Source organism: Vigna angularis, chromosome 9 (assembly GCF_016808095.1).
Source record: "Vigna angularis cultivar LongXiaoDou No.4 chromosome 9, ASM1680809v1, whole genome shotgun sequence".
Taxonomy (NCBI): Eukaryota; Viridiplantae; Streptophyta; class Magnoliopsida; order Fabales; family Fabaceae; genus Vigna; species Vigna angularis.
The window spans coordinates 24384058-24456146 of NC_068978.1; the positions used below are offsets into that span (position 1 = coordinate 24384058).

General features: G+C 35.4%; 2 protein-coding genes across 2 annotated transcripts; both read left to right on the forward strand.

Annotated features, from left to right (window-relative positions):
* Positions 1–14661: 14661 nt before the first annotated feature.
* Positions 14662–20133, forward strand: LOC128193943 (uncharacterized). The gene is made up of 6 exons (XM_052868139.1): positions 14662–14699; positions 16037–17012; positions 17346–17598; positions 18047–18684; positions 18811–19571; positions 19728–20133. The coding sequence occupies exons 1-6, from the start codon at positions 14662–14664 to the stop codon at positions 20104–20106; spliced, it is 3045 nt and encodes a 1014-aa protein (XP_052724099.1). The 3' UTR covers positions 20107–20133.
* A 22047-nt stretch (positions 20134–42180) lies between these two features.
* LOC108346372 (laccase-4) lies at positions 42181–46335 on the forward strand. Its single transcript, XM_017585454.2, has 6 exons — positions 42181–42344; positions 43728–43879; positions 44033–44277; positions 44400–44528; positions 44739–45665; positions 45876–46335. The coding sequence occupies exons 1-6, from the start codon at positions 42255–42257 to the stop codon at positions 46004–46006; spliced, it is 1674 nt and encodes a 557-aa protein (XP_017440943.2). The 5' UTR covers positions 42181–42254; the 3' UTR covers positions 46007–46335.
* Positions 46336–72089: the final 25754 nt, after the last annotated feature.

Consider the following 72089-nt stretch of genomic DNA (forward strand, 5'->3'; position numbering starts at 1 on the left):
ACATATTAGGTGATTTTGACCGTTCCGATTCGGAATTAGATGTCTATGCTTAGAGGAATTCATTCCGCATTTTGAGTTTAACCGAGAACCACTTAAATTTCTGTCTCTGAGTTACCTCGGTAAAACCTCCATATCTACTTAGTTAGCCGTTGGATTACCCTGAAATTTTAATATGATGTTTCTAAAAGATAGTGTCATACTTTGACCGTTAAGATTTTAAATCGGAGATACAGATTTATAGATATTAGTTTCGTATCTTCTCAGGGATCTCAATACTGCTTAATTTATGTTTTTGGATCATTTATACAAAAATTATGATTTCCGCATCATTAACCGTTGGATTGGACTGAAAATTTTACCGTATGAGTTAAACATGCTGCTTATTAGTTTGATTGGTTCAGATCTGTAATTAATCATATGAGTGAAGAATAATCTTTTCACGAAATTGTAAATTTATTTGTATTGGATAAAAACTTGGATAACTATATTCTTAAATTGTATGTGTAGTTGTATTTTGGAGATTGGAGGATGAGTAATATAATATATTCTATATTATAAAATTTAATTATGTTGAACATTCTGAGTTGTAATAATTACTTGAGTTAAATCATGAATTGTAAATAAGTTGATGGTAAATTTGGATGGGTAGTATAGGCATTAATACCATAATTGTAAATCTGAATTTTTATTTATTTTCCTACGACTTTGGTAAGTCGAGAGGGGAAAGGTTTGAAGCCGGAGACTACTTTGGTAAGTAGGTGGGAAAATGAGAGGTGAATTTAATATAAACCATACTACTTTGGTAAGTATGCTGAATATTACCTTGTTGTGCTACTTTGGTAAGTAGACAATATCACCTTATTTGTGCTACTTTGTTAAGTAGACAATATCACCTCCTTGTACTACTTTGGTAAGTAGACATTATTACCATGTTGTGCTACTTTGGTAAGTAGACGATATCACCTTATTGTGCTACTTTGGTAAGTAGACAATATCACTTTGTTGTACTACTTTGGTAAGTAGATAATAAAAATCACCTTGTTAGATTACTTTGGTAAGTAATCAGTATATCATGGTTATACTACTTTGGTAAGTAGACAGAAGGATTGTTGACTACTGTGCTTTGGTAAGTAGGCAGATTAATAATATGTTGTATTAACTCTAGTAAATCGACTGATGATTTTGACTGGAGAAATATTATAAAGTATCAGTGTAATAGTTGTTTTTTTTTAGTATGTTTGAGATGCATGTATTGGACTGATTGCCACACTTGTGATGTTAGTAAGATTGTGGATGATGTATATTTCTTGAATCGGTTAGCTCACCCTATTGTTTGTGTTTGTGTATGTGAATGCAATGATCGTATAATGTGTGATATTATACGGGAGCAGAAACTATTTCAGATGAATTAGCAGATGGTTCTGGACTTGCTTAGAAGATGAGAGATATGTGGAGAAAAAAAAAGAGACATGGGGAATTTCTAAATAAATATGTTTTGAAATTTCAAACTGTGTGGAATTTTAAATTTCAGAAGTTTATGAACTGTGTGAAATTTTATTTTCAGAAGACTTGTGTTGTAATAAGGAACGTAATATTTTGTTGGTGTTGAAAATTGTTAAAGAAAAAATTATATATGTATTTTATGCAACATAAATTGTAACGCCTAATTCGGGGTGTTACACTGTTTGGTATCAGAGCAATGGTTTTCAAAAATCTTTTGGGGCTTTTGGGAAGTGAGCTCGTTAACTTCTGTTGTGTGACTCTGTGATTTGTTGTGATGATTTTGTAGCTCTTTTGGAGAGCGTTGGTTTGAAAGGTAGAGATATGCATTGTTTTGACTTGTGTTTGAATTACTTTCTTTTGACGTATAGGGTAGAACATGGCACGTCGATCTAACAATGTTGGTCAAACACCCCTAATTGATGATTTTAATCGGGCTGTTGATCAGATGATCAACGCAATGGAGAGGCAACATACCACTCAGGAACCGAGGACTCATTCGAGGCTGAATGACTTTCTGAGGCACGACCCAACAAGGTTCAATGGAAGGGCTACGCCAGATAAAGCAGATGCTTGGATCAAGGACATTGAGAAGATTTTTCATGTGATCAAGTGCACAGAGGAGGAAAAACTAGATTACGCAACCTTCATACTGAAAGAGGAAGCAGAGTACTGGTGGGATGGTATGAAACGACTGATGGAATCTAATGAAGAGGCTATTACTTGGAATAGTTTCAAGGACAAGTTTTTGGAAAAGTACTTCCCGACTAGCGCCAAGATCGAAAGGGAGCAAGAGTTCTTGGCCTTGCGTCAAAGTGGGATGTCAGTGCAAGAGTACATCGACAGGTTTGAGTATCTTATCCGTTTTTATAGTCAATACATGACGGAAGGGTGGAAGTGTCAAAGATTTGAGCAGGGTCTGAGGTATGACCTGAGGAGAATGATTGTACCTCTTGAAATCAAGAAGTTTCCAGCCTTAGTTGAGAAGACAAAAAAGGTGGAGTTACTGGAAATGAACCGAAACCGAGTTGACAAGACTCAGAAGGACAAGTTTATTAGAGGAAAGCCATGGAAGAAGCCATATCAGCGTCCCCAACCGCTTGTGCGAACAGCCGTGAAATGTTTTGAATGCGGTGGTGCGCACTACAAGAAGGATTGTCCTAAGCTCTCTGGAGTGAAGGTTGAAGAGAAGAGGTGCTTTGTGTGTAACAAGCCAGGACATTTCGCTCATGTTTGTCCTGAGAAGAAGATAGCATATGCACCACAACAACCAAGTTCTTCAGGCGTGAAGCCCAAGATAGCTGGAAGAATTTTCGCTTTGACCGGTGAAGAGGCTGCAAAGCCAGGTAATCTCATCCTTGACACATGCCTTTTGTTTGGTAAATGTGTGCATGTATTGTTTGATTCCGGAGCTACGCACTCCTTTGTTTCTTCTACTTGTTTGAAAGACTTCAGTATACCGGTGAGTAATCTAAGGTATGAATTGGTGGTTTCGACACCAACATCAGGTCAGATTTCAACCAGTTCAATCTGTGTTGGATGCCCGATTGTAGTCTACGGACGCAAGTTCAAAGTGAACTTGATCTCCTTACCTCTCGAAGGCTTAGATGTAATTCTGGGAATGGATTGGTTGACCGCCAATCACGTTCTTCTTGACTGTGGACAACAACGATTGGTTTTTCCAGACTCGGATGGTTTAGAACTGATCTCAACCAAAGAAGTTCTGAAGGATGATAGTGATGGGGCCATGTGTTTTGTGCTGGTAGCTCAAGAGAAGAAGAGTTTTGAGGTTCAGACGACGGGTATCCCAGTAGTGGAAGAGTTCGAGGATGTCTTTCCAGATGAAGTACCAGGGGTGCCACCAAGCAGGGAAGTGGAGTTCTCTATAGACTTGGTACCAGGAGCTGGACCAGTGTCTATGGCTCCGTATAGGATGGCTCCGACAGAGCTAGCAGAGCTGAAGAGACAAATTGAGGAACTATTGGAGAAGAGGTTTATCAGGCCGAGTGTGTCACCATGGGGAGCTCCAGTCTTGTTAGTAAAGAAGAAAGATGGTAGTTCAAGGTTGTGTATTGACTATCGACAATTGAACAAGTTGACGATTAAGAACAAGTACCCACTGCCAAGAATTGATGACTTGTTGGATCAGTTGCGAGGAGCTGGTGTGTTTTCAAAGATTGACCTGAGGTCTGGTTACCATCAGATCTTGGTTAAGCCAGAGGATAGTCAGAAGACGGCTTTCAGGTCACGTTATGGTCACTACGAGTATGTGGTGATGCCGTTTGGAGTGACTAATGCTCTTGCTATATTCATGGATTACATGAATCGAATATTTCGACCGTGGCTAGATAAATTCGTTGTTGTGTTCATAGACGACATTCTTATATATTCAAGGGATCGTGAAGAACATGCTAAACATTTGAGGATTGTGTTGGAGACTCTTAGGGAGCATCAATTGTTTGGGAAATTATCTAAATGTGAATTTTGGTTGGAGGAAATACAATTCCTTGGCCACGTGATTTCTGCCAAAGGAATTTCTGTAGATCCAACGAAGGTGGAGGCAGTGCTAAAATGGGAACGTCCAAAGACGGTATCAGAAGTAAGAAGTTTTGTGGGCCTAGCTGGTTACTACAGGAAGTTCGTCGAAGGTTTCTCCAAGATAGTGGGTCCTTTGACGCAGTTGACTCGTAAAGAACAACCTTTCTTATGGACCGACAAGTGTGAAACAAGTTTTGAAGAGATGAAGAAACGGTTGACAAGTGCTCCAGTATTAGCAGTTCCTAATACTTCTAAAGTTTTTGAAGTGCTTTGTGATGCCTCATACCATGGGCTTGGTTGTGTATTGATGCAGGAGAAGCGACTAGTAGCTTATGCATCGAGACAGTTGAAGGTACATGAAAGGAACTATCCAACGGACGACATCGAGTTAGCGGCTGTGGTTTTTGCTTTGAAGACTTGGAGGCACTATCTGTACGGATCACGTTTTCAAATCTTTAGTGATCACAAGAGTTTGAAGTATCTCTTCGATCAGAAGGAGTTGAACATGAGACAGAGAAGATGGATGGAATACTTGAAGGACTTTAATTTTGAATTACAGTACCATCCAGGGAAGGCAAATGTTGTAGCCGATGCTTTGAGTAGGAAACGAATGCATATGTCAGCTTTGATGGTGAAGGAGTTTGAGTTAATAGAGAAGTTCAGAGATATGAACTTGGGATTGCAGTTGAACCAAGATCACCTTTGGTGTTGTCATTTAAAGATCACAAATGATTTCTTGACCAAGATCAAGCAAAGTCCATGCCTCTTTCCAGCTCATCTAGCAAGGTGTGTGCTTCCTTCCACATCAGCCCATTTCACGTGGAAAATGTTGGTGCATGCCGTAAGCACCTCTTTTTGGCTCTTTTGCTTGATCTATTGATTTATCTTTTTGGATGGCTCAATCATAGTCTCCAAGATTTATTAATTCCTACAAAACAAAGTATATAAATGCTTTAGTTAAGAGAAGAAGGATTTTTATAAGTAACCTTCCATAGAAGCAAAATAGTATGTGGTCCTTCTTCCTCTTGAATCCTCTTTGCCATGGCTCTAGTAAGAGGTCCAATGTGCATCTTAGATGGTCTTCCATCAAAATCTCTTGGGAAAACGATTTCCGGACTTACCGGTTTATTACTTGTACGATTCAGTACACTTGCCGAGGTCTCAACAGTGGGACAAAAGGAAGACACATGTCTACAAGATACGGTGGAGTTGTTGGGAACGGATCAAGCTAAAGACTTCAATTTAGGATTAGATGGCATTATTCGTTTTAAAAATAGAGTCTGCATTCCAGCAAAGGATGAGTTGAAGAAGATGATTCTAGAAGAAGGACACAAGAGTCGTCTTAGCATACATCCTGGTATGACTAAGATGTACAAAGACTTGAAAGAATCTTTCTGGTGGAGTGGGATTAAAAAGGATGTGGCAAAGTTTGTATCTTCTTGTTTGGTATGTCAGAAGGCTAAGATAGAACATCAAAGGCCAGGTGGAATGTTACAACAGTTGGATATTCCCTAATGGAAATGGGACAACATCTCGATGGACTTTGTAACTCACTTACCAAGATCATTGAAGGGTCATGATTCCATTTGGGTGATAGTTGATCGATTGGCGAAAAGTGCTCACTTTTTGCCAATCAACCTGAGAATGTCAATGCAGAAGTTGGCGGAGTTGTATATTCAAGAAATAGTGAGATTGCATGGTGTACCATATAACATTGTTTCAGATCGGGATCCACGGTTTACGTCAAGGTTCTGGCAGCAATTGCAGGAGGCTTTGGGTTCGAAGTTAAGAATGAGTTCAGCATATCATCCTCAAACAGATGGACAGACTGAAAGGACTATTCAGTCATTGGAAGATTTGTTGAGAACGTGTGTATTGGATCACATGGGAGGTTGGAGTGAGGTATTGCCTTTGGTGGAGTTCACATACAACAACAGCTTTCATGCGAGCATTGGAATGGCACCGTATGAAGCATTGTATGGGAGAAGGTGCAGGACACCTTTGTGCTGGTTTCAGGATGGAGAAATAGTTTCAGTAGGTCCCGAGTTGTTGCAACAAACGACAGAACAAGTCAAGTTGATACAAGACCAGATGCGTGCAACACAAAGTCGACAAAAATCTTATGCAGACAAGAGAAGAAGACCTCTTGAGTTCAACGAAGGAGATCATGTGTTTCTACGTGTGACACCGATTACCGGCATAGGTAGGGCTATTAAATCAAGGAAGTTGTCACCAAAGTTTCTTGGTCCTTACGATATTCTTAGGAAGATTGGACCAATAGCATATGAGGTAGCATTACCACCACAGTTGGCGAACTTGCATAATGTGTTCCACGTATCGCAGTTGAGGAAGTATGTCTCTGATCCGACTCATGTTTTGGAAACAGATGACATTCAAGTACGTGAAGATCTTACTATCGAAGCGAGACCAATAAGGGTGTTAGAAGTTCAAACAAAGAAGTTACGGGGAAAGGAAATTCGTATAGTGAAGGTGCTTTGAAACGAGGAAACCCAAGAGATGACATGGGAGCTAGAGGATTATATGATAAAAGAATACCCTCATTTGTTTGAGTAACATCTTAATTTTCGAGGACAAAAATTATTTAAGGGGGGTAGAATGTAAGACCCTAGAATCTCAAGAATTTACCAAGTTGTAAAAAGTTCAAGTTATAATGTAAAATGGAATGCTATCAGGTTTGACATGGTTTACTATTTTAATTATAACTTTTTGTAGAAAATATCAATTGAGTTTATTCTTGTTTTATTGGAAACTAGACTCAAAGAGCTTCAATTTGACTACTCATACGCATATTTTGGACTTCGGGAAGGGGTCTAACCGAGCTGGGGAAAACGTGACAGTTTTGCTGTCCAGGGGCTAGCGTCCAACCTTAATTTTAGGTGTATTTTTACAAGTTGCGACTTTTTGGAGTGGGTAGGTTGTGTTCTGCACTAGGAGAACATTTTGGGACCCTTTGGAGACTTTCCTACCATGTTTTAGGGCTGGATAATGGTTTAGGATGGTCCATTGGTCCGTTAGATCAACCTGAAAATTTGATATAGGATCCCTAAGACATATTAATACACTTTGAGCAATCGGATTTGTAATAGAAGGTCTATGCTTAGAGAAAGAAATTTCGAAAGTTTGAAATATTTGATGAACACTGTAATTCTGTTCTTAAGTTATAATGGTAAAAATTTCATATATATTCCATTTACCGTTAGATTGAGCCCAAACTTTAGTATGTAGTTCATAAAACATATTAGGTGATTTTGACCGTTCAGATTCGGAATTAGATGTCTATGCTTAGAGGAATTCATTCCGCATTTTGAGTTTAACCGAGAACCACTTAAATTTCTGTCTCTGAGTTACCTCGGTAAAACCTCCATATCTACTTAGTTAGCCGTTGGATTACCCTAAACGATAGTGTCATACTTTGACCGTTAAGAGTTTAAATCGGAGATACAGATTTATAGATATTAGTTTCGCATCTTCTCAGGGATATCAATACTGCTTAATTTATGTTTTTGGATCATTTATACAAAAATTATGATTTCCGCATCATTAACCGTTGGATTGGACTGAAAATTTTACCGTATGAGTTAAACATGCTGGTTATTAGTTTGATTGGTTCAGATCTGTAATTAATGATATGAGTGAAGAATAATCTTTTCCCGAAATTGTAAATTTATTTGTATTGGGTAAAAACTTGGATAACTATATTCTTAAATTGTATGTGTAGTTGTATTTTGGAGATTGGAGGATGAGTAATATAATATATTCTATATTATAAAATTTAATTATATTGAACATTCTGAGTTGTAATAATTATTTGAGTTAAATCATGAATTGTAAATAAGTTGATGGTAAATTTGGATGGGTAGTATAGGCATTATTGCCATAATTGTAAATCTGAATTTTTATTTATTTTCCTACGACTTTGGTAAGTCGAGAGGGGAAAGGTTTGAAGCCGGACACTACTTTGGAAAGTAGGTGGGAAAATGAGAGGTGAATTTAATATAAACCGTACTACTTTGGTAAGTAGGCTGAATATTACCTTGTTGTGCTACTTTGGTAAGTAGACAATATCACCTTATTTGTGCTACTTTGTTAAGTAGACAATATCACCTCCTTGTACTACTTTGGTAAGTAGACAATATTACCATGTTGTGCTACTTTGGTAAGTAGACGATATCACCTTATTGTGCTACTTTGGTAAGTAGACAATATCACTTTGTTGTACTACTTTGGTAAGTAGATAATAAAAATCACCTTGTTAGATTACTTTGGTAAGTAATCAGTATATCATGGTTATACTACTTTGGTAAGTAGACAGAAGGATTGTTGACTGTTGTGCTTTGGTAAGTAGGCAGATTAATAATATGTTGTATTAACTCTAGTAAATCGACTGATGATTTTGACTAGAGAAATATTATAAAGTATCAGTGTAATAGTTGTTTTTTTGAGTATGTTTGAGATGCATGTATTGGATTGATTGCCACACTTGTGATGTTAGTACGATTGTGGATGATGTATATTTCTTGAATCGGTTAGCTCACCGTATTGTTTGTGTTTGTGTATGTGAATGCAATGATCGTATAATGTGTGATATTATACGGGAGCAGAAACTATTTCAGATGAATTAGTAGATGGTTCTCGACTTGCTTAGAAGATGAGAGATCTATGGAGAAAAAAAAAGAGACGTGGGGAATTTCTAAATAAATATGTTTTGAAATTTCAAACTGTGTGGAATTTTAAATTTCAGAAGTTTATGAACTGTGTGAAAGTTTATGAACTGGCAATAATGCCTATACTACCCATCCAAATTTACCATCAACTTATTTACAATTCATGATTTAACTCAAGTAATTATTACAACTCAGAATGTTCAACATAATTAAATTTTATAATATAGAATATATTATATTACTCATCCTTCATTCTCCAAAATACAACTACACATACAATTTAAGAATATAGTTATCCAAGTTTTTACCCAATACAAATAAATTTACAATTTCGTGAAAAGATTATTCTTCACTCATATGATTAATTATAGATCTGAACCAATCAAACTAATAAGCAGCATGTTTAACTCATACGGTAAAATTTTCAGTCCAATCCAACTATTAATGAGGCGCAAATCATAATTTTTGTATAAATGATCCAAAAACATAAATTAAGCAGTATTGAGATCCCTGAGAAGATACGAAACTAATATCTATAAATCTGTATCTCCGATTTAAAATCTGAACGGTCAAAGTATGACACTATCTTTTAGAAACATCATATTAAAATATCAGGGCAATCCAACGGCTAACTAAGTAGATATGGAGGTTTTACCGAGGTAACTCAGAGACAGAAATTTAAGTGGTTCTCGGTTAAACTCAAAATGCGGAATGAATTCCTCTAAGCATAGACATCTAATTCCGAATCTGAACGGTCAAAATCACCTAATATGTTTTATGATTTACATACTAAAGTGTGGGCTCAATCTAACGATAAATGGAATATATATGAAATTTTTACCATTATAACTTAAGAACAGAATTACAGTATTCATCCGATTGTTTCAAACTTTCGAAATTTCTTTCTCTAAACATAGACCTTCAATTACAAATCAGATTGGTCAAAGTGTAGTAATATGTCTTAGGGATCATATATCAAGTTTTGAGGTTGATCTAACGGTCAAATATAACAGGATATATATTTTACCGAGATAACTCAGTAACAGAACTACAGGGGTAACTAATTTACCTAAACTTACAGGATTAATTTCTCCAAGTACAGACTTCTATTTTCAAATCCGAACGGTCAAAGTTTAGTAATATGTCTTAGGATTCACATATTAAAATTTTAACTAAATCCAACGGTGAAAACAATTAATAGAAAGTTTTCACCACAGTAACTCGAAAATAAGAAATTATAATCATGAAAACCAAATTTTACACAAATTAATAGATAACTACCATTACCAAATTTTTAACATATTCATATTCATATTCATATTCATGATCATAACAAGAAAGTATTAGCTCCCCTACATCAAAATCAAGCAATTGGAACCATACTTCTAACCACAAAATTCTAGAAATTAAGTTGAGTTAGCTCCCCTTACCTCATGAAGACTAAAACACCTTAAACTCTTCTTCAAAGAGAGCAACTCCTCTCCTCCTTGCTAGACCAAGTCAGCCTCCACACTTAAGACACTTAGGATTTCGTTCACCTCCCACCAAGGACCTCTCTACTCTCCCCCAAAACTCCAAATCTGATTTGGAATTAAAAGAAGATGCCTTAGACAACTAAGGACCCATGCACTTGGCACTTAGCAATAATAAACAACCAATGGACCATCCTAAACCATTATCCAGCCCTAAAACATGGTAGGAAAGTCTCCAAAGGGTCCCAAAATGTTCTCCTAGTGCAGAACACAACCTACCCACTCCAAAAAGTCGCAACTTGTAAAAATACACCTAAAATTAAGGTTGGACGCTAGCCCCTGGACAACAAAACTGTCACGTTTTCCCCAGCTCGGTTAGACCCCTTCCCGAAGTCCAAAATATGCGTATGAGTAGTCAAATTGAAGCTCTTTGAGTCTAGTTTCCAATAAAACAAGAATAAACGCAATTGATATTTTCTACAAAAAGTTATAATTAAAATAGTAAACCATGTCAAACCTGATAGCATTCCATTTTACATTATAACTTGAACTTTTTACAACTTGGTAAATTCTTGAGATTCTAGGGTCTTACATTCTACCCCCCTTAAATAATTTTTGTCCTCGAAAATTAAGATGTTACTCAAACAAATGAGGGTATTCTTTTATCATATAATCCTCTAGCTCCCATGTCATCTCTTGGGTTTCCTCGTTTCAAAGCACCTTTACTGTACGAATTTCCTTTCCCCGTAACTTCTTTGTTTGAACTTCTAACACCCTTATTGGTCTCGCTTCGATAGTAAGATCTTCACGTACTTGAATGTCATCTGTTTCCAAAACATGAGTCGGATCAGAGACATACTTCCTCAGCTGCGATACGTGGAACACATTATGCAAGTTCGCCAACTGTGGTGGTAATGCTACCTCATATGCTACTGGTCCAATCTTCCTAAGAATATCGTAAGGACCAAGAAACTTTGGTGACAACTTCCTTGATTTAATAGCCCTACCTATGCCGGTAATCGGTGTCACACGTAGAAACACATGATCTCCTTCGTTGAACTCAAGAGGTCTTCTTCTCTTGTCTGCATAAGATTTTTGTCGACTTTGTGTTGCACGCATCCGGTCTTGTATCAACTTGACTTGTTCTGTCGTTTGTTGCAACAACTCGGGACCTACTGAAACTATTTCTCCATCCTGAAACCAGCACAAAGGTGTCCTGCACCTTCTCCCATACAATGCTTCATACGGTGCCATTCCAATGCTCGCATGAAAGCTGTTGTTGTATGTGAACTCCACCAAAGGCAATACCTCACTCCAACCTCCCATGTGATCCAATACACACGTTCTCAACAAATCTTCCAATGACTGAATAGTCCTTTCAGTCTGTCCATCTGTTTGAGGATGATATGCTGAACTCATTCTTAACTTCGAACCCAAAGCCTCCTGCAATTGCTGCCAGAACCTTGACGTAAACCGTGGATCCCGATCTGAAACAATGTTATATGGTACACCATGCAATCTCACTATTTCTTGAATATACAACTCCGCCAACTTCTGCATTGACATTCTCAGGTTGATTGGCAAAAAGTGAGCACTTTTCGCCAATCGATCAACTATCACCCAAATGGAATCATGACCCTTCAATGATCTTGGTAAGTGAGTTACAAAGTCCATCGAGATGTTGTCCCATTTCCATTAGGGAATATCCAACTGTTGTAACATTCCACCTGGCCTTTGATGTTCTATCTTAGCCTTCTGACATACCAAACAAGAAGATACAAACTTTGCCACATCCTTTTTAATCCCACTCCACCAGAAAGATTCTTTCAAGTCTTTGTACATCTTATTCATACCAGGATGTATGCTAAGACGACTCTTGTGTCCTTCTTCTAGAATCATCTTCTTCAACTCATCCTTTGCTGGAATGCAGACTCTATTTTTAAAACGAATAATGCCATCTAATCCTAAATTGAAGTCTTTAGCTTGATCCGTTCCCAACAACTCCACCGTATCTTGTAGACATGTGTCTTCCTTTTGTCCCACTGTTGAGACCTCGGCAAGTGTACCGAATCGTACAAGTAATAAACCGGTAAGTCCGGAAATCGTTTTCCCAAGAGATTTTGATGGAAGACCATCTAAGATGCACATTGGACCTCTTACTAGAGCCATGGCAAAGAGGATTCAAGAGGAAGAAGGACCACATACTATTTTGCTTCTATGGAAGGTTACTTATAAAAATCCTTCTTCTCTTAACTAAAGCATTTATATACTTTGTTTTGTAGGAATTAATAAATCTTGGAGACTATGATTGAGCCATCCAAAAAGATAAATCAATAGATCAAGCAAAAGAGCCAAAAAGAGGTGCTTACGGCATGCACCAACATTTTCCACGTGAAATGGGCTAATGTGGAAGGAAGCACACACCTTGCTAGATGAGCTGGAAAGAGGCATGGACTTTGCTTGATCAAAATAAATCTGAATCATTTGAATTTAGGAGGGAATTAGAATTAGAAATTAGGCTCCTCTTCACCTATAAATAAGAGGGCCTTTTCCTTGTATTGATTCACTTTTGAGCTTAACGATATGCTGCAGAAATTGTTTTCCAGCTTTTGTGCTCTTAAGTCACATTTGAATTACTACTTCTCCTCCTTTCCTCAAGCTTCCTTCCTCTGTAGGAAGGCCCTCTGAGCTGTGAGGCTTCACCCATACACCTTTCCTCCATTAAAACATCTCAAACACTGCATCATTTCATCCATCCGCTGCACCATTATTCATTATTGGTTTCCTCTGGTTTGGAACCTCTTCCTCCACGTTTCCAGCTGGGAATTGGTCTCCATCAAGTGGTATCATGAGCTTAGGTCATCCACGCACCAAGAGCTAAGCTATTCCTCCATCTTTGCACTCCAATTCTACATTCTGTTGTGACCTCTGTTCCAGCTTTCCAGTTCTGTTTTAAGTACTTTTGTTTCTGTTTTGTGCTTTTTCCAGTTATTAATTTCGTGTTTCCTGTGCATTATTTGTGTTTCCAGTAGTCATACATGTTTGTTACTCATTTTAAACGGTGAATCATTCTTGTTTATGTCTCTTCCAGCTTTATTTTTCAATTCCAGTTATGTTTTAGTCTTGTGCAGTCCATATTTGCAGTTTTAATTCTGTTTCACTTTGGTTTTCTGTTCTGCTGGGTTTCATTTTGATTTATTTGAGTTAGAGTTCTGGAAAAGCTTTAAATCAACCAAATAAGGCAATGAGAACATGTTCTAGCCTTGGTGATGGAAGCAAAAGCACTAGAAACTAATTCTGGTTTCAAATCTGCTCAAGAAATTCAAATCTGGTTTTAAAATTTGAAATCTGTTTCAACTGATTTTATTTGATTCTGTTGCCTGGTAAAAATTTGTTTGCTGTTATTGGAAGTGGCTAAAGGTGTGGCAGACCATTAAAAGCAAGGAAATGCATCTAGCATAGCTTGGTTGCCTTAAAAACCAGTAGCCTTTGCTGTCCAGTTTGTTTTGTTTTTCTGTTCTAGCTTTTCACCGTGCTACCATTCTTTGCTTAGTCCAGTTTGAGTTTATTCATACTAAGCACTTTAATCCTAGCTTAGTTCAGTGTAATAACATTCTCTAGAGTCATTGTGTGTGCTGTCCAGCCTTATATCCACAAGGTTCTTAATTCTGGTGTTGTTTTGGTGGGAATTTGCTGCATAAATAGGCTATAGCAAGGGTGAATTGTTGAGTCTTGCTATTTCTGTGCATTTAAAACATTTGAGCAAGTTTAAATTGTCATTCCAAAGTTGTTTGCACTGTTCATTTGGTCATTTTCTAGCCTATATGCAGATTTGCTTTTTAAACCTTAAAATTGCCTTTAAAATGGAAGTGCACCAGTGAATTCACATTGCAATCTGTTTTCTAGCTGTTTCAATGTTTAAACATCTTTAAAATGATGATACAAAGTTGTTTGATGCATCAATTGAACTGCTGAATCACTTCCAATCAATTTTGGGTTTAAAACCACCATTTCAAGCCACTTTTTCTGGTGCAGAAATCATTTTCCAGCAACTGTTTTGGTCATTCTTGTTCAAATTCATTTCTGGATTGTAGTAAGAGCTGGTTCATTACTTTAAATTGAAAATAAATGATCAAAATAAGTCAGAGCAAGTGTTAAAAAGCCTGTTGAATCGTGCAATCCAGTTTTTGGCAGTTAAAAACCCCAAAACACCAAATCTGGTTTTCATTGGGGCATTTTAACAAACACTTTGGTAAAATATCAAACAGTTTGGTCTGGATGAGTTTGTGATCTGCTATTTCTGTTTTTGTTGCTTTCTTAATCTGTTCTAGTACCATTATTAGGTTCCTTTTGAGTGCTTTCTGTTATTCCATCCCTATTCCCATTTGATTTCCCATTCTTGGCTTCCAAATTGTCAAACATTCAAAACAAAATCTGGTTTGAAATTCTGATGCAGTTTGCTAATTATGTTTGGTGTGTTTAACTGGAATCTTGAGGTGCTGTGGTAACTATTGTGAGGCATCCAGAAGCAGAAACCTTTCCCTACTGAGGCACCATATTAGGAAGTGAAAAGGGGGCTGAAGTGGGAACAAAAAAGGGAGCTTTTGAGCAGCTGCAACTCTGCTGTTCCAGCAGTTAAAAATACACCAGAAAAGCTTGAAGTGCAACCTGTTTTGGAGTAGCAATCTGCAGCAGCAAGAGAGTGAAGCTTACATTAGTTTTAGGCCTTCTTTTAAGTTTGTTTACACCACATATCACGGAACCTTTGTTGTTTAAAGTTGATTTTCATTTCTTGGCTAAGTAACTTGGAAAATGCTCTTGAAGCAATTCCAAGATCACATTTAAACATTGTAATAGTGCAATTTCGTTTTCTTAGTGTGGAAGTGTGTCAAGGGGCTCCAAGTGTCACTTGCACTTTCACTTAGGGCCGTCTAGCATTTACATTCTTGCATCTTTATTGCTTTCTTTAATTTCTTGCTTAATCTTTTTGTTTGTTTTTAAGTCTCCGTGGTATATAGGATTGCATAGCATTTAGTCAACCTTTCTTTGGTTTTAGGTTCATTTCATAACATTTGAAAAGAATTTGAAGAATTTCTACTTAGAAACTAAGGTAAAAGATAACTCTAAGGAAACTCTGGCTAAGGAAGAACTTGGTTTCTAAGCTTGTCCATTTGTGACTCACCTCTTCTTCCTGGGAGCTACTTAGAAACATCTTTTGCCTCTAGAATCTCTTTAGAAATTTTTCACCAAACACAAAGAAAGCTTGTGAAAATCTTTTCACTCATTACTTGTCAAATATTTTGAAAATTTTGTGAAAACCTTTGTTTCTTTGACAAGAATGAGTCAATCAAGTGTGCAAGGAAGTTTGAAACCCAATAGTGAAATGTCTTTAAGGGAAGAATTTGAGCAAAGATTTGAACAAAGGGATAAAGAGATTAGTGAGCTCAAAGATATGATTAGTCAACTTTTGATTAATCAAGATAAAAAGAAAGAGAGGTCTTCCCATAGGAGAAGAGAAGAATCATCATCTTCTCCAAGTGAAATTGAGCAAAATAGTAGTCATCACAATGATGACCACTACCAAATGCCTCCTAGAAGACAACAGAGAGTTAGAGAGCATTACCCCAGAGAGCCTAAGATTGATCTTCCTTCCTTCCATGGAAAAGATGATGTAGAAGAATACCTAGAGTGGGAAATGAAAGTTGAGCAATTGTTTGAGTGCCACCAAATAGATGATGAAAGGAGAGTCACCATGGCTTCTCTAAGCTTTCAAGGTTATGCCTTAATTTGGTGGACAGCCTTAGTTAAGGACCATAGGCTAAGACACTTACCTCCCATTAGGTATTGGAATGAAATGAGAGCTGCCCTGAGGAGGAGGCATGTACCAGCCTACTATGATAGGGAGATAATGGATAAACTCCATAAACTCCAACAAAGGAACATGAGTGTTGAGGAATATAGACAAAAAATGGAATTACTCATGTTGAGGGCTGGGATAAGAGAGGAACCAAGAATCACAATTGCTAGGTTCCAAAGTGGACTCAACTATGACATAAGAGATAGGGTTGAACTTATACCCTACAATGATCTCAATGAGTTAGTCCAACTTTGTGTGAGGGTAGAGCAGCAACTCAAAAGAAAAAGCTCTACTAAGAAAGATTACCCTCATAGTTACAAGAAAGAATATAGGAGGGAGGGTAGTCTAATTAAGCCAAGATATGAAGAATCTAGAGAGAGGGAGAAAGGGAAAGAAAAAGCCAAAGAACCTCCAAAAGATAATAAAAGAAAGGAAACCAAATGCTTTAAATGTGGGGAAAGAGGGCACTATTCATCTGAGTGTCGAAATAGAAGGTCAACTTACATTCTTGAACATGAGAGTGAAAGTGAGGGTTCTTCATATAGTGAGTCTGAGACATCCACTTCTGAAGGAGAAGAAGCTTTACCTTGTGATGGTGACTTACTTATGGTAAGGAGACTCCTGGAAAGTAAACATGTCGAATTAGAACAGTCACAAAGAGAGAACCTATTCCACACAAGATGCAAAGTTTTAGAAAAGACATGTTCAATGATAGTGGATAGTGGCTCTTGTTGCAACTGTTGTAGTTCTAGAATGGTAGAAAAGCTTGGCTTAACCACTACTTCTCATCCTAAACCTTACAAACTTCAATGGATCAAAGAGGATGATGGAATAGTAGTTAAAGAACAAGTAAGTGTTCCTATTTCCATTGGCAAATATGAAGATCAAATTGTTTGTGATATAGTACCAATGGAAGCTGGACACATATTACTTGGAAGACCTTGGCAATATGATAAACAAGCTTTACATGATGGAGTCACCAACAAAATCACCATTCAACACAAAGGAAAGAAAATTATTTTGTGTCCTCTTACACCTTCACAAGTAAGAGAGGACCAAATAATTCTTAAGAAGAAGTTGTTGGATGGAGAAAAGAAAAAAGAAACTAAGAAAGAAAGAAAGAATTTGGTAACCCATGCCTCAGCCCATGAAGTTGTCCAACCTCAAACCTTGAATATTTCCAAAAATCTTTTTCTTGGACAACCTCATTTCCTTCTTTATTGCAAAGAGGCATTTGTTTCAATCACTCATGAACTTGGTTCTCTACCAAAGGGGTTGCAAAAACTTTTAAAGGAATTTGATGATATATTTCCCAAAGAGGTACCAAGTGGATTACCACCTTTGAGGGGAATAGAACATCAAATAGATTTGGTGCCTGGGGCAAGCCTACCCAATAGGCCAGCCTATAGAACCAACCCTATGGAAACAAAAGAAATAGAGAAACAAGTTAATGACTTGTTGAACAAAGGGTGGATCCAAAAGAGTTTAAGTCCCTGTGCTGTGCCTGTGTTGTTGGTCCCTAAAAAGGATGGGTCTTGGAGAATGTGTACAGATTGTAGGGCCATCAACAACATAACTGTCAAGTATAGGCATCCCATTCCTAGGCTAGATGACATGTTGGATGAATTACATGGAGCAAATCTCTTCACCAAAATTGATCTTAAAAGTGGATACCATCAGATAAGAATTCATGAAGGAGATGAATGGAAAACTGCTTTCAAGACCAAGTTTGGTTTGTATGAATGGTTAGTCATGCCCTTTGGCTTGACCAATGCTCCAAGTACATTCATGAGATTAATGAATCATGTGCTTAGGGAATGCATAGGCAGATTTGTAGTGGTCTACTTTGATGATATCCTAGTCTATAGTCAAGGCCTTCAAGAACATCTTAACCGTCAGAAAAGTCTTGCTTCTTCTTAGAGAACATCATCTCTTTGCCAACTTTGACAAATGTACTTTTTGTCAAGAAAGTGTGATTTTCCTTGGATTCAAAGTGGGAAAAGAAGGTGTACATGTTGATCCTGAGAAGATCAAGGCTATACAAGAATGGCCAACCCCTAAAAATGTAGGAGAGGTGAGAAGTTTTCATGGGTTAGCAAGTTTTTATAGAAGATTTGTGAAAGACTTCTCCACCATAGCTGCTCCTTTAAATGAGCTAGTCAAGAAAGATATGCCTTTTATTTGGGGTGATAAGCAAGAGTTGTCTTTTGAGACTTTGAAACACAAGTTAACACATGCACCTATTCTAGTTTTGCCTGATTTTTCCAAAGCCTTTGAACTAGAATGTGATGCATCTGGGGTAGGAATAGGAGCTGTTTTAATACAAGGAGGATATCCCGTAGCTTACTTTAGTGAAAAACTTAGGGGGCCTACCTTAAACTATCCTACCTATGACAAAGAGTTGTATGCCCTCATTAGAGCTTTGAAAACTTGGGAGCATTACTTGGTAACTAGAGAATTCATCATACACACTGACCATGAATCTCTCAAGTACATTAAAGGGCAAGCAAAGCTAAACAAAAGACATGCAAAGTGGGTGGAATATCTTGAGCAATTTCCCTATGTCATCAAACACAAAAAGGGGAGTACTAATGTTGTTGCGGATGCTTTATCTAGAAGACATGCATTATTTGTAACCCTAGGATCCCAAATATTAGGATTTGATGACATAAAAGAGTTATATGAAAATGATGAAACATTTGCATCCACTTATTCATCATGTATTAAGAAGCCTTTTGATGGATTCTATCTTTCTGAGGGGTATCTTTTTAATAAAGGAAAACTTTGTATACCCCAAGGATCCATTAGAAAACTTCTTATCAAAGAGAGTCATGGAGGAGGACTCATGGGCCATCATGGAGTTGATAAAACTCTAAACATTTTGAAAAGTAAATTTTATTGGCCACACATGAGAATAGATGTTCAAAGGCATTGTTCTAAATGTATAGCTTGTTTACAAGCTAAGTCCAAAATTATGCCTCATGGACTCTATACACCTCTTCCTATAGCTAATACCCCTTGGGAGGACATAAGCATGGACTTTGTCTTAGGATTGCCAAGAACTCAAAGGGGGTATGATTCTATATTTGTGGTAGTAGATTGTTTTAGTAAAATGGCTCATTTTATACCCTGCCACAAAGTAGATGATGCTAGCTATATTTCTAGACTCTTCTTTAAAGAAATAGTGAGATTGCATGGCTTACCCAAAACTATAGTGTCTGATAGAGATGTGAAGTTTCTAAGCCATTTTTGGAAAACTTTATGGGAAAAGCTTGGAACTAAACTTCTATTTTCTACTACATGTCACCCACAAACTGATGGGCAAACTGAAGTAGTAAATAGATCTTTATCTACATTATTAAGGGTAATATTAAGAGGAAATAACAAATCTTGGGATGAACATCTACCTCATATTGAATTTGCTTATAATAGAGTAGTCCACAAGACTACTAATCTTTCTCCTTTTGAGGTTGTTTATGGTTTTAACCCTATCACACCTCTTGATTTACTACCTCTTCCAGAATCATCTTCTTTTCTTCATAAAGAAGGTGCTTCTAAAGCGGAGTTTATCAAGAAGTTACATGAGAAAGTTAAAATCCAAATTGAAAAACAAACTCAAAAATATGCAGAATACAACAACAAAGGGAGAAAGAAAATAGTTTTTGAAAAAGGAGACCTAGTTTGGCTTCATTTGAGAAAGGAAAGATTTCCCTCTCAAAGGAAATCCAAACTTAGTCCAAGAGGAGATGGTCCATTCAAGGTGGTCAAAAGGATAAATGATAATGCATACATATTAGACCTTCCTGAAAGTTATGGTGTCAGTCCTACTTTTAACATCTGCGATTTAATTCCTTTCACAGGAGATGATCAACAGGATGAAGCAGATCTGAGGACAGATCTTTTTCAAGAGGGAGGGTCTGATGGAAGACCATCTAAGATGCACATTGGACCTCTTACTAGAGCCATGGCAAAGAGGATTCAAGAGGAAGAAGGACCACATACTATTTTGCTTCTATGGAAGGTTACTTATAAAAATCCTTCTTCTCTTAACTAAAGCATTTATACTTTGTTTTGTAGGAATTAATAAATCTTGGAGACTATGATTGAGCCATCCAAAAAGATAAATCAATAGATCAAGCAAAAGAGCCAAAAAGAGGTGCTTACGGCATGCACCAACATTTTCCACGTGAAATGGGCTGATGTGGAAGGAAGCACACACCTTGCTAGATGAGCTGGAAAGAGGCATGGAATTTGCTTGATCAAAATAAATCTGAATCATTTGAATTTAGGAGGGAATTAGAATTAGAAATTAGGCTCCTCTTCACCTATAAATAAGAGGGCCTTTTCCTTGTATTGATTCACTTTTGAGCTTAATGATATGCTGCAGAAATTGTTTTCCAGCTTTTGTGCTCTTAAGTCACCTTTGAATTACTACTTCTCCTCCTTTCCTCAAGCTTCCTTCCTCTGTAGGAAGGCCCTCTGAGCTGTGAGGCTTCACCCATACACCTTTCCTCCATTAAAACATCTCAAACACTGCATCATTTCATCCATCCGCTACACCATTATTCATTATTGGTTTCCTTTGGTTTGGAACCTCTTCCTCCACGTTTCCAGTTGGGAATTGGTCTCCATCAGATTTGTTTTGATTCACAGAATGATTAAAGTTTACTAATTTAGCGATTAATTTTACAACACAAGTAAGATTTGCATACAGATGAAATTAAAGTGGTAAAAACAGATGAATTAAAGTTCACTGGGGTTGATTTTCAAGTTCATCACTCAAGTAATTTTTCTACTAACACAATTCCTCAAAATTAAGCATCAACATCCTAGGCGCATGCAGTCCTGATCTCTCAGATGACCGTTCAGAATCATTCAAACTAAATCCTAATCTCTTAGATAATTCAGTTATCAGATTTGCCTTAATCACAATGTCACAGATGACTAAGAATTTCCTCCTATGTCTAGGACTCGAAATCCTTTAGCAGTTCTATCCTAGGTCCACGGTCTCATACATTTCTCAATGATTTAACCGTTCAAATAGCTCAGATTCTCATCATAGGCATGAATAATAAAGATAGAACACAAAATTCATACAAGATCATGCATTAATATAGAAATTACAAAGAGTTTCAGAAATGTACTCTCAACCCCAGTGAAATGGAGTTCTAGCTACACATATACATCATAGACACGATAAAGGATGGATTGGATGGTAGAAAGTGTTGAAATTCCACTCCAGAGCACCCAAAACGAGCATGGACGCGAGCTGCAGAGTCTCCCCTAGCTTCTCCCCTCCAGAACTGCCTTCCTCTGCCTCTGGATCGCGTCTTTAAAGAGATAAGTCGTAAGTGACTTTTCGCTGGGCGAGTTGCTCCAGCTCGCTGGGCGACTGGCTCGCTGGGCCATTGGTTCCTGGTCGCTGGGCCACTGATGCGCTCTGGCTGGGCCACTGGTGCGCTCTGGATGGGCCACTGGCTCGCTGGGCCACTGGTTCCTGGTCGCTGGGCCACTGGTTCACTTCTGGCTGGGCCACTGGTGCGCTCTGGCTGGGCCACTGATGCACACAGGGTCTCTTTGATATTATCCAATCCTTATTCTATTGCAAAAATAAACACACAAAAGCATCAAAACACATTTAAACATTACAAACTATACTTACATCAACAATTATATACTTTTCATGAGAATTAATACTAAAACTTACTCAAAAACACAACATTTTAAGTAACAAAAGCAAGTAAAGTTTACACCTATCACCCACTTTGATCTTTTCCAAGAAATCATTTGTGATCTTTAAATGACAACACCAAAGGTGATCTTGGCTCAACTGCAATCCCAAGTTCATATCTCTGAACTTCTCTATTAACTCAAACTCCTTCACCATCAAAGCTGACATATGCATTCGTTTCCTACTCAAAGCATCGGCTACAACATTTGCCTTCCCTGGATGGTACTGTAATTCAAAATTAAAGTCCTTCAAGTATTCCATCCATCTTCTCTGTCTCATGTTCAACTCCTTCTGATCGAAGAGATACTTCAAACTCTTGTGATCACCAAAGATTTGAAAACGTGATCCGTATAGATAGTGCCTCCAAGTCTTCAAAGCAAAAACCACAGCCGCTAACTCGATGTCGTGTGTTGGATAGTTCCTTTCATGTACCTTCAACTGTCTCGATGCATAAGCTACTGGTCGCTTCTCCTGCATCAATACACAACCAAGCCCATGGTATGAGGCATCACAAAACACTTCAAAAACTTTAGAAGTATTAGGAACTGCTAATACTGGAGCACTTGTCAACCGTTTCTTCATCTCTTCAAAACTTGTTTCACACTTGTCGGTCCATAAGAAAGGTTGTTCTTTACGAGTCAACTGTGTCAAAGGACCCACTATCTTGGAGAAACCTTCGACGAACTTCCTGTAGTAACCAGCTAGGCCCACAAAACTTCTTACTTCTGATACCGTCTTTGGACGTTCCCATTTTAGCACTGCCTCCACCTTCGTTGGATCTACAGAAATTCCTTTGGCAGAAATCACGTGGCCAAGGAATTGTATTTCCTCCAACCAAAATTCACATTTAGATAATTTCCCAAACAATTGATGCTCCCTAAGAGTCTCCAACACAATCCTCAAATGTTTAGCATGTTCTTCACGATCCCTTGAATATATAAGAATGTCGTCTATGAACACAACAACGAATTTATCTAGCCACGGTCGAAATATTCGATTCATGTAATCCATGAATATAGCAGGAGCATTAGTCACTCCAAACGGCATCACCACATACTCGTAGTGACCATAACGTGACCTGAAAGCCGTCTTCTGACTATCCTCTGGCTTAACCAAGATCTGATGGTAACCAGACCTCAGGTCAATCTTTGAAAACACACCAGCTCCTCGCAACTGATCCAACAAGTCATCAATTCTTGGCAGTGGGTACTTGTTCTTAATCGTCAACTTGTTCAATTGTCGATAGTCAATACACAACCTTGAACTACCATCTTTCTTCTTTACTAACAAGACTGGAGCTCCCCATGGTGACACACTCGGCCTGATAAACCTCTTCTCCAATAGTTCCTCAATTTGTCTCTTCAGCTCTGCTAGCTCTGTCGGAGCCATCCTATACGGAGCCATAGACACTGGTCCAGCTCCTGGTACCAAGTCTATAGAGAACTCCACTTCCCTGCTTGGTGGCACCCCTGGTACTTCATCTGGAAAGACATCCTCGAACTCTTCCACTACTGGGATACCCGTCATCTGAACCTCAAAACTCTTCTTCTCTTGAGCTACCAGCACAAAACACATGGCCCCATCACTATCATCCTTTAGAACTTCTTTGGTTGAGATCAGTTCTAAACCATCCGAGTCTAGAAAAACCAATCGTTGTTGTCCACAGTCAAGAAGAACGTGATTGGCGGTCAACCAATCCATTCCCAGAATTACATCTAAGCCTTCGAGAGGTAAGGAGATCAAGTTCACTTTGAACTTGCGTCCGTAGACTACAATCGGGCATCCAACACAGATTGAACTGGTTGAAATCTGACCCGATGTTGGTGTCGAAACCACCAATTCATACCTTAGATTACTCACCGGTATACTGAAGTCTTTCAAACAAGTAGAAGACACAAAGGAGTGCGTAGCTCCGGAATCAAACAATACATGCACACATTTACCAAACAAAAGGCATGTGTCAAGGATGAGATTACCTGGCTTTGCAGCCTCTTCACCGGTCAAAGCGAAAACTCTTTCAGCTATCTTGGGCTTCACGCCTGAAGAACTTGGTTGTTGTGGTGCATATGCTATCTTCTTCTCAGGACAAACATGAGCGAAATGTCCTGGCTTGTTACACACAAAGCACCTCTTCTCTTCAACCTTCACTCCAGAGAGCTTAGGACAATCCTTCTTGTAGTGCGCACCACCGCATTCAAAACATTTCACGGCTGTTCACACAAGCGGTTGGGGTCGCTGATATGGCTTCTTCCATGGCCTTCCTCTAATAAACTTGTCCTTCTGAGTCTTGTCAACTCGGTTTCGGTTCATTTCCAGTAACTCCACCTTTTTTGTCTTCTCAACTAAGGCTGGAAACTTCTTGATTTCAAGAGGTACAATCATTCTCCTCAGGTCATACCTCAGACCATGCTCAAATCTTTGACACTTCCACCCTTCCGTCATGTGTTGGCTATAAAAACGGATAAGATACTCAAACCTGTCGATGTACTCTTGCACTGACATCCCACTTTGATGCAAGGCCAAGAACTCTTGCTCCCTTTCGATCTTGGTGCTAGTCGGGAAGTACTTTTCCAAAAACTTGTCCTTGAAACTGTTCCAAGTAATAGCCTCTTCATCAGATTCCATCAGTCGCTTCATACCATCCCACCAGTACTCTGCTTCCTCTTTCAGTATGAAGGTTGCGTAATCTAGTTTTTCCTTCTGTGCACTTGATCATATGAAAAATCTTCTCAATGTCCTTGATCCAAGCATCTGCTTTATCTGGCGTAGCCCTTCCATTGAACCTTGTTGGGTCGTGCCTCAGAAAGTCATTCAGCCTCGAATGAGTCCTCGGTTCCTGAGTGGTATGTTGCCTCTCTATTGCGTTGATCATCCGATCAACAGCCCGATTAAAATCATCAATTGGGGGTGTTTGACCAACATTGTTAGATCGACGTGCCATGTTCTACCATATACGTCAAAAGAAAGTAATTCAAACACAAGTCAAAACAATGCATATCTCTACCTTTCAAACCAACGCTCTCCAAAAGAGCTACAAAATCATCACAACAAATCACAGAGTCACACAACAGAAGTTAACGAGCTCACTTCCCAAAAGCCCCAAAAGATTTTTGAAAACCATTGCTCTGATACCAAACAGTGTAACACCCCGATTTAGGCGTTACAATTTATTTTCCACAAAAATACATATATAACTTTTCTTTAACAATTTTCAACACCAACAAAATATTAAGTGCTTTATTACAACACAAGTCTTCTAAAATAAAATTTCACATACTTCATAAACTTCTGAAATTTAAAATTCCACACAGTTTGAAATTTCAAAACATATTTATTTAGAAATTCCCCATGTCTCTTTTTTTTTTCTCCACAGATCTCTCATCTTCTAAGCAAGTCCAGAACCATCTACTAATTCATCTGAAATAGTTTCTGCTCCCGTATAATATCACACATTATACGATCATTGCATTCACATACACAAACACAAACAATACGGTGAGCTAACCGATTCAAGAAATATACATCATCCACAATCGTACTAACATCACAAGTGTGGCAATCAGTCCAATACATGCATCTCAAACATACTCAAAAAAACAACTATTACACTGATACTTTATAATATTTCTCTAGTCAAAATCATCAGTCGATTTACTAGAGTTAATACAACATATTATTAATCTGCCTACTTACCAAAGCACAACAGTCAACAATCCTTCTGTCTACTTACCAAAGTAGTATAACCATGATATACTGATTACTTACCAAAGTAATCTAACAAGGTGATTTTTATTATCTACTTACCAAAGTAGTACAACAAAGTGATATTGTCTACTTACCAAAGTAGCACAATAAGGTGATATCGTCTACTTACCAAAGTAGCACAACATGGTAATATTGTCTACTTACCAAAGTAGTACAAGGAGGTGATATTGTCTACTTAACAAAGTAGCACAAATAAGGTGATATTGTCTACTTACCAAAGTAGCACAACAAGGTAATATTCAGCCTACTTACCAAAGTAGTACGGTTTATATTAAATTCACCTCTCATTTTCCCACCTACTTACCAAAGTAGTGTCCGGCTTCAAACCTTTCCCCTCTCGACTTACCAAAGTCGTAGGAAAATAAATAAAAATTCAGATTTACAATTATGGCAATAATGCCTATACTACCCATCCAAATTTACCATCAACTTATTTACAATTCATGATTTAACTCAAATAATTATTACAACTCAGAATGTTCAATATAATTAAATTTTATAATATAGAATATATTATATTACTCATCCTCCAATCTCCAAAATACAACTACACATACAATTTAAGAATATAGTTATCCAAGTTTTTACCCAATACAAACAAATTTACAATTTCGGGAAAAGATTATTCTTCACTCATATCATTAATTACAGATCTGAACCAATAAAACTAATAACCAACATGTTTAACTCATACGGTAAAATTTTCAGTCCAATCCAACGGTTAATGATGCGGAAATCATAATTTTTGTATAAATGATCCAAAAAAATAAATTAAGCAGTATTGAGATCCCTGAGAAGATACGAAACTAATATCAATAAATCTGTATCTTCGATTTAAAATCTAAACGGTCAAAGTATGACACTATCTTTTAGAAACAACATATTAACATTTCAGGGTAATCCAACGGCTAACTAAGTAGATATGGAGGTTTTACCGAGGTAACTCAGAGACAGAAATTTAAGTGGTTCTCGGTTAAACTCAAAATGCGGAATGAATTCCTCTAAGCATAAACATCTAATTCCGAATCTGAACGGTCAAGATCACCTAATAGGTCTTATGAACTACATACTAAAGTTTGGGCTCAATCTAACGGTAAATGGAATATATATGAAATTTTTACCATTATAACTTAAGAACAGAATTACAGTATTCATCCGATTGTTTCAAACTTTCGAAATTTCTTTCTCTAAACATAGACCTTTAATTACAAATCCGATCAATCACAGTGTATTAATATGTCTTAGGGATCATATAGCAAGTTTTGAGGTTGATCTAACGGTCAAATAGGTCAGAATCTATATTTTACTGAGACAACTTAGTAACAGAACTACAGGGGTAACTAATTTACTCCAACATGCAGGATTTATTTCTCCAAGTACAAACTTCTATTTTGAAATCCGAACGGTTAAAGTGTAGTAATATGTTTAGAATTCACATATTAAAATTTTAACTAAATCCATCGGTGAAAACAATTAATAGAAATTTTTCACCACAGTAACTCGAAAATAAGAAATTATAATCATGAAAACCAAATTTTACACAAGTCAATAGATAACTACCATTACCAAATTTTTTACACATTCATACCCATTTTCATGATTATAACAAGAAAGGATTAGCTTCCCTACATCAAAATCAAGCAATTGGAACCATACTTCTAACCACAAAATTCTAGAAATTAAGTTGAGTTAGCTCCCCTTACCTCATGAAGACTAAAACACCTTAAACTCTTCTTCAAAGAGAGCAACTCCTCTCCTCCTTGCTAGACCAAGTCAGCCTCCACACTTAGGACACTTAGGATTTCGTTCACTTCCCACCAAGGACCTCTCTACTCTCCCCCAAAACTCCAAATCTGATTTGGAATTAAAAGAAGATGCCTTAGACAACTAAGGACCCATGCACTTGGCACTTAGCAATAATAAACAACCAATGGACCATCCTAAACCATTATCCAGCCCTAAAACATGGTAGGAAAGTCTCCAAAGGGTCCCAAAATGTTCTCCTAGTGCAGAACACAACCTACCCACTCCAAAAAGTCGCAACTTGTAAAAATACACCTAAAATTAAGGTTGGACGCTAGCCCCTGGACAACAAAACTGTCACGTTTTCCCCAGCTCGGTTAGACCCCTTCCCGAAGTCCAAAATATGCGTATGAGTAGTCAAATTGAAGCTCTTTGAGTCTAGTTTCCAATAAAACAAGAATCAACTCAATTGATATTTTCTACAAGAATCAACTCATACCATGGGCTTGGTTGTGTATTGATGCAAGAGAAGCGACCAGTAGCTTATGCATCGAGACAGTTGAAGGTACATGAAAGGAACTATCCAACACACGACATCGAGTTAGCGGCTGTGGTTTTTGCTTTGAAGACTTGGAGGCACTATCGGTACGGATCACGTTTTCAAATCTTTAGTGATCACAAGAGTTTGAAGTATCTCTTCGATCAGAAGGAGTTGAACATGAGACAGAGAAGATGGATGGAATACTTGAAGGACTTTAATTTTGAATTACAGTACCATCCAGGGAAGGCAAATGTTGTAGCCGATGCTTTGAGTAGGAAACGAATGCATATGTCAACTTTGATGGTGAAGGAGTTTGAGTTAATAGAGAAGTTCAGAGATATGAACTTGGGATTGCAGTTGAGCCAAGATCACCTTTGGTGTTGTCATTTAAAGATCACAAATGATTTCTTGGAAAAGATCAAAGTGGGACAAAAGGAAGACACATGTCTACAAGATACATTGGAGTTGTTGGGAACGGATCAAGCTAAAGACTTCAATTTGGGATTAGATGGCATTATTCGTTTTAAAAATAGAGTTTGCATTCCAGCAAAGGATGAGTTGAAGAAGATGATTCTAGAAGAAGGACACAAGAGTCGTCTTAGCATACATCTTGGTATGACTAAGATGTACAAAGACTTGAAAGAATCTTTCTGGTGGAGTGGGATGAAAAAGGATGTGGCAAAGTTTGTATCTTCTTGTTTGGTATGTCAGAAGGCTAAGATAGAACATCAAAGGCCAGATGGAATGTTACAACAGTTGGATATTCCCCAATGGAAATGGGACAGCATCTCGATGGACTTTGTAACTCACTTACCAAGATCATTGAAGGGTCATGATTCCATGTGGGGGTAGTCGATGGTCCCTATGAGTTGCCGGGACGTTACAAATGGTATCAGAGCCTAGCCTCTCCCAGTACAGTGTGGTTCGAGGACGAACCAAAGCGGAACTTGGTGGGCATGTGACATCCGGGCACTGACGAGGGCGGGGAGTGACGCCGGTGCAAGAGGCATGGTGCAGGGGGCACAGACAAGGAGCGGCTCCTGGCAGCTTCGAGTGGAAGGGGTACATGGACGAATCGAACATACACCGGAATGAGAGGGATCTGGAGACTGTATAGGTATGGGACTATACAGTTGAAGGATAACTTAAAGGAATTGATTTGACTACTCATATCACCAAATGCATTTGCTTTTCGGTAGCCTGACTCATAAGAACTCCATGGTTAAGCGTGCTTAGCCTGGAGTAATTCTGGGATGGGTGACCTTCTGGGATGTTTTCCCAGAAAGTGTGTGAGTGAGAACAAAGCACACTGGAAAGCCTGGTGGATGGTCGAGTCAGACCGGGTTACCCATTTTGTTGACAACACTAATTGTGAGTTTATACTAAAGTGGATTAAGTGGTGATGTGTCGGATGTGTGTTGGTTTAATTATTGATTCGATTAATTACATATGAATGCAACTGTATATATATTGTTAGTAGCTAGTTGAATGAGATTCTGATTAAATTGTTTCATTATTGAGTCTGATATGTCTTGTGATGCTAGTTGAAACTTTAGGAATGTTGGTTGTAAATTTTTGCACAAATATGTGTTGTATTGGTAATAAAATTTTGCAAAAATCTTTGTTGTATTGACTATATAATCTGCAATAAAACCTTGCTATTTGACAGTATATTCTACAATAAAACCTTGTTGTTTTGACTCTAAATTCTACATTCAAAAATTTGTTGTTTAAATTGGTTTTACTGTAAAATCACTTGCTAACATGTTTAATAATGTTTTGGTCTTGGTTTAAGTTATTTGTGGTTTCCCTGAATAATTGGTTACTGAGGCTTAAATATATCTGTTATGGGGATTGTGTTTAACCTTGAATTAAATGTTGTTTTAAATTGAAAAAGAGTTATTTGGATTTTGTTTGGTGGTTGTGTATACTATTAGGTGTACTAAGTCAATGTTGGCCATTGTACAATGCTTATTATTGATTTTGGGTATTCGTTGTTGGGAAATAATGTGTTAATATTTGTAGTATGTGTCATGATACTATTATCAAGGTTATATAATGTGCTAATATTGTTTAGATACAATTTTATGGTATGTTTGTTATGATTCATTGTTGTTTGGATAAATTACAGTCTTCGGGACTTTTTTTAATACTATTTATCTGTTATAAATTTTAATATTGTTGTGTAGACAATCATGAGCCTATTGGATATGTTTTTATGATGTTGTATGGTTAGTTTAAATGCTGGTATAGTTATTTTGACTTAGTTCTTGCTATAAATAATATAATGTACCCGATTTGAGTGTTTTTGTTATTTGATAGGAAATAGATAGTTCTGTGCGTGAGCCAATTATGAGTTGTGAGATACTCAGCTGGGTATTATACCCTTAAGGTTAAGGTCCTCTTTCTCTTATGTATGAAAATGAGCATTCTTCAAACTATGTGAGGTAGTAAGAGTGTGTTTGAGTATTGTACTCTCTAGTATGTGTGACGCATAGAAGAAGGGAAATTTGTTTGGCCCTATAATTCAGCTTGATGTTAAGTATAGTACTCGATGTGTGATTCACAAAAGTTTTTACTCGTAACACCTTAAGGAATAGGGGAAATAGGTCCTTATTGTCTTGGTAAGACTACTCTACCACCTTATTAGGGTATTCGTTTGTGTGATATAGTTTGTGTAACCTTGGTCTATGTGAGCTTAGTCTATGTGACATTAGACTACTGAGAGGAAGCTTATTTGAGGGGGTTATTGGTTACCCTACTTTAATTGTCTTATTTTGTGAATTTATATTGCTCATGCTTGATTTCTAAGCTCACTCATATTTTTTTTGTGTTTGTGACGATGATCGTATATCGTTTTTTTATACGAGAACAAATGTAAATGCGGATGATTCTAAAGTTGTGTAGATGTCGAGAGAGGAAAACTAGCAATGGGATTTTTATAAAGTTTAATTAATTTTTTCTTGTTTTCTTGAGATGGATTAATAAGTTTGTATTTTACCCTTTATCTTTTATTTGGATTATGGATATTGGTATTTCAAATTGTAGTAAGTTAAGCATTTTTCAAAATTTTCAATTATGTCTTGAAATCTTTTTAGTCTTTGATGCCCTTAAGTGACTCCCATAATTGGGATGTTACAATTTATAACTATGATAATAATTAGTATGATATGGAATTTGAATGAAACAAACAAAGTTTACATCAAGACAAGCAAATCTAATGGAGTGTTGCATGCGGCATCATTCATCCAAACTTTTGCACACAAGTTCAATCCTCTCATATGCAAAAGGGCTTCTATTCAATTATCATTCATCATTGGTGTTTAAGTTTAAGAAAAAATGACTAGACTTCAAGGACTCCATGTAATATTGACCAAGAATTGGTCTAATTACCTCAATCTATAATAGAGCAAAGAGAAATTCCAAAGAGTATGCAATTAGTATACGGTACTATTACATCTAAGTCTTGTCCTTGATTCTAAAGGTGAAATGAAATTACCAAGTTGAACAAAAATTTTCTAGAAAATGAAAGAAAAAAGGAAAGAAATGATATTGTTGCATGATACATAGGTAATTTGTCTTTGTGGCCATGGTGATGCAAATAACTCACAAAATCCAACCAAATAACAAAAAGCTACAATTACATAAGTCATATTAGGATTTGGTTGTTAGCAAAAAAGAAAGACTCATTCTCAATGAAGATTCCAATTCATAGTTAAAAGAAAAAGATAAGGAGTTTACCATGTAAGGAATGTCATAAAGCTTTAGCAATTGAACTAGACCCATCACAATACCATACAAGACATTCATAATTTTCCAACCAATTGATGAAATGATAACATATTTTCCCTTAGTTGGACAAACAAATAATTTGGATCAAAGTGAGAACTAGCCTTTCTAGGACTCGTATTCCACTGAATTGAAAGATCATAACAAAGGTCAACTCACCAATGATGATTAGTAACATTTATCAGTTAAATAATAATCGTCGATGAGTTCTAACTCTTATAGAGCCTGTTAGACACACAATAACTCCCACTCCACAAGATTGTCCAGTGAAATAATAAACCCAACTAAAACAAGGAATGTAACAAATAATAAAACTTAAAGTTTTTCATATGACTTTCATCCATTTCTCCTCAAACCTACAACACACATCCATTGTCTCCCTATAAAGCTCAAGAGAAATAAGGAAGAATTAAATAGAAAAAAAAATCTCTCTTACAAGATTAAAAAGTATAGAAACCATACGGTAAATGCACAAACTCAAGACTCAATAAAGATAGATGATGGACACCCATCTAGGGAGCTTGGTTTGAATGAGGAGGCTCTCATACATTGCATCTACCTTTGGTTCCAATGAGGAGGTTTTCATACATTGCATCTATCCTTGGTTTGGATGAGAAGGCTCCCATGCATTGTACCTAGTCATGTTCCAAAGGAGAAGGCTCTCATGTTTTGCACGTAGTCAATGGAAGATACAAGAAGCTTTTTAGGTCAAAGTATCTCTTTTAGGTTCATGTATGTTATCTCCTTCTCAGAGTCAATCCTTCTCCTATAAAAGGAGTGTTACACCATTTGTAATCTTGAACTTGCAAAATATATGATAGAGAATTTATGCCAAAATGCGTCCTCTTTTCTCCTAAGTTTGTTGAGATTGGTATCACGCAACAAAAAGTTTTAAAGAGCGTGAAAACAGACAATAACCAAGAGGGGAGGGGTGAATTGGTTCTTTTAAAATTATTGTATTCTTTTAGAACTTTTATCACACAAGTAATGTTATCCTAGTTCGAATCAACAGATTCTATGTCTAGTTGTTAATCACTATAAAGAGTGATTAACCTTTTTCACTAAAAATCAATGACAAATTACAATATAGAAATAGGGATTGAGATTAGAAACCACTTATCTTAACAAATAAGAGATGAAAGACACCTCCTTTTGACGCACAAAAGGATGAATAGCTTGACTTTAGGTATACTCCACGACTTAGACACACTAAGAAAGAGCACTTCCTCCTACAAGCACCAAGTTTAAGGGCTCCCTTTTCGCACATAAAGAGTTTCCCTTAGGCACACAACTCTAATACTTTCAAATGAAAAATTAAGTGCTAAGAGTTGTGGAGAACTCTATTTATAAGCCAAGGTTCGTGCAGGGTAAAAAACTGAAAAAGGTAGCTCCCAACTGCCAGTAATAATCGATTATCAAAAGTGATAATCGATTACTTCAGACTGTTATGGGTTTTGGAAAACGTGATAATCATTATTCTTAATGGTAATCGATTCTTCCCGAACCCTAGAAAATATCAAACTTGTTGTGATAATCGATCATCAAGTTTCTTGAAAACGTTTTTCATCATTTGGTATCAAGAGCAAAGGTTACTTCCTTGGGGCATGAGTTTTCTTCATGGGTCTTCAAGAGATAAGTTCCTTAAACACTTCTAAATCATTTTAGTGATGTATCATATATTCTTATATGTCTTGTGTTGCGTTTAGGTGATATATGTGTTTGTTATGTCTTTAAATTTTGGTTCAAACTATTTGTTCTTCTTGAACCATCCATGTGTGTAGTAAGATTTCATTATTTCCATCATTTATTCTGATAGTAAACATCAACTATATTGAAAATTTAACTGCATCTAGCTTAGAGGTCCAAAAAGTGTGTTCTTCTAATCATGTGAAAGTTCTTTGAGTATAACACTAGTAAAAAAGAAGCTTTTTAACGCGCTATATATGCCTCGGTTTTACTGAAACCGAAGCGTATAAAAGCGCGGTGGCATTTTTGTAGTTTTAGAGAACTTATATACCTCGGTTTATAGGAAACTGAAGCGTAAAACGTCTACTGCCTCGGTTAAGTCAGAAACCGAGGCATAAAGTCGCACCAGCGCGAACTTAAATCGCGTGATAGAAGCTAACATAATTTTTGAATAAGGTCTATTGCTTCGGGTATCAGTAGAACCAAAGCAGAAAAGCTTTCCAGCATCTGTTACGCGCCAACCGAGGCATATAACGCGTATATATTTTCAAATTTTAATTATTTTCTTACACTTTAGGCATCGGGTATGCTTGAAACGGAGGCAGTATGCCTCTATTACCTCAGGTAAATCTGTAACCGAGGTAGTATAACGTTTTATAACCTCAAAGATCTCACTGTTCCTCTTCTTTTCTCTCGCTCAAATCTCCTTCTCACTATTCCTCTTCTTCTCTCTCACTCTCTTTGCTTTCACTGTTCTTCAATCACCCTGAAATAGCCACCACTCCGCTGCTCCGCCTCTCCGTCGCCACCACTCCGCAGCTCCGTCGCCACCACTCCGCCTCTCCGTCGCCACGACTCCGCAGCTCCGTCGCCACCACTCTGCCGCTGTTCTCGCACAAGATTCAGCCTCACATTGCCTCCCGCTGCGTCGTCCCCTGCTTCTCGCGCAACCGCTTCGCTGCCTCGCCGTCACACTCCCTCCTCATCGTCGTCGGCGTGCTGCCTCGACGCCATTGCCGTTGCGCTCCCTCGCAGCGCCTTTGCCTCCGTCGTCGCGCCTCCGCCTCTGTCGATGCAACCTAAAACCTAGACGAAGGGAAGGTTCTGCATGCAACCTCTCCTTCAATGTCGCCGCTCCGTTATCGCCACCCAAAGCCTATGGCTGCATCCAACCTGCTCCCGCGGAAGCCTATTCCTCCGTCTTCGCCCCCAAAGCCCATGGTCGCATCCTCATCTTGACCCGTCCCACCCCCAAACCCGTCACGCCTCCCACCCCGCAATCCCAACCCGCAACGCCTCTCACTCCGTCACCGGACGCAATCTCGCTCCGCCCCCTTAGTCGAACTGGCACCACTTCCTCGTTCTCGTCTCTCCTTGTTCAATTTTTTTTACTTGGACTATGTATGATTGATTGGATTATTATGTGTTTTGCTGGATTAGAATTTTCATTGGCCATTTCAGAGTTTTGCAACTGCTTCATGAGAGGCGTTGCGGTTCTTGAGAGGCTCCTTGCGGTTCTTAAGGGCGTGCCTTCTTACGGTTCCCGTCGAGGGCAGGGAGGGGGATCCAACTGGAAAAGTTGCGACGGTGTTTTCGACGGGGTTCTTTAAGCTTGGGATTTGGGTTTGAGGGTGAAGTGCACGGGCACGACCATCGAAGGAAGAAGGGAAAAGTGCTACCTTGCTTACTGACCGAAGAACTGAACAGCGTGGTGATTAGGAAGGAAAGCTTGAAGGTAGCAGTGGTCAACAAGCAATGTTAAGGAGATGAGGATGGTTGTTTACCAGCTTTGGGAACATCAGCAAGATCATTCCACAGTGAATCAGTATCCTAAAGGTTGAAAAAATTAAAAAAACAAATACGTTACTACCTCAGTTACCTAAAAACTGAGGCATAATCTCATCCTTCTTGACTCAGTTCATAACCGAGGCATAAAACTTATCCCTTTTTACCTCGCCTGTATATGCCTCGATTGTAGAACCGGTGCCTAGCAAAAGTAACTGGTGCCATTTCCTCTTACTGCACTAGTGTAATTTCCAACAAAAAAATAATAATATAATTTGGAATTTTGTGGAGAAAGATATAAGTCATGTCATGGTCCTTCACACCATCATTGGTAGCATGCTCCTACAACTGAACAAGGATGACAAATATGCTTTTTTTTCATACGTAAGTTGAAAATGATGGTAGTAGATGCGAGCAAACATTAAGTTTTGAATGGTCCTTAAGAAACCCCAATAAGGTCATTCACTCTCATATTTCATAGCATTCAAGTGTTACTTGCAGCCTTTAATAGGTGATGAGAGTTTGAGTTTCAAAGAAAAGTAATAGAGGTGTTACTCTGGGTTAGTGTTTTCATAGTAAGCCTTGGTGAAACTCTTTTGGCATGTTTCTTTGTATTCAGTGGATTAAAATATGACGTACACCTTAATTTTGAAGGTGATGATGATAAGTGGATTCACATTCGAGTAAGAATTTTATGCATTATGGTTGGGAAAATTTTTACCTAAGTTTCACAATGAGCACCAAATGTTCTTAATAAATTTAGAATGATAAATTTTAAGGTGGAATGTGAGGCTCTCAAGAGTTGAGCTATTACTTCTTAGCGAGAAAGCTTCAAGTTTTGAAGAAAAACAAAAAAAAATCCTACAAAAACTCTTTAAGACTTAAGTCATTAATAATTTAAAAGATTTGAATAACATGAGTAATATTAAATTAAAAAATAGTAAAAAAAATTTATGTGAAGGTTCATTATTTATTCTTTATAATAAAATATTATATTTATAAGCTTTCCAAGCTATAAATAAATAAATAAATATATTAAATAAGCCATAAATAGATAGATATATTAAATAGATTTAGTTGCTTAAAGATAATTTATATTCTTAAAAAATATTATATAATCAATTATTATATTATAATATCTTATTAGATAATTAATTATTATATTAGAATATCCTAAAAATATAATAAAATTTAATAATAAGTTTCTTTGAATATCCTAAAAATATAATAAAAAGATAATTAATTATTATGTTAGAATATCCTAAAAATATTATAATCAATTATTATATTATAATATCTCACCAAAACACTCACAAAAAGAAAATACAAGTTCATATGTGAAAACATGGAGGCATCATAGAGATACTAAGAAGAAATCTTAATGATAAGCCTAGAAAAAATCACTCCCATTTTAAAGTGAACTTTAAACACATAAAAAATGCAAATCATGATTAGTTTTGTATAAACTTTTCGAAAAGGACAAATTGTAATTTCTCGAACTTAAGTTCAATGACTATATAAATAATTAACCCTAATTATTATTATTATTATTATTATTATGATCTTACTATCATTAATATTATTATTATTATTATTAGTGGTATATTTAAATGACACCCATGTTACAGTATTTAACGGTGTCATATAGATAAAGATACATTTTTTATCAGACATATAAAGATAAATTAAACAAAAAGTGTGCACTTCGCATAAAAACTTTTGGTTATACAATATAAACAACTGTCTTTTAACAAAACTAAAATATGTCCAATTGTTGCAAATTATATAAATTTCATAAAGATTTTTTAGGGTAAAAGAATAGGTGGCTACAAATATAATATTGATTAGAAGAAAAGCAATAATTTATTATCAGAAAAAAATGTCCTCTTTTATGTATTTGATTGGTTTATGAACTATCTTTATTTTATCTAAGATATTAAAGAAAGAAAGAAAATAAGTAGCACTTTGGCACAATTTCTATTCTAAGTTAAACCACTATACCTAAACATAAATCATTACGATATACGTTCCATCAAGTTAAGCAGCTTGTGGTTTAACTAGCTATTCATCTATGTGTTAGTCCGTTACCTACTGCCAAAGTGCAATTAACATAAGAAAAAATATAAAATACTAAAAAAGAGGCACGGAGGCCAGAAGGTGACAGTTGTTACTTACCCAATGTTAGTTTAATCTTGGCTTTCAAACCAAACATGATGTGCACCCATCAATGTCTTCCTACCCTTCTCTCTCTCTCTTTATATCCTAAACTTTGAAAGCCATAGCTCAACAATACTTTATTTTGTGAACTAAGCAATTGCAATGTTCAAAGAACCTTCGGTTTCCTTAGCCTATGCCATTTTGGATGAAGTTTTAGTCCCTTTCAATTTGGAATATGTGTTTTTTTTTCTTATCTTTTTTTCCCATTTTGCTGAAATTTTAGTTCCTTTTAATTATCTTTCAAGCATTTTTTTTTTTCAAATGGAGTAAATTTATTTACTTGTTATCCTAAAATTCAGCTACTTGTGTTTGTTTTTTTTTCTTTTTATATCAGCACTTGTTTTCTTTATAATCTAACAAATTCAAATCCTCGTTATCGTCAATCTTCATAAATTGATTATATTAAATTAGAAAAATCAGGTAGTTTATTAATTGAAATTGCAAAAGGGTATGTAATAGTCCTATAACTTAGAAAATATAAAATAAATTTCTGAAATAAAAATTCTTTAAAGTTAATTATTTGTCTTTTTAATGTATAAATGTTGATATTTTATATTTCTCTTTAAATTTCGGTTTGATATGATTGTTGATTTATACTTTCCTTTTTTTAAAAAAAATTCATAAACTAATTCTAGTTTGAGAAATAAAAGGTTTTAACTCTTTAAAAGTTTAAACTTTATTCATCAAATAAAAACTAATCAACAAAAATATTAAATCTCATACAAATTAAAATAAAAAGTAAAAATGTATCTTTAATTTATAATTTTACATCCTCCAAATTAATTCAAATCTTATTAAAAGATGTCGAAGATAAAAACAAGGCAACTCAAGTTGAAGGTAGAAATGCATCGAAGCTTAAGAAGGGTAGTTAGGATTGATGGTCAACATGGACAATTAGGCTAGTAGTCCAGATGGGATGGTTTGAGCCAAAGTTTGAGACGGGTTAGTCTAGTTGAAGGTACTCATCTAGACTGAAGGTAAAGATGAGTCAATTGGGGCTAAAGGTCAATATTAGTCATTTGGGACCAAAGATCTAAACGGGTTGACTTGAACTAAAATTCGAGACAAACTAACTTGACTTGAAGGTTAAGATTGTCCTTTCTAGACCATAGGTGGAACTAGGCTGAATGAGTTGATGTTGAAGATGGGACAACCTAAACAAAAGTTTGAGATGATCGAGAGGACGAAGGTCGTAGGTCAAGATGGCCTGACTCAAGCCAACAGTCAAGATCGACTAGTCCAAGTCGAAGGCTTAAACAATTTATATTGAGACGAAACTCAAGACGGACATTTGGGATGAATATTTAAGCGAGCCAAAGATCTACATGGCAAGCCTAGGCCAATGGTAAGCATGGGCCGACCTAAGTTAAAGGTCAGGACGAACCGCTTGGGGTCGAAAGTCGAAGCGAGTTGACTCAGTCAATGGTCGAGATGGGGTGACCTAAGTCAAAATTTGAGAAGAACTCGCCAAGGCTGATGATAGAGACGAGCTAGCACTAATACAAAATATAATTTTTAGGTCTATTATTTTGGGCTTTTTAAGTCTATTTTATGACAAAATTAGATTTAGCAGACTTAAATTTTAAGTTTGTTATTGACCGACAAACTTAAAATTTAAGTCTCTTGTTATCCAACAAACTTAAAATTTCTACCCAAAATTGTAAATCCAATCATATATTCCATTGGCACCTCAATTAACCACTAGAAATTTCATCTTTCTTATATAAGTTCCCATACACAATAAAGATGAAATTAGAACATAATACAAGCAATCATTCCCTCAATTTAATTCTTCTTCACAACACCAAGAATCATAAATCCAATTACATTCTTTACATAACAAAATACAAACAAAATAAAATAGAGTGATTAGTAATCACTCCCAAAAAAAATTGGAAAAATTCTTAATCCTAAAAATCACTATAACATCAAAATTAAAATCTGAAACACTAAAAATAAAACAAAGATCCTAATTCTTAATCCTTACAAACTAAAACCAATTCTTTTTCATTTGTAAAGTGATGACGACACAACACGAGGCATCCACAGCAATGTAAGAGAAGTAGCAATAACGCGAGAGGCAGGCGATAGCGATGGTAGCGACGATGCAAGCAGCGATGCGAGCAGAGGCAACACGAGCAACAGAAATGTGACGCGATCAAGGCCGATGCGATGCGAGCGGCAACGTAAAGCCAGCGGCAATGCGAGCAGAGGCAACACGACCAACAGAGATGTGACACGATCAAGGCTGATGCGATGTGAGCGGCGATGCAAAGCTAGCGGCGACACGATGCGAGCAACTACGACGTGTGAAGTGTGCAGCGGAGGCAGCGATAACGTGGGCCAAAGGCGACGCAAGAGGAAACGAGAGTGACAGTAACGACAACGACACGGGAGGGGAGACAAGATCTGCGAGGCAGCAGCTATGACATGTGTGCCCTAAGACGCACAGGCAGAGAGATCTAGCACGAAGATGAAGGTGTTGGGCGTGAGCAGGTGTAGAGGAGGCGCGAGGGAGAAAGTGGAGAAAGAGAGAGAAGTGTTATGTGCTCTGTGAAGAAAAATTAGGTTAAACATGGATTTAGGTTTAACTCATATAAAATTAAAGTATTGTTTTATTTGAAAAGACTTAAAAAATTAATTTAAGTTTGGTAAAAAACTTAACCGATACAAAAATGAAGTTTGTTTGTATTTTAACAGATTTAAAATCAAAATTTAAGTATGTTACCAAATTAACAGATTTAAAATATGAATTCTTATTTACAAAAATACCACCGCATATTTATTAAGTTTGTTATTGTGAAAACAGATTTAAATTGGGAGACTTAAAAGGTTATTTTTGTACTAGTGTAGACTCTACCTAAGTATTCAAATGGGTAAGCCTGAACTAAATGTCAAGACGTGTTGTCCAAAATTGAATGTTTAAATGGGTCGATAGGGGCCAAAGGTATAGACGAGTCGACCCAAGTCGAAGGTTAAGATGGGTCATTCGAGATATAATGTTTAAAGGACTAGCAGCCTAACATTCAAGTTAGAGCGACCCAAGTTAAAAATGGAGATGGGCCAGTCAAGGCTAAAGTTAAAGAGAGCTAACCTAGTAAAAAGGATGAGACAAACTAACTATCTTGATAATTGAGATGGAACAACTGAAGCTGAAGTTTGAGATGGGAAGCCCAAGTCAGTTCGAAATTCGAGACATGTTATATAGGATCATAGGTCAAGATGGACTGTTTGAGGTCAAAGGTCATAAATGGTTTGCAATGACGAAGTTTAAGATGAGCTTTCGAATTCAAAGGTCAAGATGGGTCGACTATGTCTGGAGGTTATGACGGGTTCACCTAAGTCGAAGGTCAAGACGAGTCGGTCCTAGACAAAGGTCAAGACAACTTGATCCTAGCCGAAGGTCAAGACAAGTCATCCTTGATCAAAGGTCAAGATGAGTCGGCTAAGACCTATATCGAGACAAGTAAATTTAGGTTAAAGGTTAAAATGAGTCAACTTAGACCAAAGTTCGAACTAAATTGACACTAACTGAAAGTCGAGTAAAACTATTAGGATGAAAAAACTATTTGAGTTAGCTCAAGTCAAGAAAAACTAAACAGTCCAATTGAACCGACTCATACTGAAAGAAAAGATGAGTCAACTCAAACTATCTTAATCTTAAAGCAAGATACATTAATCCATAAATTTATATTATGAGAGTTCTAAAACTATTTTAACCTTCTTAATTATGTACACCTTTTAACTCATGAGTTTTTTGTTTTTTAGCTTAACCCGTGTGCGTCATGGCATATCTATCTTCTTATATTTAGACAAATATTTGTGTAATTATGAAACTCAATCATTGCTATTACCATTAATAATCTAAAGATTGAGATTGTGTCATTTTAGTTAATTTGTCACAACAGTTTCTTTTCATTCATTTGTCAGATATAAGAGTTCGCAATGTCCAAACATATTTAAAAACATATTTAAGAAGAACCTATGGCACATTAATCAAGAGCCACACGACTCTCTATCTTAAACAAGATAATTCATTATTTCTTGTCAAAAAAGAAAACATAATATTTTCAACAAGAAAGAAAAATTAGAAAACACAAACAATGAAAAGAGTACTATGCTTTACATATGCGAAATGCTATATACTTTGCTCTTGCCTTCAATAGATATTTTACTCCTTAGTTAAGGAATCAAAGAATTCAATTAATATTATAATTCTATAAATAAATTATATAATTTTTTAATATATTTTTCATCTATCTAATTAACAACTTATTTATTCTTATTACACAATACGTCCACCATAGATAGATCTGAGAAAAATAATGCATAATCGATTTCATAAAAGAAATATTAATTCAGAATAATTTTTTTTTTAAAGTTGTATATGAAGTGAAATATTCTGTCTTTAATGACTACATACTCTTAATATCATACAAGATCATTATCAATTAAGGGATGCTGGTAAAAAGTGTGTTTAAGGCCCAAAATGGTGAATCAGGTTTTGTAACTAAACAACATTACTGTACTTTAATCAGCTAAGTTTCTAGATGAAACTTACTTAGAGGGGAACAGCTATAAGTTTGGAAGTCAAAACACAACCAATACAAAGCTGTGATAACCAATTTATCATAACAAGTATGAGCCTAAAGGAGGTTGATTAATAACTTGCATCCCAAAATACAGCTATTCCCATCATACACTACTTTATGTGACGAGCAAGATATCATGAGATAAGCTAGTTTAACTTGGTGTTTTCAGTCTTAATTTCCAAGAATGGCTCCATCACTCACCTAACCAAGTTAAAACGACGTGGTAGCAATGCCCATTTCGGTCTATATAAGCGTGGGTTGGCGAGTCGTTTGTGAATGCAACACACAAGGACACATAACAAGTACGACAAACTAAGACACCGAAACTGTAGAGAGGATTCAGAGTGAGAAAAATGGATTCTCGTTTGGCTCGAATCATGCTTCTCATGGCTTGCATTCTTCCTGCTTTGGTCGAGTGCAGAGTCAGGCACTACAAATTTCATGTAAGTAAACCGTTTTAATTTTCTGCCTGTTATGTGCATTGTGTTGTGTCAAGCATTTTGATAATGTTTTTTTTATATAGCTTATGACTAATATCATATTTGTAAATTTATATCCAATACATATACAACGAAGTTGAAGTACTCTTAGTTCAGAAGCACCTAAGAATCTCTTTTTCTATAGTAGAAGCTTAAAAAAATAATATATGCATAAATGCATGCAATTTATGCTATATTCAATTATCTTCCTCTCACATCAAGAAATTTTCTATCAAGTTCTTGATAAAGATGGGGGTACCATTGTCGCAGAGGTTAAGATCAGTTTTCTTTTATTAAACCTAGAATAATGTTCTGACAACTGCGAAACCAGCTTAGGATTATATTCCCTTTCATGTTAAATAGATCTGTGCAATTATGTTTCAATTCATTTTGAACCAACATTCACGCAAATTATTCAAGACGAGTTAAGGGGTTTTATCATATGTTACCTGACCATAGTATGTGTCCTTGTTGAAAAATTAAGCTATGAGCTTGACAATCGCTGATAAATGAATCATGGCTCCAAAGTCAAGTGACAAAATGAATTTTTTTATTTCGAGAAGTACCGCTTAAAAAAACCCAATTTATTTTTAAAAGATTGATTGATATATATATATATATATATATATATATATATATATATATATATATATATATATATATATATAGAGAGAGAGAGAGAGAGAGAGAGAGAGAGAGAGAGAGAGAGAGAGAGAGAGAGAGAGAGAGAGTATGTTGTGATGAGATTGGTTTAGTAAATCAAAGCTAATTGAATTACATTTCGTAAAACAAACAAATTTAATCCGATAAATTTTATAATATTAATTTATTGATTAAGTATATCAAATTTCTCATAACTTCAATTTATATTGACATCACTTAAATTGACATGTTTTATAAGTATCATATTTATAAATTTTATATACATAGTCGAATTAATAAGAATATAAAATTCAATGGTTGAATTAATTAAATTCACATTTGGTAAAAGATTATTAAAGATATAATTAATAACCTAATATGAATGGCAAGCTTGATAACATTATTTATAGGAACATGAGCTCTCGTGTTTTCCTAGTATGAGACATGGTGTGCAGTGAAGGCATTTTTGTAATCATAGTTATTAGTTTTGAAGCTTTAACCTCACCTAAACTGCTTAGTAGATGCCAACAACTACGTCACACCATGGAACACAAATGAGTAGATTTTAGAATTGTGGTGACATGGAAGGTAGAGCTCCAAATCAGCACCTAGAGATAGTTAATCGGTCAATTTTTTCCAACCAATTCGATGCAGTATTATAGTTTCTTTCAGAGAATTAGCTAATGTTGGTAATAATGGGTGCAGGTGGTGGCCAAACAAACCTCTAGATTGTGTTCAAGCAAATCTATTGTCACCATTAATGGCAAATTCCCAGGACCCACTCTTTACGCCCGAGAAGATGACACAGTGCTGGTCAAAGTCATCAACCAAGTCAACCACAATGTCACCATCCATTGGTGAGACATCATATATTTCATTTTATTTGCTTCAAGTTACAGTAAGTATAGCACAAAAAATAAGTAATGGGCCTTATTGTAAACAATATCTATCTCTAATCAACACAATGTTCATATTCAATTCTGATTGAAGTGATTGTGCCATCTTGGTAGGCATGGTGTGAGGCAACTGAGAACTGGTTGGGCAGATGGACCAGCATATGTCACACAGTGCCCAATTCAACCAGGGAAAACCTATGTGTACAATTTCACCCTTTCAGGACAAAGAGGAACACTTCTTTATCATGCACATGTTAACTGGCTAAGGTCAACTCTCCATGGTGCCTTGGTTATCTTGCCAAAGAGAGGTGTGCCTTATCCTTTCCCAAAGCCAGATGATGAACTGGTTGTGGTGTTAGGTGAGAAAAAACGTACCCTTCAAATTGTCCAATTGATTAAGTTAATGATCTTAAACTCTACACATACTTAATTGCCATTACCTGGGATTCCTATTAAAATTCACTGTCGTGATAAATTGTAGGAGAATGGTGGAAATCTGATACTGAAGCTATTATCAATGAAGCACTCAAATCAGGATTGGCACCAAATGTCTCAGATGCTCATACCATTAATGGCCTTCCAGGGACAGTTACCAATTGTTCTTCACAGGGTATTTTCTTCTGTTCAATTCTTTTTCGGTGATAACATGTATTTTCCCTGTCAATCAATCAAGATATTATTAGTACATGTAACTCTTAAGGTAATTGTTGTAAAAGTTAATTAACTTACCATAAAGAGTAATTAATGATTAGAGTAATCAATATTTTCATTATGCTCAAACTAAGCTTTATTTGTTTTCATTTTTGGGGAATATGTGCAGATGTTTACAACCTGCCCGTGGAGGGTGGAAAGACCTACCTGCTGAGAATTGTCAATGCTGCACTCAATGAGGAGCTTTTCTTCAAAATTGCAGGCCACCAGCTTACAGTGGTAGAAGTTGATGCCACATACGTAAAGCCTTTCAAGATTGAAACAATTGTGATAGCCCCTGGTCAAACCACCAATGTCCTTCTAAATGCTGACAAAAAATCTGGCAAGTACTTGGTGGCAGCATCTCCTTTCATGGATGCTCCTATTGCTGTTGACAACTTGACTGCCACAGCAACATTGCACTACACAGGCACGCTTTCCACCACCCCCACATTTCTCACCAACCCACCTCCCAAAAATGCTACCAATGTTGCTAACACCTTTGTCAGCTCTCTTAGAGGCCTTAACTCCAAAAAGTACCCTGTCAATGTCCCACAAACAGTTGATCATTCACTTTTCTTCACTGTTGGGTTGGGCATTAACCCATGCCCATCTTGTAAAGCTGCAAATGGGAGCAGGGTGGTCGCTTCTATCAACAATGTCACGTTCCTCATGCCAACCATTGCCTTACTACAGGCACATTATTTCAACATCAAAGGGGTGTTCACCACTGATTTCCCTGCCAATCCACCCCATGTTTTCAACTACTCAGGGTCTGGACCAGCCAATTTGAACACCGTATCTGCCACAAAGGTTTACAAGCTACCATTCAATGCCACAGTTCAAGTTGTTCTACAAGATACTGGAATCATTGCACCTGAAAACCACCCAATCCATCTTCATGGGTTCAATTTCTTTGTTGTTGGAAGAGGAGTAGGATCCTACAATCCCAGTACTGACCCAAACAACTTTAACCTTGTTGATCCTGTGGAAAGAAACACTGTTGGAGTACCAGCTGGAGGATGGACTGCAATTAGATTCAGGGCAGATAATCCAGGTAAAATTTCACAATCTCATACAACGAATGAATTAGCTTAAATAGTACACTCTAAAAATGAGCTGGAAAACATAGGGCAAAATATTTTGAAGCCAACAAAATAACAAGATATATATGAACAGATGCAGTGTAAAGCCTTTGAAAGTTCTATTGGATTATTAACTCATGAATCTCATCATAGTAATCCTTTTAATTCCTTGTGTTTGATAGGAGTTTGGTTCATGCACTGCCACTTGGAGGTGCACACAACATGGGGACTAAAGATGGCCTTTTTGGTGGAGAATGGGAATGGTTCTGAGCAATCAGTGATACCCCCACCAAAAGATCTTCCCAAATGCTAAATGTGTTCAGTCATCAGTTAATTATGCAATCTACAAACCCTTCCATTGCTGCAACAACAAAAAAAAGAGAGCTTTGGAGGGATACAGAGAAGCCAGGCAAACGAAGAAGAGGAATAAGAAAAGATTATTTAATAAGCGAATGCCAGAATGTTTTTTTCTTTGAGTAAATAGGAGAATTTGTTCAAGCACGTTCAATAAAATGGAGCGCGCATTTTGGTTTTCCTCTTGCAAATTCAAATTTTCAAGACACGCTATGTATGTACTGGAATCAACAAGTGTACGCTCTTGTTTGTTTCGTGAAATACAAAAGGGTTATTTACATCGTTAAATTGATGATTATTTTGGCTGATATTCATAAGTGTGTTCGAATGTCTTTCAGTCCTTAATGCTTTAGGCCCTGTTTTCGGATATTTTTCAATCCTTAGAATTTTTAGACGATGCGTTTAGATGTTTTCTCAATCTGTGAATGTTTTTCGATCCTTAGCACTTTTAGACTCCTTCATACTAGGATCTAGTTCAATCTGGGATGATTTTAGATGTCTTGTGTTAGAATGTGTTCCAAACTAGGCTGCTTTTAGACATCTCTGTACTAGGATGTGTTTTAACCCAAGGCGCTCTTAAATACATTCGTATTTGGATGTTTTTCGGTCCAAGAACACTTTTAAACGCCTTTGTATTCAAATTGTTTCAATTCCGGAGCACTTTTAGACGCCTTTGTGTTTGGCTGTGTTCCAACCGGGATGCTTTACATATGTGTTTTAATCTAAAGTTGTATTGTATTAGCTTGCGGATGTGTTGCCATCGAAGCTTAGTTGAATTAGCTTATGGATGTGTTGCCCTTTAAGCCTATTCAAAGTAGTTTTTTGGATGTTTGGCATTTTATGTTCTCGACAACAATTTTCCACCGAGTTCTTAAGTTCATATTTGGAGTGAATCGATTATGCAACAGGGACCAACCTAGTTTGGGGACAATATATGCCTCCATGATTATTTTTTCTTGCATCACCAAGTTTGCACAAAACTAGGTCTCATTTGTGAAAGGTATGTCACATTACTTTTTTGTAACTTTTTCCATTACTTAAGCTTCTTCTCGTACCTTATATATGAGGTCGACATCGACTCCTAAATTGTTATCATTATGAACTTCATCGATCCTTTTCCCTTTCTAAGAAGCTTCTTTGACTGCAATAGTATTCCCATAATATGCCTGGAATCTCCTTAGCCCAAAGGACTTTCACTTGGTCGAATTTTTTCTTCAACCCATTTAATATAACGTTGTTCCATGCATTAATTTGATTGTTGGTTTGTGGATGTTCTTCAAACTCCATAAATTGTTTGAAGGCTTTATTAATTAATATTGTCAACTATTAAGAATGACAACAAAGTGGGATAAGTCATGTCTGATTTTGAGCGAAATTATCTAAGTATATCCATTTCCCATGTAGTGTGAAGAGCTAAGGAGTGAAATTTATGTCACTTCTCTACTAAATTGGACTACATTTCTATCATTCGTACCACTTTTCAATGGATATATGAGCCTCCTTCTTGTTGTCTATCTTGTCTATCATATTTGACTAATTATTATATAATATTAAAATATATAATAACGTAATTAAATTAACAAAATTTAATAACATATTTTATTAATATATAATTATACCAACAAATAACTTATAAAATATCTATGACAATAAATTTTGTAGGACTATATTACTTAATACAATTATAAGATTTTTTTAAAATTGTATGTGATTATTTTCTAGATGAATTTTTCTTAGTCAGCTCTTCAAAATGTACGTGTACTTTTCAGAATTGATTTTTCAGAACAAACTTTTAGGAACAATTTCTGAAACATATAAAATGTGTTTCGGAATGAATTTATCAAAATGAGCTTTCTTCCGTAACGTGTTGTCTCTCTGTCTTCTTCTTTCTCTACAATGGATAATGGTGGATGTGGCAATGATAATGACACAACGATGATGATGATGGCAATGGCAAACCAGTGGTGGCGGAAATAGTGGCAACAAGGGTAATGGAGTGCAATGAGGAGGATATTTTATATTTTTTCATCAATATGGGACACAATTAATAATAAAGGAAGTGCAGGAAGAAAACACCTTTTTTTAAAGTGCGAAAAGTAGTGCAATATTATTGAGAGTTTTGGCATAATTTCTTCCTGCACTCCCATATATTGCTTTACGCACCTCTATAAAATTTTGTATTTCATGTTGTATATCTAAATTTTGTATTTCGAATGTACCATACAAAATACACTTTTTTTTTTAAATTTATAATTTGAAATGCATTTTTTTATTCTTCAATATAAAAATTATATTTTGGACTGCATAATTTAAACCATAATATATTTTGAATGATTTGAAATATATTTTCAATTTCGTATTTTAAAATGTATAATTTAAAATATAAAATATATATTTTAGATCGTGTAATCCAAATACAAAATGACTTGCTTTTACTCTTGACTGAGGTGGAATTCTAACAGTCTCAACTATCCGAATTTAAGAATACTGGCTTGAATACTACTCAGACAAACTATTTCAGTTTTCATAACAATATAGAATTTGTTTCAGCTTTTTGAAATATAGAAATATTTTAGCCATTATTTTCCTCCAAGAAAGGAATGGAATATATGAAATGGAAGCAAAATTTGGTGGTGGGCCCAGAGGTATACTGTGCAGGAAGAGCACGCTGTTCCCCGTTAAAGAAAATAAATAAATAAATCACAAAAACTAAAAGATACATATTTTTTCCTCACCAAAGAAAGATATCTTTGTGATATTCTTTCATATATTCTAAATCAACTTTTATAATAAGATAATCCCTTTTCTACCATGTTCCTTGGGCACATGGTTTCCTTTAAATTATTTTTGTGATTGAAAGATGCCAATGGATGACTCTCCTTACTCATTTCATTATCTCCAAATTTGGTTACTAAGGAATATATTTCCTAATTTATCAATCGATGAGATGAAATTGGATCATCTCGCTTTTTATGTTACAAAAAAAACTAATTTCAGTGGATGCAAGAGATCAAAAAGATTTAATTTATTATGGAATATTTTGTAATATCATCACGTTATATATCTTCAAGATTATGTCGTTTTTAGACATAACTACATGTGAGAGAGAGGAAGAAAAGTACTCAACATGACAATTTTTCATTCCCAAAAGGATAACTTAAATTTAGATAAAATCAATTTGACTCAAAATTATTGAACAATATTTTTTTTTACAATAATTTTCGAACATAAAAATAAAAAAAAATGTGAAATATTTCTTTTGTTAAGGTCAAATTAATTTGAATAATTTAAAAAATAAAATTTTGAAAACGTATATTAAAGACCTTATGTTAATTAATTCATGCACTAACTAATTTTATCTTATAAATAATTATTTTATTTCTATTGTTTCCGCTTAAAAAAATATAAAAATTTGCTTAAACATACTGTAGATATTCTGATTTTCTCCCGTCTCTCTAAATATCTTTCCTTCAATTCTCGAGACCAGATTTTCCTCTACTTGCAGTTGATAATGCACGCAGCCAAAAAAAATAAAGCGAAAGAGACCTGCATTTAGATTTTAGACTTGTTCTAATCTTTTAACACATTTCATTTGTTTAAAACATTCCCTAAACATTTATTATTTCTTTATTTCTTTCAACTTCTATGGCATCATATAAATTACTATATTTTATCTTCTTATATCTATATGGACATTCTTATTATGTTTAGATGGAAAAGGGTGAGAAATCTTTAAAAATGCTTATTATTTTACTGGCTTTGTTTGATATTGAAAAGAAAGAAGAAAGATAAATTTAAATGGGACAACCTAGTTTTCTTTTTCCCTTGGCATTTTGAAATGAAGAGTGAATTGCGAATGCTTAATGAAAAAAATGTTTTTCTTTGTTGTATTTTTTTTTATTCTAGTTGGTATATATATATATATATATATATATATATATATATATATATATATATATATATATATATATATATATATATATATATATATATATATATGTATGTATGGGAGAAGTATATTTTATAAAGATGAGATAATTGACAGGCAGTTTTAGCAAGTGTTGATAACTTCCATAACAAATGCATGTAACTTGGTTAACGTTAATTGTTTATCCTTTATTATAACATAACAGAAGGTAAACATAAATCGAGAGCAATTATTGATCTAAACTAAGAAGCAATAGACTAGTACTAAATATAGCTTCTAACTCGTATATTAGGTTGTGGTTTCCACAAAAACAAAACATAAAAAGCCATAATGGCATTTATGCAATTTTGTAAATATATATGCCTTAGTTAGAAAATAAATCGAAGTCATATTTGTTGAGATTGGTATCACCCAACGAAAAGGTTAAAGAAAGTGTGTAACAGTAAAAAACTAAAAAGGGAATGAGTGAATTAGTTCTTTTAAAAAATTATGATTTTCTTTTAGGATTTTTATCAAACAGTTTAAACAAAAAAGTTATAGAGTCAAAGAAAATCAACACAAGGAATTTTATCCTGGTTCGAATCAAAAATTCTACATCTAGTCATTAATCATTATAAATAATGATTAACCTTTTTCACTAAAATATAGTTTCATATTACAAACAGATTATACAAATAATAAGAAATAAAAAACACCTTCCTTCGACACACGATGGAAGAACACAACTCAATCAACTTCAAGAGAACCGTTTTTTCTTTAGATACACTAAACACAACTTTCTCCTTTTCACAAGACTTCATTTGAGCACTCTAAGACTTCCTCAGAACAAATCTGTATTCTCAAAATGGCTTAGTTTTCTTTTCACACACAAAGATTTTCCCTTAGGCACACAACTCTAATACTCTCAAATGAAAAGTTCCCTTCTAAGAGTTTAGCAGAACTCTATTTATAAGCCAGGGTTCGTAAAGGGTCAAAAACTGAAAGGACATCTCTCAACTGCTAGTAATAATCGATTATCATAAGTGATAAGCGATTATTTGTGGCCGTTATGAGGTTTTCGAAAAAGTGATAATCGATTATCCTGAGAGATAATCGATTATTTACGCGTCGTAGACAATATTGAACCAAGCAGTGATAATCGATTATCTCTTGTGATAATCAATAATTTTTGCGAGCAAGTCTTTCTAAGTTGTCTTGTGATAATAGATTATGGCCATATTAAATCACTAAATTATGAAACTTTTTAAGTGCTTACAAATGTAAAAATGATTCCTATACAAAATGTTTCTACAAAGAATGCTTTTAATCATTTACAAAAGGTTCTTCAAGTCTTCAAGTCTTCAAGTCTTCAAGTCTTCAAGTGCATCATAATAAAAAATTCTTCAAAGCATTAGTGCTTCACATTGGTAACAATATTCTCCTTTAGGCATCGATTAATAAATAATCGAAGCCTAAAGGTGGACCACATAAGAACAAGTTTAAACTTTTCAACTAAGTACACTGATCAGGATCTATGGTTTTGATTCTCCTCAGAACTGATGTCATAGGGTCTTAACATTCTCCCTACAAAGAGATATGTCATACTTTCCAGATTTTGAACAGGTCTATGGCTTCGATTCTTTCTAGAACCGTTGCAATAGTGTCCAACTTTTGCACCTTGTAGTATGAACTTCAAACTGTTCAAATTCTAAAGTGTTCCCATGACCTCAGCTGTACAGAGAACCAATGCCATAAACCTTTTATGCTTCAGTTTTACAAAGATTCGAGGCCAAAGATATGAGCCAAAAGTAAAGCCATGAAAGCCAGAAAGATATCAAAGGGAACTCAGTCACAAAAGTCATTTAGCAAGAAAGCCATGAATCATGTTATTGTTGTTTTAAAAACCTAGCTATTATAGTTTATTGTGTGTTGTTTAAAGTTGTTGAGTTGATGTTGTTTTGGCCAAGCCTCTTTGTGCCTTTGGTTGGAGTATGTTGGTTGTTCACCAAGTTATGAATGTTATGCGACTTATATCTGTGGCTTAATAATTTCACATGGTTGTTTTTTAAGTTGTGTAAGCTGATGGCTAAATTATATGAGTATGATTGAGTTTGTGCGGGTTGAGATGGTTGAATTGTTGGTGTGGTTGGTTGTGTTATGTTCATTAGTTGTCATAACTATAAAGTTAGGGTTTGATTTTTTTTTCTCTTGAAACTTTGCTAAGTTGAGGAAAAATGATGTTGATAATGACCGTAAGGTTTTAGGCTTAAGTAGAGTAAACTTGTAAGGCTTATGGAAGCAGACAGAGGGATGTCGAACCATAGGGCTTTGGGGTTGAGCACAAGTGTTACTCATAAAGCTTATGAAAGTAGGTAGGGAGTACATAACATTTAATGTTTTTGGTGATGTAACTATTGGAGGATTGCATGAACACTTTTTATTCATGGTAGGAGATTATTAGTTTGGGTGAATGCTTTCAATGTATATTTTTTATCATGTTTATATGATGGTTAGCTCACCCTTTCTTTATGTGTGTTTATTCGGTGATCGTATAACTCATTTTATTATATGTGAGCAAATGTACTCGTAGAAGATGCTAAAGCTAGTTAAAATGTCAAGAAGAGTTGGAAATTGTTTAGAATTTTGAAATTGTAATTTTGAACCATTTGAAGTTTTATTTTGTAATAGCTAGGAACAGTTGTTGAAGTTTATTTTTGAATTAAAGTTTTCCTAGTTAGTGTATTTTTTTTTTAATTTCACTTTTTTAGTGATGGTATTAAAAAATGTTGCGTTTATGTTTTATACGTGATTTTCTATAAAGGAGTTTTACATAAATGACGTGGAGAGAAGAGAGAGTAAGAGAAAAACACTATGCCAAAATATTCACGGTTTATAATGATTAAAAATAAAAATCACATCTAATGAACATAGAAAGAATCGAACAAATTATTCAAATGTATTACGCTTTACTTCGATGTAACTTATCATTTATTGTTTTAACTAATATCGTCCATGCTCATATCACCATTCTAGAAATTTACTTATTTTTCCAGGGCGTTGATCTTCCACTTTTCATCTTCATTAAAGAAAAAAAAAAGCAAACAAAAAATATAAACTAACGATGCATGAGATTTTCATTGAAATTTAAGTTTTAAATGTGAGGGTAAAATTGGTATACATAATCAACAATGTATTCATTAAATTAGTTTGTTTTTATCAAACAATGAGACATAAACACATCTAAGTTAGATTAAAAAACGAGTGTTTGGTAGCCTCGTTGAAAAAAACTCACGTCGAATCAATTTAGTTATAAACAATAATAGAATATCTATCAAAACTAAATCCTAATATATATATATATATATATATATATATATATATATATATATATATATATATATTACAATTAAATAACCTAAAATGTTATAGTTTTTATATCTGAATTAAAAGAAAAGAGTTATTTCATTGCGGTAAAAATGTAACGTTACAATTTTAGTTTATAAACAGAGTCTAAAATGATATTTTTAGAATTTTAGATTTAAGCTTTTAAGGTTTAAAACTATTTGTAATTATTCTCTCAAATTTAATGTTTAGAGTAAAACCATATTTTTAATTTTTAATTATTTTTTTTGAATTTAGAATACCAAAATCAGAATTATCTCAAATTTTACTGGGTGTTCTAATAATTAAATCGTTATTTTATTTTCTAAATCCATATGAGAGTTGAATAAGATTTGGGGGTGTCCACTTACATCTTCCTTTAGACAATGAGCTTTAGCTTTTGGCTTTTTATCACACACGCACATATATACTTGTCAAACATATCAATTTTTCTATTTTCTTTTTAACGGGTACAAAGGTATATGTACGTTTTTTGTTTATTCCCTGATCAGTGGCACGATGAATGAACACATTTGGCAATGAAGTGACAGAAGGACTCCCTCAAGTTGTGATGTATGAGCAATTAAAGTAGTGGAAGCAATAGACATGTCAACAATATTTCACTCACAACTATTAAATGTTAACTATTAACTATTTGGTTATTCCTTATGCATTGCATCATGGGATGCTGGTCTAGTTTTTCATAATTGCACCCACTTACTTACTTAGTCACACACACCAACCTTGACTAGCCACACCAGCTGCCTTGTAAGGTTGACTCACCCGTGTAATCCATTTTCTCTTACTTCTCACCCCATTCATAACACCTACCATCTCATACCAACATTTTCTAATACAACAATAATTATATCTTGGACTCGATTGAAGGAAAGAGTATTTTTCCATAGAAACCTTGTACTTTTAGTACTTAAATCATGTTAGATTCTTTTCAATGAGATAGAAGTTTCATTTAAAGTAAAAAATTATTAACATAAATATAATATATAAGGAAAAAAAAATTATAGACTCATTGTTTTAGAATTTTAGGGGTAAGATTTAGATAATTGGTATCATACGTGGGAATTATTAGACGAGTAAGGTGCTGAATAAAATAGTTTTATTCAATAGAGAGTATGCAATGTTTGGTAAGGATTCACTAAGGAAGGATTCAAAAAAAATATATAAGCTGTGAGTTAGAAGTGTTTAAACCATACGAACCCTTCAATGAAGTGTTATGATGATAACAGAACTTCATTAGACGAGAAAAGATATTGATTAGATGAGATTAATGCATCACTAGACTCTGCAAATTATAGATGAAACATTGATTAAACGTTGTCTAATGATACACCAAATATAAATTTTGATTACATATTTGATTATCTAATGTGTATTCATAACACTAGTGCAAAATTGGCCTTTAACATCACCCTGTAGACGTCGGTCCACCAAATAACCAACGTAAATTATTGACCGGTGGAATTTTCGTAAATAAGTAGGCATATAAATGTCTGTTAAGAAGGGTCCCGACGTCTATAATATTATAGACATCGGGGGCCCTCCTAGCATACGTCTATATGGCTCACATGGTAGGTGAAAAGTTATTTTTTTCCGCCATATAAACGTCTTATAGACGTCGGGGCCCCTCTAAACTGACGCTTATAAGCCCCGCGAATATGAATTTTTAAATCATGAAGGTGTCATATTAGTGAGGGTCCCGACGTCTATACTATTATAGACGTCGGACCCCCCAGCGCCCGACGTCTATAACCTATTATACAGGAAAACGTGAACCCGTGGAGAGTTACGCTCACTGTTCATCGTCTTCCTCGCATTTTCTCTCTAAGGCGTTGCATTTCCATGTAGGTTTTCTCTCTTTTGGATCGTTTAAATTTACTTTTACTCCGATTAAATTACTCTTTGATGAAATATCTTCCATTTGAACCGATTAAAATTCGTTTTCGTTGCCTTTTGGTGCAGTTTCTAGCGTGTGCTTGGGCGGCGTTTTTTACTCTTTTTGGCCTACGATTTTGGGCGTGCATTACTCCATTTCCCTCCATTGCTTTTTTAATTTGCTAAAAAGGTTAGCTGCTTTGTTGAAAAATTTTGTTGTATGCATGTTATTGGCTTTTGTGTATGCATTTTATTGGCTTTTGCGTATGCATGTTTTTGGCTTTTAGGTGTGCATGTGTTATTGGCTTTTGAATATGCATGTGATAGTTGTGTTATTCTAATTGGCATGTTAGATTATATGTATGAAATAATTGAGTGAAACTTAGTTCCTGTTTGAAATTTAACACAAACGATTCATCTTTTAATTGTTTGTATTAAATTTTAAATTGTCCGATTGGACAGTTTGGGAAAATTATTTTTCATAATTTGCTATAACATGTACGTTGGAGTTTATGGATAAGATTGATAAAATTTCGGTTCAGTATTTGTGTTGTTCTCCGGATGCATATTTGATTGTGGTCATCCTTGACTACTCTCATTTCGTGTATTTCGGAGACCAATGCGAAATGCTGCCGAAATCTTATCAAATTTATGATGTAGACCTTTTTGCATGTGTCTTAGCAATTTATGAAAACTAATTTTTCTGAATGGGTAGGGCCTAACCTTCTGAGAGTTAAAAAACTGAAACTGATGAAGTATGTTACGAACATAATATGGATCGAAGTTGGATGAATGAACGTCGCATTAGTGAAGAATATGAGAAGGGTGTTTCAGAGTTCTTGCAATATGTTGAACAAAATGCTAAGTCTGTGAACGGGACATATTTTTGTCCTTGTGTTTGTTGTCTTAATCAAATACGGCAAGACTTAGGCAATGTTCGTGACCATCTATTCATGTTCGGCATAATGAGAACTTATACCGTTTGGACTTGGCATGGAGAAGTACTGGACCAGCCTACCACGTCACGAGGAACGAATTATGTGGAATAATGGATGAGTGATCATTTAGAGGACATGATACGTGATGTCGGTGAAGATAATTTTGGAAGAGCTAATTATTCTGATTCTCTTATAAATGATTCAGAGCAACCGTTGTTCCCAGGATGCTCGAACTTTACACGTCCGTCTACAATTTTGAAGTTGTTTAGTTTAAAAGCAAGGAATGGATGGACCGATAAAAGTTTCACAGAGTTGTTGGAGTTGTTGAAGGAGATGCTTCTAGAAAATAATACTCTACCTATTCGTAATTACGAGGCAAACATTTTTTTATGTCCAATGGGTCTTGAATATCAAAAGATACATGCTTGTGCTAATGATAATGATTGTGTTTTGTACATAAAGGAGTTTGCTTCGCTAAAGTATTGTCCAACATGTGATTTATCCCGTTTTAAAAAGAAATCTGACAGAAAAACTACTGATGAAGGTAATGATGGTGCACCTGCTAAGGTGATGTGGTATTTGTCTATAATACCTAGGTTCAAACGTATGTTCTCTGTTAAAGAAGATGCAAAGAACCTTGAAATTCTTATCTTCAGTTCACACGTCCTCAAAAGCAGTCAATTCATGATACAGTCATACATGAAGATGATGAGATAGCTGAAGCAGAGGATGATCCTCTATCAAAGCTAATGACAAGATTACCCAGGTTGAAGAGAGCACCATTAGAACTATACTGGGATTTGAGAGTATTTGGTATCCCCCCATGTGCCAGTATATCACATTGACTGATGCATTGGAGGTAATTGGGAGAGACAGGATGTTGAATATTTCCATCATTCAACTATGGTGCATGTAAGATAGTTAATTTTGTCTTCCATATTAATTTTATTTAGATTCCTAGTTTCTAACAACTTAACTTTGTTGTTATAGGCATATGGACACAATCGTTGTAGACCAAGGTCGGTCTTCCATGTACGAATTTGTTGAACCTCAGACCATTCAACCTTCTGGTAACACACTTGAAAGCAAACAACATTATTTGCAAACATGGATGGATGAGTCAAAAAGAGACGTATTCCTTGTGCCACACATTGATGGGTAGGTGTTGTTATATGTAAAAGTTCATTAAAGTTTACTTAATTAGTTAACTAACTATTTGTGATTCGTGATAGGTCGCACTGGCAGCTGATGGTCATCATTCCCAAACAATGTAAAATTATATGGTTTTGTTCGCTGCAGAGGAAGATGAAAACTGACTTGAGAACCATGCTTCAAGGATAAGTGTTTCTCCAAAAATGACTTTGAATTTGATGTTCACTTTAAAATTTTATGATAAATATAGTTATATTAATTTTACTTTATGTTTTCAATCTAAATAGAGTTATTAGTAAATCCCAAGGTCAACTAGTTCAAATTTTGTATCCAAAGGTTGTAAGTCATTTATACTTCTAATTCATTTTCTATGTTATTGAATGATCTAAATTCTTGTCTATTTAGTTTGTCATTTTAGTGTAGCAAGAAGCTAGATTCATGGGAATGTGGCTTCTATGTCATGTGTTGGATTAAGACCATCATTCGAGCTGTCATTACAGATGACTGGAATGAGGTAATGATGCATACCTTGAATACATTACAAATCAAATTCATCTTTAAACATATAGGAAACCATAAAATGAATCTTTCTTCATTTTGTAGTGCTTCAAGAGTACATCTCCTATACTAGAGGACATAATTAGGCAGATAAGGCAGGAGTGGACAACTTATCTTCTACAAAGATGGAGCTAGGAACACTTATATTTCTGGTTGAACATTACTTTGGTTTAGTTGTAGTTTATATTTTGATAGTTTTGGTATTGGATTGTTTTTTACATTAAGTAGAACTTTCTTTATATGAAACGCATATATATATATATATATATATATATATATATATATATATATATATATATATATATATATTAGTATATTGTTTTGGGACAATTTTCTGTTTTTCAGGTGTGGTTTTATTGCAACAATAAATTAATTTTAAAAAAAAAATACCTAGTAGACGTCGGTTAATGCCATGTCTGATGTCTATTGACGTCTGTCAATGCACAAACTGACGTCCAATGAGTTACAGTGAACAAAACGTTTGAGGACCTATAGACGTCTGTTATATCCAACATCTGACGTCGCCGTCCGACATCTATATAGACGTCTGGTATACCCTTGCCCGACGTCTATATAGACGTCTGGTATACCCTGTCTGACGTCTGATTAACGTCACCCACAAAGACGTCGGATATGAATCCGACGTTAAAAGACCAAAATAAAACATCTTAAGTCTTTTCTGCACTAGTGTAAGTATCATGTAAGCATTGTAAAAAACATAATTAATAAAAGTAGATGAAATAAAGATTGAATGAAACAAGTCTGAATGAGAATAGTAAATGATTTAAGTCAACATAGTTAAATATAAGATTGCAATGATCAAAAGAGTTAAAATTGATTATATGACCAAACGAGTCACGTTGATAAGTTAACTACATTTACCAAACCAGTAAAGTCATTAGACAAGTCAGCAGACTATTATTCTTCTTGGCCGAGCCTGATCCTTATTATAATGACTAAGTTATATCTTTCATATAATTACTAATTTAATATTTATAATATGAACTGAAATAAATATTTTAATTTAATCGAAAAAGAAATTATTAATAAAGAACTACAAGATTTAAAAATCATCTATTCACAATTATATATTGAAGAAAGAATGTTTTCAAATCAAATAGTTATATATATATATATATATATATATATATATATATATATATATATATATATATATATATATATATATATAAAAGTAGATAAATAAATAGATAAATAAATAGAAACGTTTTATGTGACTAATGATTGAATTGATCTTGATTAAGGTAACATCCCAAATAAAGAAGTCCAGACCAAACCGTTTTGATTGCGGAAAATAAAATAAATTGACCGAATTTTAAATGAAATTCAAATCTTTCAACCGTTACTAAACGAAAATTCAAAACAAATATTACTTTAATCCTACACCTACTTTCCATAACCCTCTTTTCATCACACACCTTCTAAATGGTAACCCCATGTACCTTCCAAAATATCCCTACGTGGTCCACCACTTTCCCATAGGTTTCTCACTAGTAAAAAACAAGAATTTTAATTCGCGCATTTAACATCAGTTTAGTTGTAATCAAAGCTAAACATGACACGGGGACATTTTTGTAATATTCACAAATGTATATGTCTCGGTTCAAAAAGAACTGATACCTAAAACTGACATGATGACATTTTTGTAATTATGACAAACGTATATGCTTCGGTTAAAAAAGAACCGATGCCTAAAACTGGCGTGGTGACATTTTTCTAATTATCATAAACATATATGTCTCGGTTTAAAAAGAACCGATGCCTAAAACTGGCGCGGTGACATTTTTGTAATTATCGTAAAAGTCTATTTCGTCGGTTGTTTAAAGAACCGAGGCATAAAACAACTGATTTTTTTTTTAATTTTTTTGAGAGGGTTTAGGCATCGGTTCTTTATAGAACCGAGGCCATAGACCCTTATTACCTCAATTAAAAAAATAACTGAGGTAATAACATGTGTTTAGGGTTAAATTTCGCGAACAGAGGCATTTTCAGATAGAAGCTGTGCCGCTCCTCTCTATTCTTCCATTTTCTTTCGCGTTGCCAAGAGGGAGGCTTCCTTCCTTTTTCTCTGTTTCGATTCGTCTTGCTTCAAGTCATGCATCCAACCTAGCTTAGGGTTCTTCATCTTGCGCGGACAACCAACCTAGAGGGATCATCAATGGCGAGATGGAGGCACAACGGAGATGCAGCAAGGGCGCAAGGGCACTGTGGTCGTTCTTGTTGTTGTTCTTCTTCTCTCCATTCTGATTTGTAGTGAAGGAGGAAGCTTCCTTCCCTACCCTTTTTCTGATTTCGATCGGGTTGTTTTCTGTTAGATTGATTCTCTACAACAGTGGTGGTGTTTGATTGATTCTCTACAGGTGGTGATGGGAACGCGTCGTCCTTGTTCTTGTAGTGATTTGGAGTTTGCATTTCGTCTCTGATGATGGTGGTGTGAGATGGAGTGGTGGGTGTTAATGGATTGCGGCCAAGGGCTAACAGTTGACCTAACGAATTGTGAAAACAAAAAAAAAAAGAAAAAAGAAGAAGAAAAAACCCCTTTATTGCCTCTGTTGGATTTGAATCAAGGCAAAAGCACACACCTTTTTGCCTTGGTTCTTTTGCCTCGGTTCAGAACTGAGGCAAAAAGCTTACCCCTTTTTGCCTCGCTTGTATATGCCTCAGTTGCGGAACCGCTGCGTATAAGCGAAAATAACTACTGTCGTTTCTCTTTATTATACTAGTGTCTCTTTCATGTAAATGATAATAGTATTAATCTCATTTCATTGATACACATGGGCCCACACACTTCAAGCATTAAATACATGGTATTTCAATGTAACCACCCCATATCAATTGATTGTAACTCGTGATTAAGATGGCACATGGGAATCATGATGTAAATCACTGAGTGCATGTGCATGTTAACATAAATCATGCGAAACCAACATCACATCTTCCTAATACTATGAATGTCACATATACCAAACTAGCTTTTTGAGGGAAAACATGTACCTATATCTCCTAAACAAGAAAAATACAAGCCACATACCAAGATGACTTATACATATCTCAACTCTTATACGAGAACTTTAATCCTACAATTAAATAATAAAGAACCAATCTCAATGCAAGAATGGATTCATCTCACTCATGGAACACATGAAAGTAATATTCAACTCATCTTTTCGTGATGCAAGCTCCATGACATCATCCCTTGACAAGTATAATGGGATGTCAGAATCTCCACCAATTATAGTAGAATCCCATGTAACCGTCATCAGCTCATGTGCAACGATGTCAGTAAGCTGGTGTAATGCACCAAAAGGGTCTTCCTCATATAAATGAATATTCTTGGGTGTAGGACTTCCCTCTTCACACGTCTCTTATAACATGGAAAAATATTTAAGTCTGGACATCAATAACATGTAAAGTTAAAAATTGAGAAGTGTATAATTGGAGTCCATACTGAGGCCAAAAATAGAACCAACCAACGGTCTATGATAGGTACAAAAGATTGAAATTCCTATGCAACACTAAATATCTCATCTGTAGGCATATGAACTAGAGCATGTCATATGACAACTTAAAATACTGTGACCATGACCTCATAGTTCCCATTACTAGTTACACCTAATGTTAGTTTATGTAAAGAAAAAATATTGAATTCATAAGTTAGTAAAATATGATTATTAGTTTTACTTGTGGGAAGCATAAGATGTTCCCTCGAAGGAGATGCTTGCGAACAAAAGCCATAACTATCAAATTGCTGTTGGAACTGGCGCATAACCCTTTCAATCATTTCATAAATGACTTCATCATATATCTACTTCCTACCTTTCTTGGTGATTTCCTACGCCAGGCTTTCTTCATAGTCAATAGTGTGTGAGAGTGAAGTCTGATGCGAGGAGGCCCCAAAATAATGTCGAATGCTAACGTCGGTTCCAACAACATGCACTCTTCTAGAATGCTCAAGTCATCCAATTGTTGTAGCAAATATATCCTGTCGACCTTTGTGAGTGAATTCGCCTTTAGGGCTCTACTCAACCAAGGAGTTATGGAACATAAGAAAACATCATTATTATTTAAAATAACATCTAATATGTATAATGACAATATTAATATTTTAAGAGAAGTGATATCTTAAAATTCTTTTGTATATCTCTCGTGCAATTTCATGAGAGTAGGAGCCTGATGATCGTAAACAGACTAACTTCCATTCCTCATGACCAGATAGTGATGAAGGAGGTTAGGGAAAGTCACCCTCAGAAGGTGGGGCCTTACTTTTTGATTATTTTTTTTATGATTTTCTCTTCAAAGGTGCTCAAGGCGTTGAATTGTTGTAGTAAGGATATCATTATGACCTTTTGGAGTGAATTCGCCTTGGGGACTCTACTCAACCAATGAGTCTTATAACATAAGACAACAACGTTATTATTTAAAATAACAGCTAATATGTATAATGACAATATTAATATTATAAGAGAAATGATATCTTACAATTCTTTTTTATATCTCTCGTGTAGTGTAATAAGAGTACGAGCCCGATGATTATAAATAGGCTAACTTCCATTTTACATGACGAGATAATGGTGAAGGAGGTTAGGGAAAGTAACGCTCAGAAGGTGGGACCCTACTTTTTGATTTTTGCCTGATGATTTTCTCTTTAAGCTTTCTATACTCCCCATGGGTAATAAGTGGATATTTTAATTTTGAGCACTTATACGTTGTGCTTTTGTCCCTATTTGCTATAAAAAAAAGAAATGAATTAGTTCTTATCATATAAAATTATCAATGAGGAAATGAATGATTTGAGGTAAACTAACTATTATTATCTCCGATGTATGAATCTCTACAAACTGATGTCAAGTCTCTTCATCAGTAGCTTTATATTTGGCACATGGAGTTTCATTACTTTTTGCTCCAAAGATGTTGACATCAATTTGGTGTTAAAACCCCAAAATTTTTTGGCAATTGAGAATAAACACTTACTCCTAAGTGTCACCACATTAAGAATGTCAAATGTCATTTGCAATAAAAAAGCATGCACATCAATACAAAATTATTAATATAATCTAATTATAAGTGGAATAATATTAATTAACTTACCAATAGACCCTGCCATATCCTGTTCCAATCAACTTCAGACAAGCACAAATATAAAAATAAAAAATGTGTCTTTTCAAATAATGTTTTCTTTATTTTTTAGGAAAATTAATTGTTTTAAAAATCACATATCTAGCTCTTTTTGCATATTTAATTAAAAATAGGCTTAATACCAGTTTTGGTCCATATTTTTGTCAACTTTATTCGATGTGGGACTCATTTTTTTTTAACTTTCAATTTAGTCATTTGTATCGTAATTTATATTCAATTTGGTCATTTTTGCTAACGTCGTTTAAATTGCTAACGGCGTAGATTCGACGTAAACACAATGAAATGACCTGTCACGCATCTCGCCACATCATCACCATCTTCCCCAAATCAGAAACCCTAATTTTCCTTCCATCAATGCATCGCCGTGCACCACACTAAGGCCATCATCTTCTCCATGTCACCGGATTACCATGAGCTTCTCTGTTAGCAACCGCACAAGCCACCACAAATCAACCAAGAAACCCAATCTATAAAAGAAACCTTTCACTACAACGAATCAAACCCAAACCGCGAGCCCAAATAACTATGCACCATGAGAACCACCATCAACATCTCACCATCTTGATCTTCTCCCAAACTTTAGGAGAACCTGCAAAGTGAAACCCCAAAAATCACAAAACCATTGAACCTGCAGAAAACCTAATTCACGAAATTGCGCCTCTTCCGTGAAAACCTGTAAAATCCCAAATCGCACCATCATTGAACTTGTTCAACCTCCATTGATGACGCAAAAACATTAGCAAGGAACGAAACTCCTAGATCGTTTTCCATTAAATCACAAAAACCTATAGAAATTAGGGTTTTTGATTTGGGGAAGATGATGATGATGTGGCGTGATGATGATGTGAGTCAACCACTATGTGACAACTCATTCCTGATGGTTGACCTGGATACTGTGTCGTTAATGATTTAAATGTCGTTAGCCACAAGGACCAAATTGAACATAAATTGCGATATAAGGGACTACATTCGAAAAAAATGAGTCCCACATGGAACAAAGCTGACGAAAATAGGGACCAACAATGGTATTAAGCCTTAAAAGTATCATCTTAAAACGAAATGAAGGATATTAAAACTTTTTTTGTGCTTAATTGATTTTGATTTCATAAATCATGGTTTATATTTTTGGTTGGTAATTTTTCATAATAAACTATAGTTAATGGTCACAATTAGTTCAATGTAACAATTGTAATTATAGGACAGGCTATATTAGTTTTTCTCTATTAATTGAATTGTTTTTTGAAAAGTGACTGTTATATGATTTTGTTCTAGTTTAGATTTTCGATTAAGTTTTAGATTTTAAACTTTGAAAATATTTGTCATTTTCATTGAATTTTTAGTTTTACATACATTTTATTTTAAGTCAATCACTAGTGTAGAAAAAAAAACTTTTAACGTTTGTTATTATAGGTTTTTTACGTCTGATCCTGACCCGACGTCTTCATGGGAGACGTTAATGGGACGTCAGACAACACAGGTCAGACGTCCATATAGACGTCGGACAATATATTTTAGACATCTATATAGACGTCGGACAGTATATATGAGACATCTATATAGACGTCTGACTGGGTGACAACCGACGTCTAAGCCGCTGGAACGTGGGTAGCCACTATAGTCCATTGGACGTCTGTAAATGCACTTATAGACGTCGATAGATGTCGGACAGTACCATAACAGACGTCTACTGGTGTTTTTTTTTTTAAAATTAATTTATTTTTGCAATAAAACCACACCTGAAAAATAGAAAATTGTCCCAGAACAATATAATATATATATATATATATATATATTCATATATATATATATATACATACATACATATATACATGCATACATACATATACACATGCATACATACATATACATACATACATACATATATATATATATATATATGCGTTTCAAGTTAACAAAGTACTAAAAAACAATCCAAAACGTAAACTACCAAAAGTTAAAGTTAAACTAAATGTAAATGCTCAACAACAATAACAAATCTTCCTAGGTACATCTTTGGAGAAGATAAGCTGCCCACTCTTGTCTTATCTTCTTAATTGCGTCCTCTGGTATAGGAGATGTACTCTTGAAGCGCTGCAAAATGAAGAAAGATTCATTATGTTTGCATGTATTCAAAGATGAATTTTATTTTTAATGTATTGAAGGTAATTATCATTACCTCAATCCAGTCATCTGTAATGGCTGCTCGAATAATGGTCTTAATCTAAGACATCACTAGTAGCCACATTCCCATGAATCTAGATGCTTGTTACACTAAAATGACAAATTAAATAGTCAAGCATTTAAATCATTCAATAACATAGAAAATCTAGAAATATAACTATAAATGACTTACAACCTTTGGATACAGAATTTGAACTAGCTGACCACAGGCTTTACCCACAACTCTATTTACATTGAAAACACAAGGTTATATTAATATAACTATATTTCATAAAAAGTGAAGGTCAACATGAATTTGAAATATAAAAAGAGAAACACTTACCCTTGAAGCATGTTTTTCAAGTTAGCTTTCATCTTCTTGTGCAGCGAACAAAACCATATAAATTTACATTGTTTGGGAATGATGACCATCGGCTGCCAGTGAGACCTATCATGAATGATAAATAGCTAGTAAACTGATTAAGTAAACTTCAATGAACTTTTACATAAAACAACCCATACCCATCAATGTATGGCACAAAGTATACTTCGCTATTTGACTCAACCATCCATGTTTGCAAATAATTTTGTTTGGTCTCAATTGTGTTACCAAAAGGTTGAATGGACTGAGGTTCAACAAATCTATACATGGAAGACCGACCTTGGTCCACAATGACTGTGTCCATGTACCTAAAACAACAAAGTTAAGTTGTTAGAAACTAAGAATCTAAATATAACTAATATGGAATACAAAATTAACTATCTTACATGAACCATAGTTGAAGAATGGAAATATTCAACATCCTATCTCCCCCCAATGATCTCCAGTGCATCATTCAATGTGATATCTTGATTGAAGCTTCTGATCGATACTGATTCTTGACATACCCCTTTAAGATTTTCATGTATCTTTCAACAGGGTACATCTACCTTAAGAAAACTGACCCACATATTCGAATTTCTCTGACTAGATGAACAATCAAATGAACCATGATATCCAAAAAGGAATGTGGAAAATACATCTCCAATTCACACAGTAGTCTTATTCCTTCATTTTCCAATTGATCTAAACCTCGAGGGTCAAGAACTTTGTTGCAAATGGCATTAAAGAAAAAACTCAGACGTGTCAGAATACCTCTAACAAAAGCAGGTAATATGCCTCGAATAACAACTGATAACAATTGTTGCATCAATACATGACAATCGTGAGACTTTAAACCAACTAACTTTAACTCTTTCATAGAAACAAGGTTACTAATATTTGAAGAATAACCTTGTGGAACCTTTACACTTCTTAAAGAGTTACAAAAACTTTGTTTTTCTTTTTTAGAATGAGTGTGACAGGGTGGGGGCAGATGGGTGCGTCTTCCAATTGACTGTGGATGTAATTCAGAACGGATTCCCATGTTAGCCAAATCTTGTCGTGCTTTTATTCCGTGTTTGGTCTTCCCCTTCATGTTTAATAAAGTTCTGATGACACTGTCACAAATATTTTTTTCAATGTGCATCACATCTATACATTGTCTAACATCAAGTTTACACCAGTATGGAAGATTAAAAAATATTGATCGTTTCTTCCAAATGTTTTTCGCAAAGGTAATTTTATGATGTTTTCCGAAGACAATGTCAATGTTTTTGACTTCATTGTACACTTCTTCACCATTATGGGGTCTGGACACAACCTCATCCTCAACACTTCCATTAAATGCTTTTTTCAATCTACAATAAGGGTGATTTTGAGGAAGGGATTTTTTATGTCTTTTATATATCGTCTTTTCATCATTCTTCAATTGAAGGTAACTAGTGTTTTCTTCACAAATAGGACATGCAAAATGACCTTTAACACTATAACCGCTAGAGTTTTCATTCGCTGGGAAATCATTTATAGTGCAAAACAACATTGCACGCAAACGAAAAGTTTCTTGAACATCTGAATTGAACACTTCAACCCCTTCTTCCCACAACATTTTCAAATCATCAATTAAAGGTTTCAAGTAAACATCAATGTCATTTCCAGGTTGTCTAGGACCCGATATCATCATGGACAACATCACATATTTTCTCTTCATGCACAACAAAGGAGAAATATTGTACAACATCAACATAACTGGCCATGAACTGTGTTTGCTACTTAAGTTCCAATAAGGATTCATACCATCAGTTTCAAGTGCAAGTCTTAAGTTTCTTAGATCTACACCAAATTCTGGAAATTTTTCATCGATCTTCATCCATTGTGGTGAATCAGTTGGGTGTCGAACAAGATTATCGCACTTTCTTCCGGCAACGTTCCATTTAAGGTTATTTGCATCTTCTTTAACAAAGAACATACGTTTCAACCTAGGTATCATAGGCAAATACCACATCACCTAAGTAGGTGCACCATCATTACCTTCACACCCGTGTTTTTGTCATTTTCTTTTTTAAAATGGGATAAACCACATGTTGGACAATACTTTAGCGAAGCAAACTCCTTTATGTACAAAACATAATCATTAGGACAAACATGTATCTTTTGATATTTGAGACCCATTGGATATAAAATTTTTTTTCCTCCTAATTACGAATAAGTAGAGTATTATTTTCTCGAAGCATCTCCTTTAACAACTCCAACAACTCTGTCAAACTTTTATCGGTCTATCCATTTCTTGCTTTTAAACTAAACAACTTCAAAGTTGTAGACAGACATGTAATGTTCAAGCATCCTGGGAACAAAGGTTACTCTGAATCATTTATAAGAGAATCATACAAATTAACTCTTCCAAAATTATCTTCACCAACATCACATATCATGTCCTCTAAATGATCACTTAACCATTCTTCCACATAATCCGTTCCTCGTGACGTGGTAGGTTTGTCCAGTACTTCTTGTTAATGGTTGAAACTATCGTTATTTGTGATGTAATTTTGATAATAAATACACCCTTTTTCACTTAGAAACTTGCTTAGACTCATGCTTTTTCATTAAGTTGTGTGAATAAGAGAGTTGAGGTTGAATTTGATTATGACTAATTTCCCTTGCTTTGATAGGTAATGAGAGAATGCGGAAAGCAGAGATGAAGTTCTAAGGAGATAGAGCTCAGAAAGGCCTGGAAAAGCACCAAAAGGAGGAACCGCATGAACCTTGGGCGCCCTATCTAGAGGCTTGAGCCTCAGAAAAATGGACGTCCACCGCCCGGGCGGCCTAGAGGGCGCTGGGGCGTCGGACCCTTAAGCCTAGGCGACCAATTGAATGCTCAAGCCCTACATGAGGATCGTCCACCGCCGGGCGCCCTAAATGGGACGCCCGAGCATCGTGCGTCATAGATCCGACCCAATTTTTGCTCTGTTTCGACTCTTTTGGACTGGGCCCTGTTTCTACTCTTTTCCGACTTTATTTAAAGGACCCAAGCGCTCTAGGTTTTGCATCTCTGGCTGGAGAAACACAACAACACACTCTTCTACTCTTTGAAGGCGGATCTAGAGGCAGGAGCTTCCTCTTCTACTTTTAGGGTTTCACTATCTCATGCTTTTCCATTATTCAACTAGTTTTTCCATGTTTATGGGGAACTAAACTCTATTTGTTGTTGGGGAATGATGTAACCTTGTGAACTCTCATGTATTTGAATTGATTCTTAATTCCATATGCTTTTTCATTAATTGTTAGAGTAATTCATCTATGCTTATTACATGCTTTGTTTAACTCATTCATCGCATGATTCATGAATTGCATGAGTGTCGGGAGGTTCCTTACAATTCAGGTTCTTGTTGAATTCTCCCAAGAGTAATACTTCTCAGGGATGAGGGTATGAGTCTTGGTCATCTTAAGCTCTTGATCTTCACATTTAATTACTGGGGATGCTAGGAATTGCATGAACTGGTGATTAAGGACAGGCTTATTCACCGAGGGATCGGGTTTAGGTAATTTAGTGAGTGACGTTAATATTAATGCATAAAGAAGAATTCTTACATACATGAGAGGAAACTTGGTGAAATCTATCCCCAACAGTATACTCATCTCATATTAAACAACATTCATTCATCTTTGTGTTACTCTACTATTGATCAATTTGCATTCATATTTAATTTTTTGTTCTTGCATCTTAAACCAATGATTTCATTTTATTTAAGTCTTAATTAATCGAGTCATCACACAACTGTTTAGTGCCGAAAGTCTTCTGTGATACGATACTTGGTCTTACCATTTTATATTACCCTTGCGATTTGGTACACTTGCCAATCCATCAACACTTCTCCATTCCAAGTCCAAACGGTGTAAGTTCTCATTATGCCAAACATGAATAGATGGTCTGGCATATTGCCTAAGTCTTGGAGTATATGATTAAGACAATGAACACAAGGACAAAAATATGTCCCGTTCATAGACTTTGCATTTTGTTCAACATATTACAAGAACTCCGAAACACCCTTCTCATATTCTTCACTGATGCGGCGTTCATTCATCCAGCTTTGATCCATACTATGTTCGTAACATACTTCATCAGTTTCAATTTTTTAACTCTCACAAGGTTAGGCTATACCCATTCAGAAAAATTATTTTTCATAATTTGCTAAGTCACGTGCAAAGAAGTCTAACATGATAAATTTGATAAGATTTCGGCAGCATTTCGTATTGATCTCCAAAATACACGAAATTTGAGTAGTGAGGGATGACCACAACCAAATATGCATCCAGAGAACAACACAAAAACAATCTGACCGAAATTTTATCAATTTTATCCATAAACTTTCCAATCAGACAAATATGAAAATAAATTATGAAAATTTCAAATGGGACAATTATGAAAATAAATTTTCTCAAACTGTCCAATCAGACAATTCAAAATTTAATACAAACGATTAACAGATTAATCGTTTGTGTTAAATTTCAAATGGGAACTAAGTTTTACTCAATGATTTGATACTTATAATCTAACATGTCAATCTAATAACACAACAAAACTTTATTACATGCATATTCAAAAGCCAATAACATACATACCTAAAAGCCAATAACATGCATACGCAAAAGCCAATAACATGCATACACAAAAGCCAATAACATGCATATATCCAAAAGCCAATAACATGCAAATCCAAAAGCCAATAACATGAATATCCGAAAGCAATTAACATGCATATCCAAAAGCCAATAACATGCCATTCCAAAAGCCAATAACATGCATACCCAAAAGCCAATAACATACATAGACAAAAACTTTTAAACAAGAATGTTAACCTTCTTAACAGATTAAAAACGTAGTAGAGGGAAATGGAGGAGTGCAAAACGCATGAAATCGCCACCCAAGAACGCCGCCCAAGGACACAAGAAAAACTGCACAAAAACCCAACGAAAACGTATTTTAATTGGTTCAAATGAAAGATAATTTATCAAAGAGTAAAATTAATCTTAAACGATGCAAAAGTGAGAAAACGAACCTGAAAATTGTAGCCCGTAGAGAGAAAACGTGAGGCAGATGATAAATAGTGAGTGCGCGTAACTGCTGCCTCACGTGCGAGTTTGGTAATAACACACCATTAGACGTCGACTCCCCCCCTAGCCGACGTCTAAATGGCTTTAAACGTCTACGCCCCTTCCTAGTAGACGATTAAAGCATTTAAAAATTAATTTTGGCGCACACTTTAGACGTTTGAGATGGGGGTGGGTGACGTCTAAGCCCTATTTAGACGTTGGGGCTTACCGAAAGATGCCTAACGACAATTGAACAGTCACTTTTCGTAGCCCATTTGGCGTCTGGGGAAGGGGGTCGACGTTTAAATAGCCTATAGACGTCGGAGTGGTGGGATTAGACATCTAAATGGTGTCAAAAAATAACTTTTTGGATTCTGGGCTGACCCTTTAGGCGTCTAATATGGGTAGCCGACATCTAAATAGACTACAGACGTCAACCCCCTTTCACCTCGACGTCTATAAGGAATAAATAATTAATTTTTTTACTTTTCGTATCTTTTAAGCGTCCATTTGGGGGGAGCTGACGTGCATGAATATTTAGACGTTGGTGCCCCCCATAGCCAACGTCTAAATACTTGTTCTAATTACGAAAATGTCACCGATCATTTTTTACATTGGATATTCGGAGGTCGAACGTCTAAACGGTGACTTGAAAGGTCTTTTCTGCACTAGTGAATTGTGCTAAAAAAACTAATATAAGGTAAAAAAAGAAATATATATAAAGTGCATATTTTTAAAATCGAAAAAAGTAAAATGAAAATGGTAAAATCATTTATCAAAATTAAAATTCAGAAGCCACACGAACATAAATGGGATGATACTCAATTAAGTAAAAGTTAGATATAAGTCCCGTGAATAAGTAAAATTACTTCTCAAAGTCTTCAACAAAATTAAACATACAAATTGTAAAATAAGGTTTAATAGTTTTCTATCTGAATTTTTTGCTTAAATTATTTAAGGAGGTTCTTCAGTTTTTTTTCCCTCAATGTAATTCTTATTTTTTAAAAATGAAAAATAATTTTTTCACTTATACTTTAATCACTTACATTAAATTGATAAATCGATGTTAAATCATTTTAAGAATAACAACGTGAGAATGCAATTTACAGCATTGTAAATATTGAATGCAATCTTAGGTGTCATATTATCTATATTATAATATTGTTATTTCTGAACTGTGTTAATTCTAATATAACGAAACACATTACTCTTTTTAGCAAAAATATTATTACATTGAGACAAAAAGCTTGGGCGATCACACCGAATAATTTCAATAAAAAGTGCAATAAAAAACTATAAAACTTAAAAAAAAATTGCGAAACTGAGAAAATATATATAGCATATTGAAGAAAGTGGGGTTGTGCTATGTCCTATCAACAAGCTATTAAAGTGACCATGAGGTTGTGTCTTCTTGTCCTTCACCAAAATCATGAATAATAATGAGCTG

Excerpts from the sequence above, each read along its gene's own strand:
- LOC128193943 (XM_052868139.1), top strand. The coding sequence starts at position 14,662 with ATGTTTGGTGTGTTTAACTGGAATCTTGAGGTGCTGTG. Across the intron at positions 18,685-18,810 it reads CTAGAAGACATGCATTATTT|GGGTATCTTTTTAATAAAGG; the intron begins GTAACCCTAGGA and ends TATCTTTCTGAG. Across the intron at positions 19,572-19,727 it reads CTTGATTTACTACCTCTTCC|CCTAGTTTGGCTTCATTTGA; the intron begins AGAATCATCTTC and ends TGAAAAAGGAGA.
- LOC108346372 (XM_017585454.2), top strand. The coding sequence starts at position 42,255 with ATGGATTCTCGTTTGGCTCGAATCATGCTTCTCATGGCTTGCATTCTT. Across the intron at positions 44,529-44,738 it reads TACCAATTGTTCTTCACAGG|ATGTTTACAACCTGCCCGTG; the intron begins GTATTTTCTTCT and ends GAATATGTGCAG. Across the intron at positions 45,666-45,875 it reads ATTCAGGGCAGATAATCCAG|GAGTTTGGTTCATGCACTGC; the intron begins GTAAAATTTCAC and ends TGTGTTTGATAG.